General features: G+C 38.9%; 5 protein-coding genes across 11 annotated transcripts; 1 reads left to right on the top strand and 4 right to left on the bottom strand.

The window, feature by feature from the left end:
* Window positions 1–17,499: 17,499 nt before the first annotated feature.
* Window positions 17,500–20,308, top strand: LOC133744171 (protein SUPPRESSOR OF GENE SILENCING 3-like). Its single transcript, XM_062172317.1, has 2 exons — window positions 17,500–17,621; window positions 18,421–20,308. The coding sequence occupies exon 2, from the start codon at window positions 18,470–18,472 to the stop codon at window positions 19,955–19,957; it is 1,488 nt and encodes a 495-aa protein (XP_062028301.1). The 5' UTR covers window positions 17,500–17,621; window positions 18,421–18,469; the 3' UTR covers window positions 19,958–20,308.
* Window positions 20,309–25,215: 4,907 nt separating this feature from the next.
* LOC133706583 (cellulose synthase-like protein D3) lies at window positions 25,216–30,478 on the bottom strand. 4 transcript variants are annotated; one of them, XM_062132116.1, is made up of 4 exons: window positions 30,203–30,478; window positions 29,005–29,812; window positions 27,593–28,400; window positions 25,216–27,200 (listed from the first exon to the last, which is right to left on the bottom strand). In XM_062132116.1, exons 2-4 carry the CDS (start codon window positions 29,802–29,804, stop codon window positions 25,440–25,442), a joined length of 3,369 nt encoding a protein of 1,122 aa, XP_061988100.1. In that variant the 5' UTR covers window positions 29,805–29,812; window positions 30,203–30,478; the 3' UTR covers window positions 25,216–25,439. The 4 variants fall into 4 exon arrangements, with proteins under 4 accessions (XP_061988100.1, XP_061988097.1, XP_061988098.1 ...); XM_062132113.1 differs by having other exon boundaries at window positions 30,105–30,478; XM_062132114.1 differs by having other exon boundaries at window positions 30,095–30,478.
* A 10,059-nt stretch (window positions 30,479–40,537) lies between these two features.
* LOC133744694 (uncharacterized) lies at window positions 40,538–42,926 on the bottom strand. The gene is made up of 2 exons (XM_062172760.1): window positions 41,523–42,926; window positions 40,538–41,347 (listed from the first exon to the last, which is right to left on the bottom strand). Exons 1-2 carry the CDS (start codon window positions 42,924–42,926, stop codon window positions 40,538–40,540), a joined length of 2,214 nt encoding a protein of 737 aa, XP_062028744.1.
* Window positions 42,927–43,531: 605 nt separating this feature from the next.
* Window positions 43,532–46,682, bottom strand: LOC133746306 (phragmoplastin DRP1A-like). 4 transcript variants are annotated; one of them, XR_009864059.1, is made up of 5 exons: window positions 46,173–46,682; window positions 44,840–44,940; window positions 44,403–44,453; window positions 43,975–44,054; window positions 43,532–43,819 (listed from the first exon to the last, which is right to left on the bottom strand). XR_009864059.1 is itself a non-coding variant. In XM_062174487.1 (5 exons), the coding sequence occupies exons 2-5, from the start codon at window positions 44,883–44,885 to the stop codon at window positions 43,797–43,799; spliced, it is 228 nt and encodes a 75-aa protein (XP_062030471.1). In that variant the 5' UTR covers window positions 44,886–44,940; window positions 46,173–46,682; the 3' UTR covers window positions 43,532–43,796. The 4 variants fall into 4 exon arrangements, 2 of the variants coding, with proteins under 2 accessions (XP_062030471.1, XP_062030470.1); XR_009864058.1 differs by having other exon boundaries at window positions 43,532–43,826; XM_062174487.1 differs by having other exon boundaries at window positions 43,947–44,054.
* A 5,038-nt stretch (window positions 46,683–51,720) lies between these two features.
* LOC133745917 (uncharacterized) lies at window positions 51,721–57,881 on the bottom strand. Its single transcript, XM_062174076.1, has 5 exons — window positions 57,087–57,881; window positions 56,006–56,042; window positions 54,838–55,074; window positions 54,587–54,634; window positions 51,721–53,068 (listed from the first exon to the last, which is right to left on the bottom strand). The coding sequence occupies exons 1-5, from the start codon at window positions 57,419–57,421 to the stop codon at window positions 51,926–51,928; spliced, it is 1,800 nt and encodes a 599-aa protein (XP_062030060.1). The 5' UTR covers window positions 57,422–57,881; the 3' UTR covers window positions 51,721–51,925.
* Window positions 57,882–71,811: the final 13,930 nt, after the last annotated feature.

Below are 71,811 nucleotides of genomic sequence, written 5' to 3' on the forward strand. Positions count from 1 at the left end.
TCAAAACCACTAACATAAGCTTCTGCAATCCACATATGTTCAACCAGAAGTGATACAATATATGTTAATGTGTATCAACAAGTAAACATATATTAGGTCCTACTTTATGTTTCTAAAACCAGAAACTCAAGCAAATTCACTGAACACTGATGGCTTAAAAATATTGCTTGAACCTTAACATCATGCTTCACATGATTTAAGCCATCTGATAGCAAGTATGATATTCAAAACAAGATGATAATTTCCAAAATAAAACAATAAAGCTGCAGCAAAATCATAACTGGAAATACCTCAAAAGTTTATTGATAATAATAAAATCTGTCATTACAAACAAGTTGTGATAAATAAAGTCAAAAGACCACAACTAAAAAATACAAGAACTCAAAAACCTTAGAAATTTAAATTGCTCCAACTGGATTAACTCTCTACTGAACCTAAGCATCTAGATTAGCTAAAACTCCAATGTTGGCTGTATGCTTCTGGAATGCTGCTACTGACAATGCCTTGGTGAAGGGGTCTGCTAGCTGTGAATTCGTGTCAATGCTCAAAACAGCTATCTCACCATGCTTAACCCTTTCTCTAACACTGTAATACTTTAAATCAATATGCTTAGAATTATTTGATCTTTTACTGTTCTTGCTAAAGAAAACTGCAGCTTCATTATCGCAATAAATCACAAGTGTGTCTGCCACAATGTGACTTAACACTTTGGTCTGCATCAAGAAATTCCTGATCCAAAGTCCTTCACACACAGTTTCATATACTGCAATAAATTCAGCTTGCATGGTGGAGGTTGAAACTAGAGTTTGCTTCATGGTTTTCCAAGCAACTGCACCTCCTGCTAGCATGTACACGTATCCACAAGTTGACATCTTGGAGTCTGGATAATTCCCTGCGAAATCAGAATCTGAAAATCCAACGAGGTTCAGATCCTCCACTTGCCTATAAACTAGCATGTGACTTTTAGTTTTCTGCAGGTATCTCAACACTTTCTTCCCAGCTACCCAATGTTCATGGCTTGGATTAGACTGAAATCTTGATAAAATCCCTACTGCAAAAGACAAGTCTGGCCTAGTGCAGACTTGTGCATACATGAGACTTCCTACAAGTCTAGCATAAGGCTTTGACTCCATATTTTCTTTCACAACATCACTTTTGGAACTTTGCTTCTTGGTTAGTTTATCTCCTTTGGACATGGGGACTTCTCCAGCTGCACACTTCTCCATACCAAATCTCTTCAAAACTTTGGTAATATAATTCTGTTGAGACAAACCAAGTAGTCTCTGTGCTCTATCTCTTTTAATCTCAATGCCTAGTACATAGGATGCTTCTCCTAAGTCTTTCATGTCAAAATTCTTTGACAGAAAGCTCTTGGTGTCTTTAAGCAGTTTAATGTTACTGCTAGCCAAAAGTATATCATCAACATAAAGTACTAGGAAAATAAAATTGTTCCCAACTGTCTTCAAGTAAACACACTCATCAACAAGATTCTCTGTAAATCCAAAAGTAGAAATCACAGAATCAAATTTCTTGTACCACTGTCTAGAAGCTTGTTTAAGGCCATAAATTGATTTTCTTAACCTGCATGCTAAGTTTTCACTTCCAGCTTGCACAAAACCTTCTGGCTGCTTCATATAAATCACTTCATCTAGTTCACCATTCAAAAAGGCTGTCTTAACATCCATTTGGTGTAGCTCCATATCAAAGTGAGCAACTAAAGCCATGATTATTCTAAATGAGTCTTTTGTAGAAACTGGAGAAAAAGTCTCAGTAAAGTCAATGCCCTCCTTCTGTGTAAAACCCTTGGCAACTAATCTTGCTTTATGTCTCTCTACATTGCCATTTGCATCTCTTTTGGTTTTGAAAACCCATTTACAACCTATAGGTTTCTGATTTGGGTCAGGTTCAACTAATTCCCAAACTGCATTTTGACTCATGGAATTAATTTCTGCTTCCATTGCTAGCTGCCATTGATGAGATTCACTACTTTCAATGGCCTGGTTAAATGTAGTTGGATCATTGTCCTCTGCACAATCTATTTCAATTTCTGCTTCTTGCAGATAAACAATGTAGTCACTATCTTCCCCCCCATAAGTTGGTTTTCTTGCTCGCTGTGATCTTCTAGGCTGAGGGTTGTCAGTTACGTGGTCAGTTACCTGACCAGTGACAGTTACTTGGTCAGTTACGTGGTCAGTGACATGACCAGTGACAGGTACTTGACCAGTTACTTGGTCAGTGACATGACTAGTTACAGGTACTCGACCAGTGACTTGGTCAGATACTTGACCAGTTACATGGTCAGTGACTTGTCCAGTGACAGTTACTCGGTCAGTGACATGGTCAGTTGCTTGACTAGTTATAGGTACGTGATCAGTTACTTGGTCAGTTACTCGACCAGTGACTTGATCAGTTACTTCTTGTTCTAAAGGCAATGCTACGCTTATATTCTCATCCGACACAATTTCCTCAAAATCTGAGGATAAATCCTCAAGGTTTGTATTGTGAACTTTTTCACTTAGAAACTTTACTTGATGTGTTTCAAAAATTCTAGGTGAATGATAAGCAGAATATAATTTATAGCCTTTAGATTTATCTGGATAACCTATAAAATAGCAACTAACTGTCTTAGGATCAAGTTTATTCAAGCTTGGATTATAAATCCTAGCTTCTGCATGGCATCCCCAAACATGGCAGTGATGAAGACTAGGTTTCCTGCCACACCAAAGCTCAAAAGCAGTATTTTCTATGGCTTTGCTAGGTGTTCTGTTGCAAATATAATTTGCAGTTTTTAAAGCCTCACCCCACAGAAATTTAGGCAAACCTGTTGTACACATCATGCATCTAACCATGTTCAAAAGAGTCCTATTCTTTCTCTCTGCAACACCATTCTGTTGTGGGTTATAGGGTGTTGTATATTGAGCTTTAATTCCATTGTCTTGTAAAAACAAGGCAAATGGACCCTTTTGTTGGCCGGATTCAGTGTACTTGCCATAGAACTCACCTCCTCTATCTGATCTTACTGTTTTGATTTTCTTTTCTAGTTGATTTTCTACTTCAGACTTAAAGATTTGAAAGGCTTTCAATGCTTGTGCCTTTTCTGAAAGTAGATAAATATAACTGTATCTAGAAAAGTCATCAATGAATGTGATAAAATACACATTCCCACAGATAGTTTGATGCCTAAATGGTCCACATATATCAGTGTGTATGAGTTCTAATAAATTTTGGCTTCTATATGCAGTCTTCTTTCTAGTATTAGTTATTTTTCCCTTAAAGCATTCAACACAGTCTGTTAGATCAGAAAAATCAAGTTCATTTAGGATTTTGTTTTTCACCAAAATTTTCAGTCTCTCTTTTGAAACATGGCCGAGTCTTCTATGCCATAAAAATGCAGACTTTTCATTTAGTTTGGTTCTTTTAACACCTGTTAAAGTGCTAGTACTGTTAGTGTTATTTTCAACAAGTAAAATTTCTTGTTGAGCCATTGAACAATTTAACTGTAAATAATCATTCATAATAACACCAGAACCAATTTGAACAGAATTTTTAGAAATAAGAATTCCATTACTATCCATAACAAGTCTACAACCAGATTTTACTAAAAGAGAAACTGAAACCAAATTCCTTCTCATGGAAGGTACATAAAAAACATTGTCCAGAACTAATAATTTTCCTAATCCTAAATCGAGCTTTAAGGTTCCAATAGCCTTGACTGCTACTCTCATGCCATTTCCTACACACAGGTTCACTTCATCACTTTTTGGGATTCTCCTCCTTATGAATCCCTGCAAAGAATTAGTAATATGAATAGGTGAGCCTGAATCTATCCACCAAGACTGTGGTTCAACATTTATAAGATTAATTTCTAAGGAAAAAACTGTATTAGAAAAAATCTTACCCTTTTTGGCTAACCAGTTCTTATAGCCAGTGCAGTCTTTTTTCATGTGTCCTACTCTTTTGCAAAAGTAGCACTTGAACCTGAATGGCCTGTTTTCCTTGGCCACTACAGCTGTTGAACTCTTAGTTATGGCTTTGGTAGGCTTGAGCTTATTCTGGGGCTTTTTCCTTTTAGGCTTCTCAATGAGGTTAATGGTTGTAGCAGGTTCCTTTTCTTCCTTGATCCTAGATTCCTCATCCACACAGATGGATATAAGTTCATCTAGAGTCCAGTTTCCCTTTTGAGAGTTGTAACTGGTCCTAAGATGACTAAAACTGTTAGGCAAGGAATGTAGTGCATAATGCACTACTTGCTCATCCCTAACCCCCATTAAGAGTTCCCTGAGTCTGCCATTTATATTGATCATCTTCATAATATGTTCTCTAACTCCCCCTGAACCCATGTACTTCAAATCATGAAACTCCTTGGTTAGCCTAGCTGCTTCTGCTTTTTCACTTTCTTTAAACTTAGCACCTATGAGTTCCAGAAAATCTGATGCTAGCTCAGGCTCTTCTATACTTCCCCTGACAGTCTTAGACATAGATGTTCTGATGAGGTTCTTAGCCATTCTATTGGATCTATGCCACTTCTTGTAAAGGTCAGTATCTTTCTTGGTGCTCTTTTCATTTAACTCTTCAGGCTTATCCTCAGTAAAGCAGTAGTCTATGTTCTCATGCATTCCCATATAATTTTCCACAGAGTCTAGCCAAGCTCTATAGTTGGTTCCAGTTAACATCAAGACACTGTTCAAGTTCATGTAAGAGTTACCTAAGGAGCAAAACAAAAATTCGAGTGAGTTCTCAGTTTGTAAAGAAAATATGTTTAAGTTTTCTGTGTTTTATTTAGCTTTAAGTAACCAAAACAAGAACATACAGAAAACCTAAACACCATACTTGCATTCATGTCAGTCCATAACAAAAACAATATTAAGCATCACTTTTGAGCAGAAACTTAATATCCTGGAGTTCTTTATCAATATGCCATGTTCAATGAAAACAAGTTATCCAAAGAAATTTATCCACATCTTTAGACAGAAGAAAAATTTCTAAGTATCCGTATTTATTTTCATCAAGCATGCATACTGCTGTTTTGTATTCTAAAACCATACTTAACCACTTCTTTGGAAGATAAAACTGAAGCATAGTTTTAAAACACAAAACACAATTTCAGTTTTGTTACTCGATCAGGTACAGTTACTTGGTCAGTTGCTTGGTCAGTTACTTGACCAGTTACACGTACCTGATCAATGTTTTCTGCCAACATCAATGAAGGATGCTTTGTGCATCATAATCACTTATGCCAACAGAAAACCACAAAACATATGAGCTCTTTTACTTTACATTCTATCCAGATTCATCCTTGTAAGAAAATTAAGCTCTTGTATCTGTCAACTTTAACGTGTAAACAAAATCTGGGAGATTTCTGTTCTTCATACAATTTTACACAATCACAGATACAATACCATATCATCAATCAATTCAACATGCATATTCAAGCATAACCAAAATTGATTCGATTCCAAGAAACCACAGAATAATCAAGAAATTGTAAATTTCATCCGGTCACCATCTACTCTAGCCTAACGCACGCCGGGAATGCAACTAGGGTTCTTGAGCACAATCAAAACTTAATTATCATGCTATGAATCGAAAACAATTTTCACAGAAAAACCTGTTTTTGCTTTTTCCCCAATTTGCTGCTAAAAAATCATAGCGGAAGCGTGAATTTTATAATTAACCAGATGCAGCAGTCGACTTAAGTAACTTACCTTGATCAGGTACCTGACCAGTTACTTGGTCAGTTACCTGGTCAGTTACTTACTTGGTCAGATACCTGACCAGTTACATGACCAGTGACTTGGTCAGTAACCTGATCAATTACTTGACCCGTAAAGCAAAAAACTCTTAAAAAATTTTATGTTTGTTTTTCAAAACCCTAAAACGATTTTTCATATTTGTGAGCCTATGCTCTGATACCAATTGTAAAACCATAGTTACATGCTCACAACATATGCACAACAATCATAATAGGATTAAGGCTTACCTTCAGCAATCACTGTCATGGATTCCATCTTATGCAGCTGCTAAACACGATCACTGAATATGGTCTTCTGTTACTTACCAACTTGCTTCTCAATGGACAGAACAATATGCAATAGTCGTGGTAGTAATCAGGGACCAATTCATCTGTATATATATGAGACTTAAACCTCAAGAAGCTTCCCATTAAAGCATTCCTTGTCGGTTTAGGTTTCACTATTAGATTCCTAATGTATCACAACTTATAGCCTTTCTTGTCGACTAAGCAATGAATTACTATCCTTAATGAATTGATACACTACTTCATTAAGTCACTAGTATTGATTCACTGTTTGTATCCATGTTAAACTAGGATTGATATTAAGCTAATCATCAATTACTTTATGATGATATGTGTTATGTCCATATTTGATCTTACAAACATGGCGTGAAAGGGGGTCTGGTGGGTTTGCCATTGGACAACGCATTCCCAAATGATTGAAGGAGGTAAAAATCCAATAGCATCCTACCATATTTAAAGGTGACATCCAAGGTTTCAGCAAGAGTAACATGAAATGGGCAATTAAATCACACCAGATGTTTGATGGGGACCATCTTTCAATGACAGTACCAAGGCCAAATGTGTCATCACATTAGCAATGGATGCAATGAAGAAAGCTTCTAAGAAAATGAAACTCTAACCCTAGGTATGCAAGAGCTTTGAAACTCATGGAAATGCTTCAAGGAAAAAGCAACAAGTATATTCGCAAGTGACCCGTATTGTGCACATGCGGGTTTAGACCCTTATTCTTCTCTGCTTTTGCTTTTAGTACATTATACTACTATAGTAAATAAGAAGTTATTCGTAGTACATTAATCTCAGTTTGGTCAGATGAGTAGCTCAAATTTATGTTTGTGATGAGTCATCAATGGTGGTATTGATTTTGACAGTGGTGGATTTGTTGGGTGGGGCGGTTTGCAATTGCTTGGGTTGGTGTAAGAAGGTGAAAGTGATTTGGGTTATGGGTTAGGTATTTCTCATTGCCTCTGATTCTAGCTTGTGAGGACGTCAAAGGTTGTGTTACTCTTTCAGTCTCTCTGGCTTTCACTGTGACAAATATTAGCATTCCAATGTACTAGTTTATGTGTACTCAAATGGTGGTGGTGGTGGTCAATTCGGTTAATGGTGTGTTTCTAATGCGATTAGTGGTTGTGGGAGGTGTATACTTTGCTAGCAGTATAAAATGGTGACAACTATTGTTGACCACATTTGTGATTCAGCGGTGGTTATTGGTTTCTTGATTGTGGGCGCGCTAGGGCTCTGTTAGTAGGTTCAAAGTACTGGGGTTAATTGGCGTGTTATAAAATGTGAATAGGTTGGATAGCCAGCACGGATCTAATCAACGAGTTGATTTGTCCGGATTGGTGGTTGCCCTAGATGGGGCCATGGTTTAGTTTAGGTACAGTGATAGTTTTGCCTCCTGATAGGCAAATAAACGTCCTTTTGACAAGAGAGGTCCATGGTAGAGCTGCTTCTTATTGTTGCTAATAGTGGCTAGGAGATTTCTTGTTGTATTTAGTTAGGCCATCATCTCCCGCTGTGGACTGTCGGGTGGATACAGCTCAAAAAATGAAGATTTTCATCTCTAATTGGGGCTAAGCTAAACCAAAAAAGCCATTTAAGAGGCAATAGGGCCGAGAGCTGAGCTAAAAGATGGCCCTTTATATAGTCCCTTTAGGCTATTTTTTCGTGGGCTCCACATTGCTGACTCAAATAAATCATATAAGATAAAATATAGAGATCAGCGGTTAAGATTGATTAAAATGTATCTGATGGATTTTTTTTTTTCATTTTCAAAATGCAACAGCACTTTTTAAAAAAAAATAATAAAACAAAATATTCCTATAAATACTCATATCACCTGATTATCATATCTCACATTCTCTCTTCTTCTTTTTTCTACCTACTCACTCCTATATTTGCTACTTCCTTCTCATTATTGTGCAATTTCTCTCATCTCTTCTGTAAGAACTTGGCCCAAAACTAAACCAAAGCATTTCTACTGGCTGAATTTAAAATTTAAATACGAATTAAAATTGGAAGAAAATTTGTTGTAAATAACAAGGTAAAGAAAATGTTCACAGCAAAACTAATTTAGCAATTAGATCTCAAAAGGATTCCAAGTGCTACTTCCAAATAAAAGTACTTTTTTTTACAAGAGTCGACCAAAATAAGAAAATCATACTCTCTACTAGGGCTGTCAATTTTGACACGACCCGATAACACGACTCGAAACCCGCACGAAATAAAGCGGGTTGAACCCGCACGATTAAAAAGTGGGTCAGCCGTGGGTCAACCCGCCATGACTCATTTAATAAATGGGTCGACCACGGGTCAACCCGCCAACACGAAGTGAACCAGTATAACCCGATTATCCTATACTTCGTCTTGAAATTTTGGACGTTGGGAGTATTTGATTATAAGATTAGACAATTTGAAATATTTTGCTTTATAATTATTGAATTTAATTATTTATGAATTATATATAATTATTTATATTTTTCCACTTGTGGAGTTTTTAGTTAATTTAATCAATTTATGCATTTTTTTAGTTAAATGGGTCGCATTGTTAATCCTTAATGGGCCATTTTGTCTAACATGACATGACCTATTTATTAAATGGGTTAAGTGGGTTGGAAACAGGTAACCCGTTTAATAAATAGGTTGGGTTTGGGTTTATATCTTGTGACACGACAAATACCTTGACCCGACACAAACCCAACCTGACACGACCCATTAACAGCCCTACTCTCTACTGCCCACAATCCAAACTCTTCTGAAATTGAAAACTAAAAGAACCTGCAAACACAAAGAAACAAGGAATGAGCAAAAAGCACGCTCAGTGAATGACTCGAGTAGTAAGCCAATAACATTATTCTCGAACATCATAGCCACAAGATTCATAAAATCATAGCAATAAACACTTTCCAAGTACGTACTTTTATCAAAAAAAAAAACATCCCAGAACATAACACCAAGATATAATCGGTTTGGTAACCAAACCGCACCACTTGGGAATACTATCAACACAATGATCAAACAATTTTGCCTATAGGCAACAACATGCTACTACCAGCTCATAATCAGTTCGACGTGCCACTGCATACTTATGAATTTAAATATCATATGGAAATGTCACCGCAGATCCGTTAACTAAAATAGTATTAGACTATTAGGAATGCCAATGCAAACTTGTTTGCTAAAGTGGGTTACCACAACCCAAATGACTGTGCCACACATGGTCACGTCATAATAGTAATGTGCACATTGCCAGTACCACTCTCCTGGCCTACTGACTAAAGGATTCTAAATAGTATATAGGTTTTCGTGCCAAAATCAGGTGCAGGATATCACATTTTCTTTGTTCAAAAATGGCCTCCATCACAAAGCAATAGTAGTATAATTATAAATGCTATATATTTGAAAAATAAAATGCTGTTGTAGAGAAACTGAAATTGAGAGAAATTTGCTGTATATTCTCATTGATAATAGGGGCCTCTTTATATAGAGGATTACAATGCATAGAATCTCAATCATACAAGGAAAGTAATCGTACATTAAATAGGAATCTAGATCCTTCTAATTTAACCCTATTACCACTAGGTCAAGTAACCTAGAGTTTGGGCCAAACACAGAAAAGAGATTTCCTTAAACACTCCCCCTTGTGTTGCCCAAACGCAGTGCTTCTGTCATTGCCTCGTTAAAAACCTTGCCGAGTAACAAAAACCCAGTGGGACAAAAATAACCTCAGTCGAAGGGGAAAAAGAGCACAACACACCCTTCACGTTTCGAGACCATACATGTAGACATCTCCCCCTGATGTCTGCATCTCCCCCTGATGACTACGATCATGGGAGTTCGGATAACTTCCGTAAACGATTCTACCAACATGTTTCTCGAAAGTGGAATTTAGGCAATGACTTAGTGAGCAAGTCTACCACACTGTCCTCAGATCGAACCTAGTTCATTTTGATCTTGAGGAGAGTCTATTGTTGCTGATTAAGCTTGGTGTTGTCGCTTTGATGTAGCCTTGCTTCATTTGTTCAAAACAAGCTGCATTATTCTAAATGCTCGTAGGCTCATCTATGGTAGACTTCAAACCACAATTATTCGAACATGCGTAATTATGGATCCAATCCATATACATTCACGAATCCCTTCGTGAAGAGCAATAGTCTCTGCATGATCCGAAGATATAGCGACTAGGGTCTATTTTGTAGACCTCCAAGATATCGCAGTCTTTACCCATGGTGAACACTTAACCAGTTTGGGAATGACCTTTGTGTGGGTCAGAGAGATACCCAGCATCAGCAAAACCTTCCAAAACGCTAACTTCGTTTTGGGATGGAGAGAGGGGACGCAGGCCGGTGTTGGCGGCGTTCCTGGTGTGTGATGGGTCCGAATCCATCATCTCTCTGTAGGGATAAAGCATGCCTATATCAATCGTACATCTCAAGTCCGAAAGATACCTTTTACACCAACCCAATGGCATCGCCCGCGTTGGCGCACAGCTATACCTTAGCTAACAAGTTCACAACATATGAGATGCCCGGTCTTGTGCATTGGGATAAGTACAATAATGCGCCAATTGTACTAAGTAAGGCATTTCTGCCTCTAGCACATCTTCGTCATCATCCTTTCGACGAAGAGGATCCTTTTCAAGATCAAGACTACGGACGATCATGAGGGTGCTTGAAGGTTTGACCTTGTCAAAATGCCTAAGCATCTATCAACATGATGCTCAAGTTCCAAACCGAGTCATAATCGTGTTCTCCCAAAATCCTTCATCTCAAACTCAGATTTCTAGTGTTCAGCGGTTTCCCTTAACTCTTTAAGGGCTTCTAATGAAGATCATTTCCAACATGAACCGCGATAGAATCCGAAACTTGTTATGGAAACGCGTGGGCATATCCCTTCCCAATCAAGTAGTCATCTTAGTGAGCGTTTCAACCTCTTTGTAAAACGCGCTCCGTGGTCTAGAGCCACTTGACTTGGGTAAATGAAGTTCACCATGAACCTTCATGTACATTCCGTATCTAGATCCCCATAGAGATACGTAGTGACCACATTTGTAAGCTGCATGATCAGTTATTTGGAAACTACCAAACTGACAAGGTAGTGGAGTGTAGTGACATCCATTACGAGAGAGTATGTCTCATCGTAGTCGATTCCAGGGCATTTTGTGAGAAGCCTTGCGCCATAAGGCGAGATTGTCATCTCTTTTTCTCATCACACTTTCTAACGAAGACCCATTAGTCAATAGGTTTTATGTCAGGAGGTGTTGGCATTACTGGCTCAGAAAACCTTCCTCTTCGTTAGAGAATCCATCTTAACCTGGATCGCATCTTTCCATTTAGGCCAAATCTCTCTATGTTGGCATTCATTCATCAACGGAGCGTGGTTCGATGTCATCAGACTCAACAAACTCATGCGCAACGAAATGCGCGACTACATCATCAATTATGATGGAGTTTCTATCCCACATCTCATGTACACTAGTGTAAGTTTCATAGAGCTCTATATTCTCATGAATAGGTTCTAACGTTGAGGCGTCCTCCAACTATAACCATAACCCGGAAGATACTCATGAGACGGATTTTGAGTGTCGATGATCAAAGGATTGCAATGTGCCAAAGTATCCTTCGAAACCCACGGGCCTCCCATGCATCCTAGCTGGGGCCATGGCCTGTAATGCCAGAGTGCCACTCTCTATGGCGTTGGCACCATGCCTACCTCTGTGTAGGGTGGCGCTACGTCCTCTTGTAGGGACGTCCATCCTTGCAGGCATGTTTGCAGCATATTTGTGTGATCTCGTCACTTTAACAGGGATCGAGATGAGACATAGTGGGGACAGACTACGACAATTCCTGTCGTTTCTGTTGAACATTCGTGTTCTTATCTCCCTCTAACGACTGGAAGACTGTCTCATCAAAGTGACATCCGCAAATCTAGCGGTAAGGAGATCGCCTAGCAAGGGCATTAAGTGGCGGACGATTGTTGGAGTCTCAAATCCAACTGAGTTGCCCATTCGTCTGTAAGGACCCATCATAGAGCGCTTTGGCAGCGCAATTGGCATATAAAGGCACACTCAAATATGCGTAAGTACGATACTTGTACCCAGTCACTAGCTGTAACGCAGAGGTAGATTGAGTGGCGGTGGGTCGTAGACGAATTAGCATAGCTGCATGTGATATTACATCACCCCAAGCGGATATGAGAAGATTGGTGCGCATTACCAATGTTCGGACTACGATCGTAGTCGTTTCCGCGAGACCGTTTGGGTGTGTTCATGGGAATATGATGTCCAACATCAGTCCCAATACAATAACCATCGAAAGTCTTCGATGTAAACTCTCTAGCATCGTCAAGTCCAATTGACCGAATTAGGATGATCCGGGGAGTGAGCCCGTTGTCATATGATATTTGCTAGGAGTGTAGCATAAGCAGCATTTACAAGTGGACAATGGCACAACACGCGACCAGCGTGTTTGCGGGTCAACCAACATCGTGAGATATTTAAATGTCCGCAAGTTGGTTAAATCAGTCCAGAGAATCCCTACGGATTCTATGTAAGAACATAATGAGTATTTTCATATCCTTTACATAGGACGGTCTCAGTCCTAATTTCCTTAAGGAACGGGCTTTGTAAAACGAGCGAGAGGCTTAAGAAGCAACCAATGAGAATTTTGGTTAGGCTTGAGCGTCTGAAACGCTATTTGAAGCAAAGTGTGTGACTACATCTCCCAACATGGCGTTGGAGTCATGGGAATTAGTATGTATGGCGTCATGGCCATTAGGAGGAACAACCATGGCGTCATGCTCATGGTTGACGTCATTGATGGCGTCATCACATGGGACTGGGCAGTCCTATGATGCCCTAAGACGGCTGCAGCGCCAGATGCTGCAATTGTTGCGGTCTTGCTAAGTCCAGGAATCAATTTTCGATTCTTGCTTCTTCTCACTCTCAAGAATGGATGTCCGTGTGAAGTCTTTAGTATACGGAGCATCATATCACGACCAGGATGACCTATCCTGTCGTGACAAAGCCAATATGTGTCTAAATCCAAGAGATCTTCTCTCATAACTTCATTGGATTTAATTAATAGCTCAAATAGTGACATAGAGTCCACAAGAGAGACACATAAACTTCTCTAAGATGTGCCTTTGTTCGCAATCATTAGAGGTATTACAAAGGAACTCATTACCGTTCTCTACATGCATTTTCACATGGAATCCGTTGGCTATCCATAGGTGCGAGTTGCCCTAGGAGCGTAGAGAGTTTCTGTGACATTAATCAATGTGCCATTTGGCAAGTGGAACTTGGGCTATTCCATGTCCTTGAATTAATACTGATGGCCCAGCCATCGTAGTCACGAAGTCATATGCTCAGAATCAAAATGGAGTCATAATGAAAAGAACTCGAAATTTTATTCATAAGCCAACAGAGTACATCATTGTCTCTTAACCATTAGGAGAATCTAATCCAAATGCTAGCTAATGCAAAACAATGGTAGTCGTCTAACATCTTTCGGTAATTCCAAAATAAATGTGACCAGGTGAGTAGAGAGATGTCGGTGGAGCAAGGCTCGCTTAAGTACCACTAATCTCAGAACCTTCCTAGACATCACACTTACTTTGGGTGAGCCTACTTTGAAGAAAGACTAAACCATTGGCATTTACTACAAAGTATATGGCAATTACCTATTACATCTCTTGGAAAAATAAAGACTTAAACAGAATTGGCGATCTATTGATCCCAGCCAGATTTGTAGTCTTCAACCCTTCACTCTAGATCATCTTCTTGTTCCACATAGTGAGCTTCTCTTGCTTCACAATATGCTTTGTAGGCGGTGCCAAGTTCTTCACGAGCTCTACAAATGTGTGCCCAATGATCAGACACTCCACATCGAGAACATACATCTCTTTGCTCGAACTCCATTGATTGAGGTGCTTTGAAAGCGTCATTTAGATGGCTCTTAGTGTTGGTGGCGCCACCAACATGGCCAGAGGCGTTATCTCCCTCTCTCTTTCCACGTTGACCTCTTCGGTTCCGTGTTCGACTATATTGGCGGTTACCTTCCCAAGTAGAGTGATTATATGGACCAGAACGTCCAGAAGTATCCCTAAGGTCAGGGTTTCGCTCTTAGCGCCTTCTCGTAGGGGCGCGACTATAATTGAATTCCGGAATATGCTCTATTTCCACGGATCTAGAATTATAGTTCTTCACAAGGATGTTGTCATGCTTTTCACCGACATTTATAGCTCTAATGAGCTCATGAAACCTTATGATCCGTCCTACAGCAACATCGATTCGATAGTTCCTAGCAACCATCAATGAAGAGACGGGGAAGGGAAGGTAGAGAGAGTCTTCTCAATCAACATCGCATCTGTGATCTCTTTACCACAAAATTTCATTAAGGATTTAATGCGAAGTGCTTCAGAGTTGTAGTCAAGAACTGACTTGAAATCACAGAAGCGGAGGCTATGCCATCTCACTTCTAGGTCAGGAAGCAGGGAGTCACGGACGTTGTCAAATCTTTCTTCAAGTGAGACCCACAGCCTTCTGGGGTCTTCTTCATTCATACACTCGTACTGGAGCGAATCATCCATATGACGAGTCATTAGGATGATGGCTTTCACCTTATTTGCCTCTAAGGCTGCTCTATTTGCTTCCAAAGCTTGAGCTTGCTCAACAGGTAACACGTCCTGGCTAGGCTCGAGAATCATATCCAGGATTCCATCGGCCTTGAGATGCTGGCGGACATCACGAACCCACCTGTGATATCCAGAGCCAGTTGTTCCCAATGGAGCAAAGTCCAATTTGTTCAGGTTACTCATCCTGAAAGAGAACAAGAAATTAGGGTTAGTTTCGGAGCGAAATAGGTTACCACGAAAACATATAAAATTTCTGAGCGTAATCGCTTCCAAGAAATTAGGAATTTCCGAGCGTAGTCGCTTCCAAGAAATTAAATTTCAAGAGGTATTAGATTAGATCGAAACAATGACGTAAGTGGTCGATCATAAATTCTCTACAAATTCTAAGTTTGGAGATCTCAACAAGCTCTAAGCTTGGAGCGAGCACGAACCCCCACAGTTCGGCTTAATTTGGTCTCCCCTATGATGAAGAAAGGGGGGTAGAAGAAGGGAGGTTGCAAGTCCCCGAAAAACAAGAGAAATTGAATTAAAAAAAACTCTAAAAAAAAGGGGAACATTTAATAAAAAAATACCTCGAAATAGGTCGCCGGAAAATTTGGCCGGAAAAAGTCACCGGAAAGTGGCCGGAAAAAGGTTGACCTGCAATGCTAACGTGGCAGACTGATGCTAACGTGGCAGGCTGATGCTGTTGCTGACGTGGCAGTGTGGGTCCTGTTGCTGACGTGGCGATGAGGTCCGGCTGATGACGTGCCAGTGGGTCCAGATGCTGACTTGGCAGGCTGATGTAAGTGGGCTGGGCTTTGACTTCTTCCTTTTGGGCTGGGCTGCTTCTTTCTTCTTCTTTTCTTTTTCTTTTCTTTTCTGCCGGACGATCAGGCGGCCGGTTCGGATGTTTCCCGGCTGGTTCCGGTGATGGTTTTTCCGGTTCCCGAAATCTAGGGACAAGGTTCAGCTATTGACAAAATTAGACAGTGGAAGGTGGACGGGAAGATGGCAAATCAGGCAAGAGATCTTCGGATTCTTCTTGGGAGGCCGGTTTGGTCACTTCCGGTGGCCGGTTCAGGTCGATTCCGGCCGGTTCTGGGCTCCTGGAATCGAGTTCTTTAAGGTGTGAGGTGGAGGCAGAAAAGGCTTCAAGGTTTTGTATTTGGATTCAAGGTTGTTAGCTTCTTGAATCAGGGTTTGGCTATTTGTTTCAGGGTTAGGGCTTCGTGCTGATAACTTGTTGTAGAGAAACTGAAATTGAGAGGAATTTGCTGTATATTCTCATTGATAATAGGGGTCTCTTTATATAGAGGATTACAATGCATAGAATCTCAATCATACAAGGAAAGTAATCGTACATTGAATAGGAATCTAGATCCTTCTAATTTAACTCTATTACCACTAGGTCAAGTAACCTAGAATTTGGGCCAAACACAGATAAGAGATTTCCTTAAACAAATGCAAAATAATATAATAACATAACATTTAAACTTATAGCCTTAAAAGTTGGAGATTGTCTAAATTATAACACTTATTATTTGAATGAATACTAATTATTGAGGGCTTAAATTTAACCCCGAGGAGGCCATAGCTGGAGATGGCCTTAGGTTGGCCCTTTTAGACAAGTATGAGTACGGTACTCCTTTATATGGGACCTGGATTGGCAGTGTTGCCTGTCAAATTGAGTTTGCAAATCTCTCTATTTCCCTCTCTTCTTAATTCTCTCCCTCTCCTTTTCTTTTTCATTCTGTTCTTCTCTTCGCCCCCCTTGCTTTCTTCTTCTCCTTTTTCTTTCTTTTCTTCTCCTCTCCTTTTTCTTTCTCGTCCCATCTTCTCTTCCTTTCTCCAACCCGCCATCCACAACCAAAACAAATCCCTTATTATCTTAACACCAAATAATTAAAGATACAAGTAATAATGCAAATAAACAAATATTTATAAGTAACTATATATATATATATATATATATCAGAAATTTAAACTAAAGAAGAATACCACAAAAAGTAAGAGATAAAACAGTTTATTTTTGTTGGACTCTCTTCTTTAGTCGTGAAAAAACTGTTGCTCGATCCGGCTTCGAATTCATTGGCATTGATCCTTATGAGTTATGACATATAAAAGATTAGCAGGAAGTTATAAGTGATGAGCTCATTTACTTTTTAATGATTGCAGCATCTATGTTTTACATTTACTGCTTGTTCTACATATGACTTGTAGTCAAATGTGATTTTATTTTAGATAGTCTATTCTGGTTAGTTTGTCTTTTGACATGACTCAGAGGAGTGAGGGAATAAACTTGTCGTTCTCTTAAAAACAAAGAACATACGTTTCAAAAAAAAAAACAAAGAACATAGTATCTTTTTCTCTTTTAATCATTTTATTGAAAAATGAACCTTAATAAGTGGAAGACTGCACTGTGCACACAATGAACCCTAAACCCTAGGCTTCCTTAAACCACGCCAGAGCTAATGAGTTAAAAAAAAGTACGTACCATACCCTTTTAAATCTTTTGTAATTTTATACCTTGTGATATAAAACAAAACTAGAAACAAAATACAACCTTTTTGATAATTTACTAAAATGGAAAATCTATACCTGAAACGTTTCATCTTACCTTGGAAATAAATACTGAAACAATCATTCCCTCTTTATGTTTTTTTTTTACTAATTTGAGAGATAATTAGAAACTATATATGGTATGAAATATCCGACCAAAAATTATATATGGTAGGTAATTTATTAAAAACATATTTCTCAAGGGTATAATTGACAAATAAGAAAATACCACACACTGACTAGTCACTATATAATGTGACAAATGACACCACACCATTACAACGTGAAGGGACTGAGCTCACAGGCACAGAATCTGCCTCTGCCTCTGTAGCTGTCACCTTGAGGAAGACGAGGAAGGTGATTCATCAAAACCATTACGAAATCGATCAAGAACACTCTTGACGTTGAGGTAGATAACAACAGCATTAGACCCATCATCATTTTCTGATTCTTTTTCATCTCACCGCCGTTTTGGTTCACCACCATACATGCTTGTTTGTTTTGGGTTGTTTTCTTTTCTGGTTCTGATGATTGTGTTCATGGCATTTAGAAATGGTGGTGTTATTTGGGGTTTTGGATATTGTGGTGGGTATGTGCCGGCTTTTGGTTTGTGTAAAGTTTTGTGCTTTGTTTCTGTTTGTTGAAGGGATTTTTGGGTTTATGATAACCCTGGATGTTGATGGAATGAAAGCTTGAGTTTTTGAAATTTAGAAAGGTGGGTGCTTTTGTATTTCATTTATTTTGGTTAATGGCTTTTCTGGGTCTTGCAGAGATTTTGTGTCGTTTATGATATGTGAAATGGGTGTTGCAGAGGTTTATCAAGAGTGGTGATTGTTCTATGGGTTTTGTTGAATGGGTTTATGAGTATATGTCCCGGATAATGGATGAGAATGAAAGCTTGATAGTTTGGATTTAGAAAAGTGGGTAATTTTATTTTTTCATATGTTTTGTTCAATGGTTTTTATGGGTCTTGCATAAATCTTGTCTTTGTTATATGTGAAATGGGTATTACAGAGGTTGATGGAGAATGCTGACTTATCTATTGGTTTTTATTCATACTGGGGTTTATTAATTTTTTGTTTTGTGAATCGAGTGTTCAGAAGTTTGTGGATAATGTTGATTTTCTATGGGATTTCATTCATACTATCTATATAGCTTGTCAAGTGTTTCGGTTTTGGAATTTGAGTTTTAATGGGCACTTGTGATAGGTACCTCTTTCCAACTGTGAAAGAAAACTTGCTGAATTGAGATTCGAAGATGAGTTCGGGAAGAGCAAACGGAAATGGGAGGGGCAAGCAAGTCTTTGAAGCAAACAGTCAGCAGCTGAGCCAAGGTGTAGCGGATCTTTGCCTGGGTTCGGAAGAAGGTAATGGAGGGTGGGAAGAAGTTGGAAAGAAAACAAAGAACAGAACTGGAAGCAGTGCTGCAAAGGGTGCTCAAAAGTCTAACCCAAAGGCATGGGTGCACCAAGATGTCCAAAAGCTCAATGTGTGGAGTGGTACAGGAGGATCACAAGCTGTTAATCCGTGGAAACCAGCTGGAAGAGGAAACTCAAGGCCGCTGTCTAACAGTACCCCTCAGCAAGTGATTACCCCTCCACTGCACAATGGGTGGAATTGGAAGTCAAAGGCCGGGAACAATGACAGATATGTGCCTCCTGCTGCAGCTCATCCTGCTGATGACGATGATGAGTCTGATGCATTGAGTGACCTTGATGATGATGACGACGACATTTTCAGTGATGATTCAGACTCTAGTCAAATGAGTCATGCCACTCAAAAGAATAGCAAGTGGTTCAAGGATTTCTTCGACAAGTTGGAGAAGTTAAGCGTGGAGGAGATAAATGATCCTAACTGGCAGTGGCACTGTCCTGCTTGCAAAGGGGGTCCTGGTGCCATTGACTGGTATCAAGGCATGCAGCCATTGATCAGACATGCGGAAACAAAAGGATCGAAGAGGGTGAAGCTTCACCGGCAGCTTGCACAACTTCTGGAAGCAGAGTTGAAGGTGCGGGGTACAAGCGTTATACCTGCAGGTGTGGTCTTTGGTAAATGGGTAGGATTGAAAGAAGAGGAAAGTAATCACAAAATTATCTGGCCTCCAATGGTATTCATCATGAATACCAGACTTGAAAAAGATGAGAATGACAAATGGCTGGGTATGGGCAATGAGGAGCTTTTACTCTGCTTCAGCTCTTATCCTGCTCAGAAGGGTAAACACTCCTATGGCCCCCAAGGACACTGTGGGATTAGCACTTTGATCTTTGAGCCATCGGCAATGGGTTACTTTGAGGCTGCACGGCTGCATAGGCATTTTGCTGAGGAAGGTTTGGGCAGAGATGCTTGGGATCGTAGCCCTGTGTTGTTTCGTCCAGGTGGTAAACGACAGCTTTATGGTTTCATGCCAATGAAACAAGAGTTGGATATATTCAACCAGCACTCGGAAGAGAAGCTGAAGCTGAAATTTGAGATGAGGTCCTACCAGGAGATGGTCCTCCACCCCCTGAGGAAGATGAATGAGGACAGCCAACTGGTTTCCTATATGAAGACCAGGGTTGCGAAAGAAGAGAGACACAGCCAAGCTCTAGAAGAAACTCTTCGTATAGTAAATGACAAGATGCAGAAGATACAGGAGGAAAACCACCTTTTGAAAGAGAGGACCAAAATGCACTATGAACAAAACAAAGAAGAGATGGATCTCCAGGAGGAATTTTACAAAGATATGCTATCTCATACCCAAAATTGATATGTCAGCTCAAGTATATCAACTTTTGGGACTATATTTTGCTTTACAACTCCTCTTTGAATGGGGCAGTTCGGGACTCAGTTTCTTTATTCAGGCTTTATTTTAAGAACAATGTTTAATTCTGGATTTACGACTCCTCTTTGAATGGGGCAGTTCGGGACTCAGTTTCTTTATTCAGGCTTTATTTCAAGAACAAATGTTTAATTATGTAGTGTTTTGTTCTTGTTAGATACAATGAGAACCAGGCTTCTGCATACACAGCCTTTTTTGGATTACAGCTGTTCCTTCTAGGGAACAAGGTGGCCTGTTGTTATTTTGGAAATCCAGACATATTAATATCAGTACTATTTTGCCTCAAAGTTTGTTTTATCCGCTGTTTAGTTTCTAATTTTCGCTCTTCAAGTATTTGGTTTGTTGCTCTTCCTTTTATGATCCAGAGGGGAATTGCAGGAACATATAATGATATGCCCCCCTGGTGAATCCTTGGATCATTCTTGGTGAGTTCGATAATATCAGACCTTGGTAAATACTCCAATGTTAAGGTAAATTGTCCGATGTTATTTAGAGAAGAGACTGCTACTTTGAGTTATGGCTAATTGTGCTTGGCTCAATCAATTTGCAAATGCAGTCTCTGGGAAGTTTTCCTATTTCATTGATGAGAACATGGTCTGAAATCTCCTTAGAAGCATCAAACTTCATGGCATGTCACATGAGCATGCCTCACATCTCACACTTTTCATTACTGATTAGCCATCCAAAGACTCAAGGAGGAGAGCAAATGGCGTTTCGTAATTTACAGTTATGTCATCATTTCCATATGAATTTGTCTGTCTTTTCTTGGGAATTATGAGTTACCTGATATCTAATGACACAATGCTTTTTTTTTGGAAGACTAATGACAGTTTAATTTGCTGGTCATCTATTTATATATACTGAGATGATCACAAGTTCGTGAGCAACCAAAACAAGTGAAGGCAGAAAACCCATCATTTTGGTCATGTCGTGGAACCACGTACCATACCTTGATGGTGCTCACATGCGAAATTATTTTCGAGAAAACAAATGTTTTTCAATAGTCTCCACCATCTGAATCATTTCTTAATTCTTATTATGTACAATCAGGATGCTGTTTAAAATAAAATTATTATTTTCACACCGACTCCCTCACTCCTGCAAAACTCAAATCCAAATTAAAGGAAAAGCTCCTTCCCAATTCACTTTCCACGCCCCAACTTGGATTCAGTTCAACGTACAGCTGCCATGCAAGAATCTCAGTGTCTCATCACTCACCCTAGTCCTCTGATTTCCAGTTATAAAGTTTCTTCTTCAGGGTTTTACACTCTGATCGAGGACCAGAGTTTCAGAAAGCAAATTGATTCAAGGGAGTAGATTGACATATTCGAATTCAAAAAATTGGAGCTTCGTAGTGAGGTCTAGTTCAACATTGAGCGTAGATAAAGTAGTGGAGAGTGATGGAAGAGCAGGTGGGAAGGATTACTATGATGGCATTGTTATAGGGTCAGGAATTGGAGGGTTGGTTGCAGCCACTGTTATGGCAGATGTGATCATGCATTAGCAGATTAGAGAAGATACTATTTCCAGGGCTTAAGTCATCCATTGTTTTTAAGGAGGTGGGAACACCTAAGACACACAGGCGGTACCTGGCTCGTGAACAGGGCACTTATGGACCAATACCATGCGGAACTCCCAAGGGCTTATTGGGACTGCCATTGAATACAACAGCCATAGAAGGCCTTTACTGTGTTGGTGATAGCTGCTTTCCAGGACAAGGAGTTAGTGCTGTATCCTTCTCAGGACTAATGTGTGCTCATCGAGTAGCTGCTGATATAGGCCTTGAGAAGAAGTCCCCAATATTGGATGCTGTCCTTCTTCGACTATATCAATGGCTAAGGACATTAGTGTGAGACTTTGTCAGGGAGGAAAATTGATATGCATGCACCTTTACTAATTGACTGGGACGAAGATGCTTAATGAGCAGCAGGTTTGGGGCATTTTCATAGGATCGTGTAAAATGCAGTATCAATTTCTCTGGAAAGCCAGACTGATATCTTGCTTGTAACTTGTAAGTAGTACTGTTATAGTAATACTGATGTGTGCAAATTGACATATGCTATCCAGCTCTGCCCAAATTTAGTAGTTCACTTGTCTTTTCTTTGTCTTTGCTAAACCCAGTAATGGTGGGTTTTATGTGCTGGATCTGCACCTTGAGAAGAAGCAGCTTGTATGTGTGGTAGGCTGGTAGTAGAAACACATCGTTATTTATTGGATCCAAGTTGTAAACACTGGAATTTTCTGCAGCATAGTTTTTTTTTTTTTTTGAAAGGGGTTTGGAACCCAGCCTAGCTGGGAGGCTCAGCCCCACGCCCGGTACCATTTATTATATTAATAGTAAAATTTTGCATCGGGGGGACATAGCACCTATACCCCGAGCTACAGATAAAGAATGACAATAATCCTCATAGAGAACATCCTGTATAATAGCAGGTGTCTCCCCTAACCAAACATCATCCACGGAACAACTACTAGCAAGATGTGCAAGCCTATTTGCAACACCATTTGCTTCACGGTAAATATGTCGGATTCGAATGGATTGGAAAGCGTCAAAATACTCTTTACAATCATCCAGAACCCGACTTACCTCCGAGAAATTCTTTTCCTCACTCTTGAGAGCAGCAATCAGGATGGCAGAGTCGCTTTCAATGTCAATGTCAGCCCAACCTTGGTGAATACCAAGAAGTAGACCAGCTCTACACGCCTCCGCTTCCATATTTAGAACCGAGTGTGCATGTACAAAAGGTCTAGCCAAAGCAGCAATACCCATGCCAGAATCATCCCTTACCACTACTCCAATACCTCCACAACCATCCTCCAAGCAATAAGCCCCATCAACATTAATTTTAAGCCTTCCACTCGGTGGACATTGCCACTTAACCTTTGGCCTGCTCTTGTTCTTCACTGCTTTAGGATGGTATTTTTGAAAATCCTCCATCAACCTCATCGTCCACTGTATCAGATTCATGGGTTGAAAATTGGCCCCCTTCCACAGAATATTATTCCGCTCCGTCCAGACTGCCCATAGACCCATGAAAAAATAATCCCTCTGATCCACCATTAGAACATCTAGCACCTCCATTACCCAATCCACCATATTACCCGCTGGGTGTGTTAGAGTATTTAATTTCAAAGGGCCAAAAAGCCAAAAACAATGAAGTGCATGACATGATTTAAATACATGCGTACCTGTTTCTAATCCATCCCTGCAGAAAAGACAAAGTGGGTCCTCCACCCTCATTTTCCTTCTCAAAAGAGCAGACTTGGTAGGCAAAATATCATGCAATAACGCCAAACAAAGGACTTCACCTTTGGAGGCACACGGGCCCCCCACACCACCTTCCAATATTTGTTGTTCACTTTGCCGCACCCATTCCAAGAGGTGGAGGCCTTGTCCTTTTTGTCCATTAAACTATTAAGCACATGGTACCCACTACGAACACTGTAAATGCCTTTTTTATCAAAATGCCAGATAAGACGATCCTGCGCCCCACGCAAACTTAAAGGAATGCATGCAATTTTCTCAACCTCACCCTCCGTAAACAACCCCCTCAGAAGCTCCAAATCCCATTCATTAGTGTCAACATCAATCAGATCCATCACCCTCAACTCCTCTGAACCCTCCATCATAGGAGAATAAGGTCTAAAATGACATGGCTGCGGGACCCATGGGTCTTTCCACACTAAGATATTTTGGCCGTTCCCCACCTGATACCGCAACCCCAATTTCAGAACCTCCCTACCAGCAACAATACTCCTCCACGTGTAAGATTCTCCTCCTTTTAGTGTTGCATCCATGAAGGAACAGTGAGGAAAGTACTTGGCTTTTAGAAGCCGTGCAATAATCGACTGTGGTTGCTGGATAATACGCCATCCCTGCTTCGCCAAAAGTGCCTGGTTAAAGACCACCATGTTTCTGAATCCTAAACCTCCTTCCTTCTTCGGTCGACAAAGCTTCTCCCAAGCCATCCAGTGAATCTTCCTAGATTCATCCTCATCCCCCCACCAAAACCTAGCCATCAAACGATGCATTTCCGAACAAAGATGTTTTGGAAGCTCGAAACAGCTCATCACGTAAGATGGAATGGCCTGAGCAACTGCTTTAATCAAAATCTCTTTACCTGCTGTACTGAGAGTCTTCTCCCTCCAACCCTGGGTGCGATTCCTAATTTTTTCGTTCAAAAAGCCAAAAGCCGCCTCCTTAGAATAACTTAGCTCTGTAGGCAGCCCCAAATACTTATCATGTTTCTCTACTCTGGTAACTCCTAAAATCGCTGCAATCCCCTCCTGCATAACCATGTGCACATTCTTGCTAAAAGAAATACTACTCTTCATAAAATTAACTTGCTGACCGGAAGCCCTCTCGTATTCCACCAAAATACCTTTCAAAGCTTCACATTGCTCCCTCCCTGCTTTGAAGAAAATAAAAGAATCATCCGCAAAAAATAAATGGCTTATGCTAGGAGCCTCCTTACAAATCCTAACCCCCGGAAGAACCTGCCTCGCTTCCGCCTGCAAAAGACATCGAGAAAGAACCTCGGCACACAGTAAGAAAAGATATGGAGATAAAGAATCCCCCTGCCGTAATCCCCTCGACGGGATGACCAAGCCTCTAACATCCCCATTGATGATGAAAGAATAGGAAACCGTGGAAACACAGCTCATGATCCACTTCACCCAAACTGACCCGAAACCCATCCTCACCATCACAGCCTCCAAGAAGGTCCACTCAACTCTGTCATACGCCTTACTCATGTCAAGCTTCAATGCACATAGCCCAACTTTTCCACTCCTCCTCCTCTTCAAACAATGCGAAATCTCAAAAGCCATTAAAGAATTATCGGAAATTAGTCGACCAGGCACGAACGCACTTTGGTACGGTGAGATCAAAGCATCCAGAAACGGTTTTAATCTGTTTGCGAGAACCTTTGATCCGATCTTGTAGACCACGTTACAAAGGCTAATGGGCCGAAGCTGAGACATAGCCTGAGGAACGTCAACTTTAGGAATTAGGGCCACCAAAGTCTTGTTCACCGTCTTCATATACCGGCCCGAAACGAAAAACTCCCTGATTGCAGCATAGTTAAAAAGAAGGGGAAAAGAAAAAAAAAAAAAAAAAGGATGCTGTATGCAGCATATCATGTCGAAAAGAAACTAATTCAGAAATTCAGAGGGCAATCAGGGCATAAAGATGGAATTACTCGGCTCTAATTGTATCCAATGTATTAAAACCTGAATAAAGTAATCATATGAACCAATGTATACAATCCACTTTTCCTATGAACATCAGATTCCAAGGAGTGAAAAAAATGGCTAGAAAATGTACATGTCACAGGAGACCCTATACGATTGCCTACAGCTGCCTGGCTTTAAGTCGAACTCACATGGACAAAAGATGAGACTTCATGTATCAAGGAAACTGGAATGAACCTCCAATTCCACTACTGCCTGATGGGGGATCAATAGCCACCCAAAGGAGAGATATGGTGATTGCTAGAAGCCCAGACCAGACAAACACAATTGTGGGGGTCCTCCCTCGTCTTCCCATAAGTCCTTTGGCGAAGGGGTATAGATGAGCCAACACCCAGAAGCTGAAAAAAGAACCTCCAAGCAAGCTGCTCCACTTTGGGTTATCACTGTATATTGTTCGACAAAAAGCAACACCTATTCCAATCAAGTTAACCATTATGATAGTAATAGGTGGTACCATCAGAGATGTCCACTTGAAGATATAAAGATCAACAAAATCATCATCCGCATCATCGCCTCCCGATTTCGATGTCAAAGTGAATGAGATCTCAATTCCTGCTATAACCTTTAGAAGACCTTGGAGCACAGCAGCAAGGTGGGCACTTGTGCCTCCAATCAACCAAAACTGCTCATTCCTCCACCACTCCTCAAGTTCAATTCCGGACCACTTGATCTCAAGCACGGCAAGAAGAATGAGGGTAATTGTAATGCCCAAGAGATATACCAGGAAGGTTACATTTAGTTGCTGAACAATGAACTGATCAGTAAAGAGTGAGAGTGCAGGAAGGAAGCAGTAAACAATGAGGAAAATGGATGTGAAAGGGTACATTCCGACATTCAAGTAGGCAATCCTTTGGAGAAATTTCATCCTGGAGCTGGCTAGAAGAGCATTGTTACGAGAAAAGAATATTTCAACAGAGCCAGTAGCCCACCGCAAAACCTGGTGAAGCCGGTCAGTGAGATTGATTGGGGCACTTCCTCGAAAGGCATCCTTCTTAGTGACACAGTAGATAGATTTCCATCCACGGTTGTGCATCCTGTAACCTGTGACCACATCTTCAGTCACTGAACCATAAATCCACCCAACTCGTTGGCCCCATTCAGTCTTGTCCTCATACCAGCATGAGATGCAACTAATTGCCTCTGCAACTGTTGATGCATCAAGAAGTTCCCGGGGAAGAGTAAGGGCACCAATGGGGCGTCCATTTTTCATGGATGGATGATCAGCAAGGGGCCGACCTTGGAACTCTGCAACTCGGATGGAGTCAACAAAGAGGCTTGAGTTCCCAAATGTTTTAGGAATAAGAGCAAGACCCATTTCTTCATTGTCATTGTCTAGTTCAATTGATCCGTCTTGGGAGTCAACTTCAGGAGCAGAAGCAACTGAAGAAGTTTTCTTGCGCTTGGCAAAGAAACCACTACAGCAACCATCACGTTCTTTAATTGGAGGTGGATCAAAGCCATATAAGGCAGTCCGACGAAAGAGACATCCTGTTCCCACATATACTGGACCCTGAATTCCATCAAGAGCACGCATGTTGACGTCAAAGAAAACAGTGTTGTGGTTGGCATAGCGATCAGAAGGGTCTATTCCTTCAAACCTCTGAGGAAATTGGACATAACAAAGGCGTTCACCACCGCGGTCCATCATGAAGCACATGCCTTCTCTCATTGCTTGGGAGTAGTAGATGTAGTGGTCACAGTCAAGATTGAGAATGAAGGCGCCGTTGGACATGACGGCTGAGGCTCGAACCAAGGCATTCATAGCTCCGGCTTTCTTGTTATGATCATAACCAGGCCTCTTTTCACGAGAAACATAAACAAGCATGGGAAGACGGATATCAACCTCACTTAGATTCATGGAATTTGAATCTACTTCTGTTCCTTTAAGTGGCTCATCGCTAGGGGGTTTTAACATCACCTATAGATAATTCAAACCAATTAGTAGCAGCACATAGAAGTTCACAGCAACAACAACAACAACCAAAAGAAAAACAAAGGAACCAGTTCTTCATCTTTGGTAATCAAGCCACTTTGTGTTGAAACAATAACTAAGGAACTAAATGGAACGAACATACAGAAGATTAAATCCGATCTACTTCAAAAAAAAAAAAAAATCTGATCTAGTTTGGGAAATGTGATGAGAAAGTGCATGGTCATCATGCATGTACTCATTTGTTAGAAAGGAAAGCGGAAGGGCTTCCATTGCAATTCAATGCAGATGCATATAACAGAGAAATTGGACTATGTCAGAGCTAAGTTATCATTTGGCTAGCATACATATTAAATTATATGAAATAATATGATGCATACCTGTATGATACTGGCATGATCACCCTTGGAATGCTCAGGGGCAGAAACTACCCAAGTACCAGGCCATTGTGTTCCATCAGTCATCCAAGTTGCTTTTGGGAACTTTAAATTTTCCAGCGGTTCATCATCTCTAGTCTCTCTCCGAAGTTTCATAGCTTTGATCTCCTCTCTAGCATTAAAGGCATCGGAACGTCTCCGGATTGAATCAGGAAGGCCATTAATCCTAACCTTAAATTCATCATACTCTCGCTTTACCTGCCTGCGATCCCTTACAAAATCGGACTTTACTTTATTCTTGTAAGGATCTCTCTTCATGCTGAAGTAAGATTCTGGGTTCCTTGGCTCAATATCATGCTTCCGACAAAATGGTACCCACAAGTTGGCAAAACTAGCAGCTTCTGCCATGGCCTCAAAGGTCAAAAGTGCACCTCCATCATCAGAAACATAACAGGCAAGCTTCTCAACAGGGTAGTCAGTTGCAAGTATTGAGAGAATCGTGTTTGCAGTTACAAGAGGAGGTTCTTTCTCTGGATCTGCTGTAGATACAAAAATGTCTATTCCAGGAAGATCAGATTTTCCAGTAGGATTGCTTGGATTTGGAGTTTCAAACTTCTCCTTTAAAACATCAACATAAGCAATGCGATTTATGGGGCACAGCTTTGGAAGCTGATCAAGTATCCAAGAGAAGGCAAACCAGAATTCACAAATCACAGACATAAGCCACAACCACACTGCATCATCATTAGGGTTTGTGACTCTCCAATACAAAAATAATCCAAGGATCACCAGTCGAGCTAGTACTAGAAGCCTGAAATAATATAACACAAAAAATTGTACGTTTAAATTTACTTACAGCAACTATTATGAAATGGCTTTAACTAAACCTTATAAATTTACTTACAGCAACTATTATGAAATGGCTTTAACTAAACCTTATATGCAATGAGTTGTGTAACATCAAATATGAGAAAAACACACAGAATACAACAAAAGAGCAATAGATCACGGAATCTGGTGACAGTAGTAAATATGTAATATGTTTGGTTAATATGAGCTCCAACATTAGTGGACAAGGGACAAGTCTTAGTTATGAACTCCAGAATTTGAGAAACACTAAACATACAGATCTTAGATTATTGACTATGCACATATTCATAAATTTAAAAGTAGAGAGCTAGGCAAAGAAAAAACTTTGTATTGTATGGTACTTTTACTAAGAATACTTGCAGCACTTATATGACATCATATGTCATTTTTGTGCACAAACTTCTTGAATTTAATCATCCAAATGTGACTTAAAAATCAATCCCACATGGAACTTAAAATACAAAGCTACACATTCCTGCTAAAAAACCTGCCAAACTAAATCACCATCTTCCGACTATCAACAAAGATGAAGAAAGCAATCTTACCGATATGGACTGAGAATTGCAGCCGAGATTTTCACTTCACGCGTTAGTGGCTTCCATTGCTTATCTTTGAACATTTTAAGATCACCACTCATCCCATCAAGACTCCCACTCACATCTTCCTTTGGCCACATAGCATTCCCATATCCATAACTCCCCTTTGACTCAAACAACCACTGATTCTGATCCATTTCAATAGCCTGACTCTCCACCAACGCTTTTGACTTCATCGATTTTGATTTCATAAGCGACATCCTCCTGTCCGTCTTTGACATCCCATCCGTTGACAGCAAAGGCTGCCGACCAGTCACACCATACTCATTCATGTCCATCTCCTTATAAGGTTCTCTGCAGCCCGGACAATCACTCTCACCATTTCTCATAGCATCCCTATAACAATCCATACAAATCTTGTAACCGCATTCACAAGGGACTATATCCAATCCCCTCTCATCAGTCACCACCTGAGCATCACATCCAGGAACGGTACAATAAGACCCCTTGGCCCATGTCATCTGGGGATGGCTTGTTTCGGATTCAATCACTTTGTCCTTCAACTGGGCTCGTGTAACGCAGTTGTAGCCACCTGTGAACAAAGAACTGGATGCATACTGGTCCTCAACTCTCTGAGAAGTGGACCGCTGCAAGGAAACTCCGGCAGGCTGGTTGTCCGGTGTGGCGGGTATCTGGACAGTGTAGGTTGCAAACTCAACACTCCCAATATCATCACTGTCAACGTCATTGCTAGTTTTCTTAAGATGGTTAAACCTGGAGGATCCATTTGGGTAATTAGAGGCCATCATGTTCAACCCTGAAATTCATACCAACAAACAAAACATCAGCAAATTGAATCAAGATCTCAAATGACTAACCAAAACTCCAAAATCAATGCAAGACCCCCAAGTAAAAGTGAAGCATAAACAGAGATGAATCTCACTTTTCTCTAACACTCTGTTCTGAAAGAAACCGAGGAAACCAACCCTTCTCTCTCTCTAGAACAAAAATACAGTGTATCTCTCTCTAAAAGTAGAAGCAAATATCTGATGATAAATAAAGGAATCAGATAAGTTGGGTTTTGTCAAAATGAGCATACCAATTAACACCAATTCTTCACCAAATACTTAAAGACAATAAGCCCAAAACCTCTGACACATTCAAAACTAATCCTCTGTCACTGAGCAAAGCAAAGACCAAGTCCGACCTTCACTTTCTAAACTCTACAACACTTCCAAAGCAAAACCCACTTCTTCTTATACCCCAAAACACAGTGCCGGCAACCCATTAAGCCTCTTCATGATTATAAATCCGGTTTTGGCAACTTTGGGTTTGGTTTTTAGCCAACGAATAAGATATAAGGCAATGAGGGCCGGTCGGAGGTGGTGATCTGCAGACAAGAGAGTAAGGTGTGGTGAGAGAGACAATGGGGAGAGAAAGAAGAGAAGGAGTCGTCCTCTGCGTGTTGCTCTTTGTCTGTGTCCCTGTCCCTGTGAAGTGGGTTTTTATAGGGGACAAATCGGGAATTTTGAGGGGAATTCCTAACGCGCCTGCGGTCCGTGTGCATCCCATGCGGACAGGACTTTTTGGTTCTTATTACAGCCACATTGGTGATTTTGTAAGGAAAGAAACCATGACTTTTTTGATTATCTCCTAATTGGAGGTGATTGATTGAGATTATGTACCATTTCCTTTATTACCCAAACAAAAAAATGAAATAATTAGCCTTTCGATAGACATTTCTTAATGTGAAAAAGAAAAAAAAGCGAGAAAATCTGGAAGTTTTAATGTATTGCAAAAAATTGGGGGGGGGGGGGGGGGGGGGTAAATAAACCGAGTCGGGACGAATAAGACCCCTTGTGTATTCTAATAAGCTCAAACTATTTATTTCAAGCTCAAACTCAAACTCAAATCGACTCGGTTGATAATTTTTTTCAGCCAAAGTTATTAAGTTTTAAATTTTTTAAGTAGGTACATGAGTCTGGATGAGTGGAATATATAAGAAGAGTTCAAGCTCGGCTTGTTTCTCTTATGAACACAAGTTAAAAATGAGCTATATTGTGCTCTATTTACATCCCTAAGTTGACCAAATCGAGTAAAATGTCTTGGTCAAAAGCAAAAAATAAACAGAGAGAGAGAGAGAGAGAGATATTTATCTCATTAGACGACCTTGGAAAAAATTAATCTCATATTAATTATGAAACAACAAAATCATCTTCATTTTATTATTTTTAATCACATTCAAAATATGACCAAATTTGTCACATATACCTAATTACATCCATATTTTGCACTCGGTTTCTTGTTTAATGAGATATTTATTTGTTTTTGCACAAGTTAACGTATAGTTTGACATTTTGATCAGAGTCGATCAAGGATCCACCAATATTGAACAGTGTTGAGGGTGGTTGTCGAAGATGTTAACCCTTGTTTGAATATGAGCTGTTGATAGTTGTATTTCCACACTGCGTGCAGACTTAATCCACTTCCATTACCCAAAAACACAAACATATGCTTGGAATTGGAACCTCTATCCCTCCCTTTCCCTTTCCCTTCCTTCCCTTCCCTTCCATGATTAAAATACATACACACTCAATCGCTTTCTTCAAGGCATGCACATTGTCCTTCTCTCTTTTCTATTGTTTTTGGTAATGAAAATCCCCCAAATAAAGGTGACAAATTAGTTTTTAAAGTCGCGTGCATTGAAAATTTGACCCACCTCGTTTTTGTTGGTATGGATTAAGATCAAAAATGTGATGGTTGTGATGTACGAGTATGAAAGGCGACGACGGTGTTATTGGAGCTGGTTAGGTGAGTTTGTTTATTGCTAATCGTTGCACGTCATGTTTTATATGGTAAAGCTTAATTTGGGGTTGAGACAGTCTAACTCTAAGAAGATTGAAATTGAATAAGCCGCTATAGGTGTTGTGTTGATCTTATCTTCCATGGTGGCTCCGTTGCCACTTTCATATTAGGAGGCGTTTGCCTCGGAGCATATATATTTGACTTTCGTGATTTTGGGGGGTGTTTTCTGATTTGCACACAACTCGTACTTGTAGTCAGCGATTCTGAATTTTACAGGGTTGCACAATGAGTGGTATCATCCAAATGTTGTGAGTACTTAGAGAAATCTCTGAACACAGGATTGCATGCATGTGTTAAATAATAATATCGGTTAAATATTACAATTGAAAGAATAACTGAAAATTGGTCAAATATCTACACAAATCATTTTAACATCAAAAAACACCAAAAACTACAAAAAGCTAAACCACAATAGGAAACCAAATAAGCAAATCTCTTACTATAATGGTTTTTGAACCATTCATCCTCCAATCATTCTTATTAATTCGAACACATTATCACTAGTCGTCTACTAATAAAGTTTGAAATTTTTGTTTCGATAGAAATTCTGATATATTCTGATTAATATTGATGTCCAAAAGTTATAAGATATTTCATATATAGCTCAATTATGGATGAGCTTAAATTATCGGATAAATAAATTTAACTCTCAATATAAATTTTAAAGGATCAAAACAGGGGTAAAAACGTCATACTGATTAATCATAACAGAGACACGTACTAAGCCAGAAACGGCGGAGGGATATTCCCCTGTCCCAAATATCTAATTAATACAGGATAGCAAAATTCCAATTTCAACCTCCACCTCACCTCCAACCAAATAAGTAACCGCGTAAGGCATGGACCGCGTGGGCCCACCAGTGTGCTTTTCGCATGTTCCGGTCGTCGCGTTTCCTCTTCCTAATAATTTGTTCCATTGTGGGCGCGAAAAGTGCTTTTTCCCGCCGTGATTCCAGCAAAGTGCTTATTTTCTGGGTCAGCAGCCTTCAGCCACCGAGAGTGCTTTCATTCCGTTCGGTATTTCTGTTGGAGGTGTGTCCTACCCTGCATAACATGTGAACCCACACTAAATAGAAGATAGAACCCACTTTATAACGTTAACCTTGTACCACTTTCCATTTTTATAATTGATGATGATTAGCTTACATCATAGCTTTTCTTTTGTTTTTGCTGAGAAAAATAGAAATTACAAAATAAATCCTCTACAACAAACTCCGCTTTCTCGATCAAATTATATCTTACAAAATTAAAATTTCAAAGGAGAAGATCGAGTGATCTCGAAACTGCGTACATGTTCCCTCGCATTCCATATAGGCCTCCAAGACGGCTTTCAATTTGCAAGTTGATACTTTCTTTTTTTCTTAATTTTTTTTTCTTTTTAAAAAGGATCAGTGTTGCTGCACAAATGCCTTAATTAATGAAACAGCAGAATACATAGGGAGAACATGATGCCTAAACTCCAGATTACAATATTCATCAAGAAAACCTCCAAAGATAATAACAAGAGTCTCAACTAAAACAATATATTATAGCAAGCATCAACTAGCGAAGAGTGCTCTACTGGGTACTCTATTCGCTTTACAATTGTGGTGACATACCGGAAAGATAACTCTATTACGAAGAAACATCATTACTAATAGCACAGTTTCCCACTATGTTGCCACCGGAGCATAAATCCAGTAACACTTAGTTTCACCCCACCACTAGGAAGCTGCAACCATTGACACAAAACAAGGAACTCGCCGCCTACCTAGAGAAGACACGTTACTGCCACTAGGAGGTTGCGACTATTTGCCAATGCAAGGGACTCGCCGCTTTCCTAGAGCAAATAAAGCACTCAATGTGCATAGACCAAGACCAAGCCCACCTCGTCCTATCAAGTAATGGTAGCAACTTATTAACCCAACTACTAATAAGTAAACATGAAAAAAATTAAATACTTTAAAACAAAAAAATAAAGCATCATGGACCTATAGATAAACCCCAGGCCCATAACAAGCCCCCAACAGAGCTAGGGCAAAGAGGGCCCAAACTGTCACTTCAGCCCAATACAGCTGCTCCACAAATAAAATCGCCACCACCATCCCACCTCCAAGACTGTTGCGCCGCCTCCACTGCTTTTGGATTCTGACCGCCGTAGACCAAATCTTGTCGACAGATATCCAACATATAGCGACCCCCACAACCACAAAATCAGAATTTTAAGTTTACTAAGTGTCGTAGGTTTTATTTCTAAATAGCGAGCTTCTTATTTTTCAGGTCAATTTTTTGTTTATACGCTTCAATTTGCTATAATAGTGATTGTTTTTCTTTACAACCAATGCATTCTTGAATCGCGCAAACAGTGTTAATTTTTTGTGAAAATCACGATGCTGAATATTCTAAAAATACTGAAAACGATCCAACTCTTATTTTTTCACAAAATCAAAAGACTCTGCTTAATCAAATGATGATCGAGTAGATAGATAGTCACATCACGTATGACTAACTATACTATTCAAGATCTAATCAATATTTTGGATCATCAACACGACCACTCCCTGATTAATTGAAGGATCTATGTATGGTCTATGTATGTAACATGATATTGTTTATACCAACATGCATATATTTAGACATTAATTCTTACGCCGGTGATAATCATCGATCATTTGCAATACTAATAAAACGTATCAGGTGTTCACACATGTCAATTAGTTATTATACATATTCTGCATGACTGAGTTCAAATCAATAGAAATTATATATAGCTTTAGGTAAAGAAACTAAGTCTAAAGTCTAAAGAAGGTTCCATATGCTTCTTGTAGCAATATTAGTTTATATAATTAGCGTCAAAAGAGTTGGTAACATTTGCTAGCTGGGAAATGAAAGAGACTATATGTATATATAATCTCATGCATGCAGATCGAGTATATATATATTAACAGCTGTGATGTATGGTCCTACATACAAATGGCAAACTAGCTCCGTTGTTAGACCTAGTAAACTGTTATCAAGAGTGCTGGGCTTGGAATATGTCAAAAACTCGGAAAAACAACACCTGCATACCTTGCAGACAACACCTGATACTCTGGAATGGCAACAATCAGAGTTACAAGATTTATTTTGGTGAGCACCGTCAGATTTAGGCAAAAAATATCGTCTACACCATCTGACTTGACATTAATGGGTTTTAGAATGATTTGATTTTCTTGTAATTTAAACATATAATATACAAATGGCAAACTAGCTGGGTGGTTAGACCTGGTAAACTGTTAATGCACGACGTCATGAAGAATTGAAGATTGAAGAGAGTGGTGGGTTGGAATATGTCAAAACTCATGAAGACAACAAAATTCTTACTGGCTTCCATCCTCTTCTCAACGAACGTACTCTTAATCGAAGCAAACATAGATAAGAACAGGTTGGTTTTTGGACGTACGGTTTCGTTTCACCGATTTCTAGTCTCTAGGCTTTTAATTTTAACACATTACAACGTATTGTTTATAATTTGTATTAACTTTGTAGTTGTCATACTAGTCATTGGTATAGTGAGCAAGGCATTTTTCTTTAACATATATTCCAATAAATCTCAAGTTCGAAGTTTCCTTTCACTTTAGTCCTCGTGGCAAATATACCGGTAGACTAATTGAGTTACCAATCCCATATGCCAAGTGATATGAGTGTCAATTGCCAATTTTGTGTTAAAAGATGACTGCAGCAATTGGTATTGGCATGACTAATCTGTAGAGCTCACCCGATAGAACCAATTTGCTTGTCAATTCTTAACAAGCCAATTAACCTAACCAGTTTCCCCACTAGCACGTGGGGCCACAACATCAACCCAATCTTTTTTCGAAACAAATTTAGCTGTCGGATTCATATTCGATCCAATTCCAATGGTTGAAATTAAAGACAATTGTTCATGGATTTTTTATTTTTTATTTTCATACTACTTGTTTTCACTCATTCTATTCTGGAAAGATTTTTACAAAAAATAAAAAATATAAAAAAATCTCTTTTTTTGGAAAAAAAAATATTATATAAAAAGGATTTTGTCCATGTATCCTAATTCTAGATATTTTTTTCTCACTTACCTCATTAAGTTTTTTTTAATTCCCCCTTACCCATGAAGACTCTAATAAAATCTTCCCTAATACCCAATTATTATTATTATTTTTTTACATAGAAAGAAAAGGCATAGGAGACTTCGCCGGAGTCTCGTCACCTGCTGCTGGATTCCGGTCACCAGTTGCAGAAATTCCGGTCATCGACCTCCGGAATCCGGCCAACGATCGCCGAAATTCTGTCATCAACCGCCACCCATCGGAGTTCTTTGAAAACCTCGCCCGAGGTCTCCAAAAAGGTTGTCGGATATCTCATAAGTTACCGGAAAGATTTATTGCCCCCAAATAGATACATATTGCCCCCCAATAGAAGGGCAATAGAGGTTTATGAAACCTCGCTGGAAGTCACCAAAGAGGTTGTCGGAGATCTCATATGGGGCCAAAGAGATTTATTGCCCCGTGAGTAAACCTGTATTGCCCCCCAATAGAACTTTCGATCGCCGGAATGAGAACTAATCTCCGTAAAATTAGACAAATAAAACTTTAATTAAGGAAAAAAACGAGGAGATTACATCAATTCAAAACATTTATTGCCCCCCCCCCAATAGACGTCTATTGCCCCCATTTTACCCAAAAAAAAAAAAAAGAACAGATTGTATAATGAAAACAAGAACAAATTAGATGATGGAAGTCTTTTTATAGTTGTGCGTGTATAAAACAAGACCGAATTGTATAAAACTTTTCTTTTCTTCTTTCATTCTCGAAGCCCACAAAAAAAAAGATTTGGGCACCCAGAGATGCTCTGGGTATCTGAGCTGGACGCCTCACCGGTGCTTCGGAGCTCCAAGCCTACCAGGTCCGATTTCGAAGGCATGTTGAAGGTGGTAGAGAGGTTCAACGTGACGTACCGGAGCTGCACGACTCCGAGCTCGCTCAGGCTTCTCGGCTGCAACGATTTACCGGGCAAGCTCCTCCACAGCTTCACGGAACTAGAATCAGATTTTGGAAGGGAGAGGCGTTGTGCTGGAGAGAGAACGGAGAGAGACGACGACATTCAGATCGACCGGCTCGGCTACCAAAATCGAAGAAACGATGACGTGAATCCAATGAGAAACGACGACCGGCTCGGCTATCGGAATCCAGCGCTTTCTTGGACCGAAAACGCCACCGCCGTGGGAATCCACCGGTGCGAGAGAGAGAGAGAGTGACACACAGTGTGTGTGCCGGCGACGGGGTCGTGCTGGAGAGAGAGAGCCTCCAGCCGAAGGTATGGGATAGAGTGAGAGAGAGTGTGTGTGCGAGTGGGCTGTAATTCATTAATTGAGTTGAGGGTAAAATGGTCATTTTATGTTACATTGTGTAGGTGAGAACAAAAATCTATTACTAGAGTAAGTGGGATAATTTTTACTCATTTTGGTGCTTTGGGTCAAGGACCCTATATAAAATACACACTCACTTTTCATCACTTCCCACACCAATTATAAATTCTATAAATACACAACCTATTTCATATATTTATTAATACTATCATATTCTAACTCCTTCTAATAAATATCATGTCGATATATTAATAAACTCAAGTTAGAATGGGTCATTACATATCCTCCTACCGACCTAGGACAAATAAAAAGTTTGTGGTAACACCACAGTGATACATAGATTAAGTCAACTCATTTGACGTTCTATGCTCACTTATTAAAGAAAGCCTATAAACTATATAACAAAAAGATACAGTAAATTGTTGGATCATAATTCATATACATATTTGTGCCCTAAAACATGAAAATTACTTGTTCTAAAGTCCAATTTGATGTTGACTTATCCAATTTCATTATTTTCCTAATCTTGTACTTTACTTAATCTTTGTGTTTATTTATATATATTTATTTTCCTTATCATGTTAGGAAATAATGGAGAAGAGAAAGTGAGCTAGACATTTTCCTACTCCGACTAAGAGAAAGTGAGCTAGACAAGAAAGGATGGGTAGCCGCCTAACCAAACGAACTCCGAATGAGTTAAAACTTTCCAGTTTAATCCTAGACATCCCAAGGATCATTTTTTATGAAGAATACCAGAGCTAGTTTTGAGTGGAAAGCCTTCAAATAGTCAGTCCAATTTTCTGAAAGACGAAAACTGGAAAACCTGACCTGTACGTATTGCAGAAGCATTTATGGCCAAACCACAATGAATTTAACTCTAATATTTTACCAGGATGATCTACACTCATGTAGGAACATTTGATATGAAGAAGTCAGAGGCCCATTCTTAATTCTTAGTGGAGAATTAATTGAAGGAATTAAGGGGTAGAAAGTGACCTAAAACCAGCTCAACATTCATCATGTTCATGTTTCCCAGTCACATAAAGAAAGCTAGATGCTTTTCTCTCTTTCCTTGGATATATTTTTCTACTCCAATCTCTTTAATAGATCATCATTACTCCCATACTCCACCTTCATGCTTTGTTTTTATTCATCATTACTTCCCTCTTTTTCTTCTCTATATAAACCATCACCAATTCCACCCCATTACATCTTCTTTTTCTCTTCATCTCCTTCATAAAACCTCCATATCCACCTCCCAAAATCCAAACCCACAATACCCAATCTACTCCATCTCCTCCATCATCACCACCACAACTACCATCTTCCACCACCATAAACTCCATCACCACCACCACTACTTCATCACTACCACTCAAAGTTAGTCAAAGGAGTATCATATCTTCATCACCATTCCATTCATCATCACCATCAAGAAGTTCATCATCCATCCATTCCACCGTCAAGGAGGATTCAAGGAGCATTGAAGGAGAAAAATGAAGGAGAAGCTACCCATTGATTTGTCAAGCTTCAACTAGTTCTTTCTTCCCTTAATTCTTTAATTTACCTTGATTTACTTTATAGATTTGATGCCAATTTGTATGACTATGAGTGAGTAGTTACTTTGTTGGGGCTAGGGTTGAAAGCCCTAGCCAAACTTGTATGAATTGATGTTTTAATTTATATTTGATGTTATTTGTGATTTTCATCTTCATATGCTAATTCAAGAAGTGAATGCATTCATTCAAACTTAACTACTTTGAATGTGTTGTGTTTGTCATCTCATGAAAAAATGTTTAGGGAGTAGTTAACCTTGAGCATTGATAGCATGATAGCATCCTCTATGTGCATATGAAGGTTGTGAGTTAAAATCACCTAGATCTAGGATTGGTTTGCTTGCATGATTATCTAAACTCAAAACTTTATGCATCTAAGAACAATGAATTGAGACTTAACCGGTAATAGGAATTGTTATTAGGTAGTTAATTCTAGACTTATCCGGTTGAAATTAATAACATTAAAGGAGTTTAAGCTTTTGTAGTCCTATCCGGATGCAAAGAGGGTAATTGGGAAATTAGAATAGCATCACTTGTATTTGAACTTCAATACTTGCAAGGGAGGTTAGTGGTAGACAATCCAACCCCTAACTTCATCCATTATATTACTAGTTTAGTTTAGAGTAGTTTAGTTTACATTTGAGCATTTATTTTAATTTGGTTCACCACTCTATCCAACAAACAATTTTACTATCACCACAATGCACATACTCACCATAAGCCTAGATTTTCTTGTGAATTTAGGTTTGTGATTGTACATTTGCATATTCTAGCTCTCCTTAGGTTAACACCCTAGCTAGTGAAAGGAATCCAATCCTCGTGGGTTCGACAACCTTTCTTAAATCTCTATACTATTACTTGTACCTATTATACTTGAGGGTGGCTATTTAGCTAACATAAATAGACAAAGTAAAATACTTAAATAAAAACCAATCCCAAAGGGCTAACACGCTCTCTAGGAAGCCCAAGATGAGGCCCAAAGGCCCTATCCTAGACCCAAAGAGAGCAAGCCAACCCAATAGGCAAGCTTGACTGCAGCCATGATCCACGACTATCGCATTGAGTCTCCCACTTGGACCAAATTGCGCCACCACAACCACCGTGTCTAGACTGCACCCTACTAGGAAGACGAGAAAGGAGTCACCTGACAGAGTCATCACCCAGAACAAAAGGCAATCATCATCAACCTACAAAACCCGATCAAATATAGTAGTAACCAAACCACCGCCGACAACAAGAGATAGAGGTCATTTCCAAGCCAAAGCCGAAAGATCAAAAACTCAAACCCTCGCAGGGCTTCATCCTCTTTCTATAGATATGTGGTGTCTGAGGAGCACCCCATAATTTCTTGACAGCTAAATTTGTATTTGAGGCTACCATGCACAAACCTAGTGTGGAGATCGACCATTGAAGGCTAGAGTTAGTGTCGATGGGATCCATCGATGTTGAGAGCCAAGCCAAAGAGGACTAGGGTTTATGGAGAGCGGCCCTGTGTCCATGGGAAGAGAATTTAATACATGTTGAACTTGTTGTATCATGAATGCATGTATATATCATATTTTAACTTTAAATAGTGTAATGGCAACATAATTGCCTTTGAGTTGGTTTGTGTTGTTTCTAATAGTGGTGCAGATTATTCTAACTTTTTTTTTTTTTTTTGGTTACAACAGAGAATACAAAGGGGAATGAAACCCAGAAAAACAGAAAGAAAAAACTGAAAGCAAAGAACATAAGTAAATAAAAGCTCCGAGAAGACTCAAGGAGGAGGTCCACTTGCATCGAAAAGTAAGATTCGCATTAGGGAGGGAGGGGGATTGGTTACCCAGTCCGCCGGGCACACCCTGCGCGATGCCATCCCTGCGACAAAATCTGCAGCAGCGTTGGCATGTCTACTGGTCCAAAGCCAGTTAACTCGATCGAAACGACTAGCCGATGCTCGAATATCTGCAACAACATGCGTGGCAGTCCAATCAATCGACGAAAAGGGGTTTAAAAAAGTTGAAATCAAGACCAAGGAGTCAGATTCCAGCTGAAAAGAAGAAAGGGATAAAGAGGATGCAAGAGAAAGACCGAGTCTGATCGCCATGGCTTCAGCTGCAATAGCTGAGGAGGCATGAGTTGACTTGGAAGATCCTCCAAGAATGTTTCCATTGGAATCCCGTAGCAAGGTTCCCAGCCCACAAGCCAAAGAGATGGGATCCCAAGCGGCATCGGTATTTATTTTCAGTGTGCCTGGGGCGGGAGCTTTCCAATTTGCAGGTTGTGCAAGATCAAGAGTTGGCCTCATGAAGTTGGGGGAGAGAACCCTTTGAGGGATCATGAGAAATTCTGTTGAAGCAGAAAAGGCTCTTGAGGCAACAGAGATAGAGGACGGAGCTTCACAATTGAAGATACAATGGCATCTGTGTTTCCAAATGAACCAAAGTAAGAACAGAGCATGGGTTTGGAAGGCCGTATCAGCAGGGGAAGAAATCCCATTCAGATTAAACACAGTAAAGATCCACCGATCAAGGGATGTGATGGATTGGGGATCTATCCTATACGAAAGAGGGTGACAAAACCATGTCTTCATTGCCCAAGGGCATAGGGAACAGGACATGTTCAATAGATTCAGGGTGCGACTCACAGAGAGTGCAGATTGGAGACAAAGCCAGGTGTCTGTGATGTCTATTGTTGTTAGTTGCCAAAGCATTTGAGAGAGCTCGCCACATGAAATGTTTGATGCGTGGAGTTATCTTTACCTTCCAGAGCCACTTCCAAATATTTTTGTGAATGGTATACGATTGGTGCGGGTGAGCTGCGAGATGGGGGACTGAGGCATTCAACCTGGTATCATATCCCGATCTCACAGAGTACATGCCTGAAGTGGTTGCCGACCAAATTAGTGAATCCAATCCATCAGGGCCACCAAAAGGGGTAGCTCTTATAGCATTGATAGCCTCGGAGGGGAGGTGAGGTGTGAATTCATGAGTATTGAAGTCAATGAAGTCAGTGACTGGAACATCCGGTGCATTATGGGGCATAAAGGCTTGGAGGTTGAGGGAAGGGAATCTGGGGATCCAGTTATCTCGCCAAAAGTTAATGGAGGAACCAGAGCCAACCTGCCAAATGCACCTAGAAGTGAGAATAGACCGACCTTCCAGCAGACTAGACCATGCCCAGGAGGGGGAAGATCCTCTAGTTGCTTCAAAGAAAGAGCAGTAGGGAAAATAAAGGTGCTTCAGGACACGGACCCAAAGCGCATTGGGATTAGACAGGATTCTCCAACCCTGTTTTGCTAGAAGGGCCAGATTGAAAGTCTCAATGCTTCTAAAACTTAAACCACCATCAGATTTTGGGAGACCAAGGGAGGACCAATTCTTCCAGTGTATGCCCGAAGAAGTATCATTACCCCACCAAAAGTTTGCAAAAGCGGAATTGATTTGGTTGCAAAGAGTAGTAGGGAATTTGAAAACTGACATTGGGTAGGCAGGGATTGCCATGGCCACTGATTTGATCATGATTTCTTTTCCAGCTTGGGAGAGAGTTGAAGCATTCCATCCAGAGATCTTCTTTTCAATGTTTTCCTTGACATAGGCAAGAGCTGACACCTTTGAGCGGCCCCAAATTGTAGGCAGCCCAAGGTATAAACCCAGATTAAGAACGGGTTTCATACCCAAAACCATACTGATGAGATTAACAATTTCAGGGGGAGTGTTGGGGCTGAAAAATAAAGAGGACTTCTGTGTATTGATGGATTGACCTGAGGCTGAACAGTAGTGATGTAAAGTATCAGATAGAACCTCACAATTATACAAAGTGGCCTTGAGGAAAAAGATCGAATCATCCGCAAAGAAGAGGTGACTGACCATCGGTCCATCGGAATTCAATTTTACCGTATCCAGGAGATTAGCCTCACAAATCTTCCTTATCATAGTGGACAACACATCATTAATAAATAAGAACAGGAACGGGGACAGAGGGTCTCCCTGTCTTAGTCCACGAGATGGTTTGAATTTTCGACCCGGAGCACCATTAACAAGGATAGCCAATGAAACAGACATAACACAGGACATAACTAACCTGACCCAGTTTCGATGGAAGCCCATTTTGAGGAGAACCGCTTCCAGAAATTGCCAGTCCACACGGTCATAAGCCTTGTTCATGTCAAGTTTGATTGCAAATTCCCCCCCCCTGATCCTGACTTCAGCAACTTGAGGTGATGAAAAAGTTCATGAGCCACCATGATGTTATCTTGGATTTGGCGGCCAGAAATGAATGCGGACTGATTTTCCGAAATGAGTAGTGGCATAAAAGGTTTCAATCTGTTGGACATGATCTTTGTCAAGATTTTGTAGGCAAAGTTACACAGGGCAATGGGACGGAATTGGGAAGCTGACTGGGGTACTTCCAGCTTAGGAATCAACGCAATAAACACTACACCAAAACTGGTCTTTTACGGCCCACCATGTGCGCCGTAAAAGCCTATTTACGGCGCACAAAAACACGCTGTAAAAGCTCGCGCCGTGAAAGACCATGGGTCTTTTACGGCATGCAAAAATGCGTCATAAAAGAATAAGTAACACGCCATAAAAGTAGTTCCACAACCATCATTTAGGTCATTTACTACCCACATTGCACGCCGTAAAAGTCCTCATATTAAAGGCGTACACAGCACGCCGTAAAAGAGTGGCTAAACTCCTAGTTAAGGCACACACTGCCGCCGTAAATGAGGTATGTTCAAACAAAAAAAAAAATTTCCTTTTTCCTCAAATATCATACTCATATTACCCTCATTGTAATTAATTTCATTTATAAAGTAACAACTGGAAATGTATTAGTAAAACTCATTACATCAATCAATTAAAGTCATATCCCTAAACCCTAAACATATTTGAAGTTACCTAACTACAACAGAGGAATTTAAGCAAGTTCATTGTTATACTATAACTGCCTTTGGTTTCCTTTCAATATGCTTCTGTTTCCATGTCCTTCCCTTCTCTGCTGAGCTTTTATTCTCGTCACTCAACTAATAGCTAGCATTGAGCTTTCATCCAACCTATCAACTAGAAACAAACAGCTTCTATCAACATACTTTAAAAGTTTAAATCATCACTTCAATCATATATAAATGAACTGAAGCTTTTAGTTGCAAGGTGTACAAACTTTTGAATTTGATCACTTACATATCACACTAAGATTGCACATACTGACCTCTTCTTTTGTCCAAGGTATCAATTGTTTGAATGTACCAGTGATCGATTCATCTAGTATAGCAAAAGACCTCATTGATCCTATTAAAAATATCATACAGAGGATGTCATTCACCAAGTAAAAACATAAGGTAATTAACTAATAGGACTTTCCAAACAAACATTGCTTACTTTATTTTCTTAATGAACACTAAAGACTATCAGTGGACTCTTTACCTCAAGATTGTTAAGAGTCACACTACACATACGATTAATAGAATTCAGTAAAAATTAATATGTACAAGGATCCCTAGGAATGTGTTAATACTAGATATGCATTATGTTCTACCATTCCTTTTTCCATCATATCCCTTGGGCTTCTTTACACTTTTCCACAGGCAGATACAACGACAAAGAAATACATGTAAAAAAATGAGCCTTGATACTTACCAACAGCAACTTTTGTAAGCCCAGGAAGGTCAAGATGTGTCAAGTTGATAACTGCCAGGAATCAAACATAAATTTGTTATGTCAGTAGAAGAGAAGAAGAAAATGTGGTAATCACAACACTACTACTCTCACAATCCGTGGCTAGGTCACTCATTCAACAATGTGGCACACTTTAGTTCTAGTTATACTAGTTTTGGAAATCCTGAAAAAGCCTTCCATCTTATCTGTTTATCATTTTAAGAAATGTGATAATATGCAAAACTTGAGTAGATTTTCCTAAGATTGTAAATGACATTTGAAACAAGATTGTCAAATCCAAGACAAATTACTATGTTAACAGTCTATGAATACCTCCACACATTCTTTCTCATTCCAATTCCCAAAGTGCCGGATGCAAAATAAGTACAAGCAAACAAATCAAGTACCCATTATCTTACCATTAGGAGAATATATGCTAAGATGAATTGGAACACTGGAGATCATTTGCTGCGGCCAGTTTCACGATCTGTCTAGTCTGAAATTTCCTTTCTTACAGCAGCTGTACATACATAATCAATATTGGCATGTTAGTCGTGTGAAGAAAATAAACAAGTAAACAAAAAAGATTAATCAAGCTACTGATTTTCATTTTATTATTCCTTGAGATATACTTTGAAAGTGTAATATGGAAACCTTACTGATATGGATACCAATAAAATTTAAATAGAATTGAAACATAGCAAATTAAATCCAAACGAGCAAAATCAGAAAAAGAATAAGCTCAGCTTGGCTTGTTTCCATGACTGAGCTTGAGCTTAGCTTGGACGCTTCGTACAACTCAGTGACAAATAATCAAACAAATAAAGATGTGCGATTAAATAGAGTAATGGACCACCCAGAGGCTTAATATGAACTTGGGAGGTGACATTAAGCTATTAAGTAATATGGACTCTATAGTCTATACCTTACTAAGTCAATATCACAGATTCAAAGTAGACGAGCATGCAACTCTTATATCTAACATCAATCACTAAACTTTTACTTTGGAAGGCTTCTGATGGACCCAAATTTAAAAACAAGCCTTCTCATTCTAAAAATTTGATTCATTTCAAATTCTTTCAGAAATTATGCCTCTTATATCTAACATTGATCACTACACTTTTGCTTTGGAAAGGCTTCTTGTCTTTCGCTCAAAATGGATCTATTTTTTAAAACAAGCCATCTGATTATACAAAAAATTGCAATCCTAAAACCCAGAAACTAACAAGCCAAGTTTAATTATATAAAAAACCATATATCATTCTGAAGAAGAACCTATTCAGTCTTCCAACAGGAAATCGTTCCCTGCTTTCTGTTACTACAGGTAAATAATTGACCTATCAAACAACTGATGAGCAGCAAGGCTTGCTTCCAAATCTTACTAAAGTATGTCTTGCAGCATAGAAATAACCCATCAGAACCCAAGCTGTAAAAGTAAATTGGACACCAATATTTATCCTTTCCCCACCGCTAACATACCAAAGGTAGAGGAAGCAGCTCATAGTACACTCTGTAAAACTGACTATGCTAGGATTGCTGATAGCTTGAAAGCTATTTCAATGCTTCTGCTTAACACAATAATCATACTCTCTATCTTCATCGCTAAGCAAATTATGCAACAGACTTCAATCAAGCAAAGCATTCACATAGCATCTACTAAGAAATAGGTTATACAGCTGACCAAAGCAGAGTCCGAATACCTGGATCAATCAGAGAGAAAAGAGAAGGTGGAGGAATGAATCGGGAGCTGACCTGGCCACCAACGGCAGCGATGGAGGGAAGCGAGTCCCAAAGAGTCGGTAATGCGCTAGCTTCGCCGTGGTCACCGAGAGCTGTGCAAGCTCTTTGGATTTTGTTGACCAGTGAGCGGTGACGGAGGGAGCTACGAACGGGGTGGGAGTCAAATCGCGTGGATCTGAGAAAACATTCACGATTCGGAAAAGGTAGATCTGCTATGGGGATTGTGACGGTGATGAGTCGGCTAGACAGAAATAGAGAAAGGAGGTGTGGGGATGTTCGAGAGTATTTGAAAACTTAGACCTGAGCTGCTCAATAACCAGTAGAAAATTATGAAAATCAAAAACCCAAAAAGAGAATTGGAATAGCAATTGGAAGAGGGAAATTTCGCGAGAGAGCCGTGTTGGGCGTCTGAGAGGAGAGAGGTTTCGTTTTCGATGAGCACCTTTATTTCCTTTCACAGAACAAAAGAAAAAAAGGTGGGAAGTTTAAGTTTGGCGAAAAAAATTGAGCGGGCAACACAGTTTGATACCACCTCCATTTGCGGCGCACAACTAATGCACGCACTAAATACCTCATCCTCATTTACGGCATGCAACCAAAGAATGCCGTAAATACCTCTACATAATACTACATTTATGGCGTGCTACCAATGCAAGCCGTAAATAACTCATGACAGGATCTTATTTACGGCGCACTTTTAAAGCACGCCGTAAATAACTCTATGTAACACTACATTTACGGCATGCATTAATTGCACGCCGTAAATTACTAATTTTTACGGCACACATGTATGCACGCCGTAAATTTTAGGCGGTAAAAGCCCAGATTTCTTGTAGTGAAAAGTAGAGTTAAATTGCTCCAAGATTGAGGAAGAGGCACATGATTGAGCAGTAGCTTCATGGACCACATTTTTGACAATGTCCCAATAAGTTTGGTAGAAGGTTCCGGAGAAACCGTCGGGGCCCGGGGCCTTTAAAGCACCCAAATCAAAAACAGCTTCTTTGACCTCCTGAATGGAAATATCAGCCAAAAGTGCCGCATTCATTTCCACAGTGACGACTGGATCAACAAAATCAAGGACAGTTTGCATGTGATCAGTGGGAGAAGCCGCATATATCTCCCGGAAGAAGAGATTTAAATGATTAACAATGTCACTCTGATTTGTTAACCCCAAATACCGGATTCATTCTTGAGTCTTAGAATCTTATTTCTTCGACGATGCATAATAGTTGCCTGGTGGAAGTAACGAGTGTTGAGATCACCATGTGCAAGCCAAGAAACTCTTGAACGCTGTTTCCAGTATAATTCCTCCAGAGACCAGTGAGAGTTAATATCCGCTGCAGCAGAAGTAATCTGCTGATGAGCATCAGGAAGATCTGATTCTAGTAGGGACTGAATTCTCTTTTGGCAGCCGACAACTTGTTGAGCAAAATTTGGGAAAGTGTTCTTTGCCCAGGGCGAGAGAGCAGACTTGCATCTATCAAGATTTGTTGCCCAAATCTGAGCAGCGGGCTTTGCAATCGATGAGGTAGCTTGCCAACAAGAGCGAACTAAGTCAAAACTTGCTGGATGAGTGGTCCACAGGTGCTCGAAGCGGAAGATTGGGGGAGGCTTCAACTCATATGGATTTGTATCGAGCATGATTGGTCGGTGATCCGATCCAAGAAGAGGTAAATGAAATACCTGAGATCGGGGTTGGCTTGTGATCCATTCATTATTTGCCAGAGCTCTGTCTAACCGTTCTTTGATTACAATCTTGCCATGATGAAAGTAGAACCAGGTATAATCCGGACCATGAAAAAGAAGATCCGATAGTTGTGAGTGGTTGAGGAAATCTTTGAACAAGTTGATCCTCCAACGGGGTTGCGGAAGACCTCCCCATTTTTCATGCAACCACAAAATTTCATTGAAATCCCCCAAGCACAACCAAGGTAGGGCATGAGCAGAGAAAGTTGAGTAGAGAGAACGCCAAAAGGCTACTTTTTTATTAACATGGGGGTTCCCATACATCCAAGAAACATTACAATGGAAAGCATCAGAAGTAAAACAGACAGTAGTATTTATATAGTTAACTGAGGCTGTTATAGTAGAGACATGAACTGAGTTGTTCCAAAAGAGAGCAAGACCACCACCACCATTTCGAGATGGATTAACCACAAACAAGTGATCAAACAGTAGTTGTTTTTTCCAAAAATTGAGCACCCGCTCTTGCTGTCCAGTCTCCATAATAAAAAGCATCGAGGGGTTGTGACATTTGACCAAACGTCGCAGTGTTTTCCCCGTCAGGTCCACCCCAAGGCCCGGACAGTTCCATGGAAGCAGCCTCATGGAGACCCCGTTGCTGCATCAGGCCAGCCACCGGTGCCTTGATCAGTGTGAGGATCCTGATCCGATCCCCTGCCATTACCTCCCAAAATAGAAGACTTGGGTGTTCTTGTGGAGGACCTGGACCTCAAACAAAGTTTGGTTTTGGCCTCCAATGCTTCTCTAGCTCATGTTAGACGATCTGCCAATCATGTGGCTCATCAACTTGCACAATTAGCTAGAAATATAGATATCTTTAACTAACTAATTGTGAGGGGCCCATGAGTTATTAACATGTTGTTAATGATCTTTTTTTTTTTTTTTTTTTAATTTAGGACATGGAGAGCATGCGCTTGTTGTCTAGCGACAACAGCGCAGCCCCAGGGCTAGTGTATCTAACTTATGCTCTAACTTTCTTCCCAACAGTCATTTAATTGCAAATGTTGGGATCGCAATTAAATGATGACGACAAATTTATTTTGTTATCCCAAAACGAGAGACATGCTCACCCAAGGGACAATGTCAAAGGACAGGTGAATATGTCGACTGAAAACAGTTACACAATTTCATATTATTATAATTTCAATTCTTAAATTTAATATATATGGATGACATGCACTAATTACTCACATTCTCTTAACTAAGAACCAATTGACTAAGAATGCCTGAAACTAATTTGGAAAGGAAAAAGAAAAAAAAAATTTCTTTTTTTCCAAACTTCTATAAATACTCACTCCATCACCTCCATTTCTCACATCAAAATTTTCTCAAATTTTACTTCTCCATCTTTTTTACTTTTCAGATTATTCTTCCATCAAATTTTTGAGGAACAAGCAAATAGGATGTGATTGACGTCTGAAAACAGTTGCACAATTTCAAGTTAATATAATTTCAGCTTTAATGTTTAAGGGAGTCATTTAAATGAGAACCACTAAAATGAGGACTAGTTGAGAACTTTCTAATCAACGATTTTGGAGACCAACTTTTCAATTACATTACTGTAAATCAACCACTAGATGTTTATGTATGCATGAGTAGAACACTTTTGAAAATTTCCTTCCAAATTGCTAATCGTTAAGGTACCGAACTAGATCAAATTAATGGACGAACCAAATCTGTCAAACATGAACCGTTCATGTTTATAACTGATAAATCACTATTATGAATGCCTTAACGATTTTCAATTTGGTTGAAAAATTGCATGAATGATCTACACATAAATATCTAAACATCGACCTGTTGATTTGCAGAAATGTGATCGAAAAGTGAGTCTCACACAAAAGTCCTCAACTAGTCCTCATTTTAGTGATCCTCATTAGAATGACTCCCTTATGTTTAATATATATGGCTAACAAACATTTATTCCTCTCAGTCTCTTAACTAATGGGCAAGTAAGAAAGTATGCCCAAAGCTAATCTGAAAAGTTAAAAAATATATATATATATATATATATTTTTTTTTTTTTTTCAAAACTTCTATGAATGGTCATTCCCTCACCTCCATTTCTCACACTAATTTCTCAAATTTTACTTTTCCATCTTATTCTTCCATCAACTTTTATTCTTCAATTCTCATTCGACACTGTGAGGTCCGGGGTTTAATCAAAAAATCGATGAAGAAATTCAATCGTGTTAGCCATGGGCACGTATTACCGTATACACAATCAATGACATATGTCAATCACACACAATGTTATGTGAATAAGTTCTTGCTAATTATATAAAGATGAGTTTTTTTTTTTTTGATCAAGAAGAACTTCATTAATAATGAACTGCTTACAACGAGTTTTAGGCAACATCTCTTACAAAAAAATGGCCACTAGACTTCACACTGAAACTCTAAAATGACTGACTCAAGGAGCTAAAAAAGGCCCCGACTCCAAACATGCACTACAACTATATGACAAAGACAACAAAAGCAGGAGCAACTCACTTGTGTCAACACTAACTCGCCATCCAAAGTCCACCTGACCAGCTTTTGATCGACTAAGCCTTATAAAGATGAGTTGATAAAAAAAATTATATATTGAATAAATTATTTTCTAATATCAAATAGTGTACCACTAATCTCATTTATAAATTAATTAATTAAATTTTAAGTTTTGTTTTAGAGAAACAGGAATTGAGAGAAAATCGCTGTGTATTCTCATTGATAATAGGGGTCTCTTTATATAGAGGATTACAATGCATAGAATCCGAATCATACAAGGAAAGGTAATCATACATTGAATATGAATATCTAAATTATTCTAATTAAACCCTATTACCACTAGGTCAAGTAACCTAAAGTTTGGGTCAGACACACAAATAAGGATTTACTTGAACAAGTTTAATCTTATTTTTAATCAATGACATTTAAATCCTGACCGGCATGCCAATTGCCATTTATTACTTCTTTTTGTAACTGAAGTCAACAACTTTTGATAAATAATGGATTGACAATTGCCAATTTGATAAGTAGATTAATAATTGCTCTCCGTGTATTTACTCTGATAAAAAAAAATTATTTTATTATACATTGACATTTCCCTCTTAAAATCTATATCGACAGACCAGAAATCCCATGCTCCCTGACTATGGCTTGCGGCCTCCATCTTCTACACTAGTAAGTTTTCGGGCATCTATGACCAAACATAATAATTTACTTGGTTTTTTTCTCTTTTTGTTGGGGGAGTATTTTTCTTTCTTAAGAAAACAAGGACGTGAGGGAAACCAATTTCAGAACTAGAACGTGGTTTCCATACCGAATTCAAATCACACGCCAAGTTGCAGGTTTGAATTTGGTAAACTATTGTTTGGCACCAAGTTTAAGACTCCACAATATCAGCAGCCAGATTGCACTGGTGGAGGATACGATTTCCAAGTCTTGAATTAACTTGGAGGCCACATCAGAGTTTCTGAATTGAGAAAGTGTTGGAACTAAATCAGTAGGGAAGTTTCAAATGGTTTAGCTTAATAGACGTGCTTCCCTGAGAAACACTTTCACAGAAGCACTTGGAATTTGGACTCCTGAATGTAGCGACTAAGGATCCTAGGGAAACTGTGATAACATGTCTAGTGTTCATGCAGTTTCATTTTACACAATCCTTGTTACAATCATGTAAGTTCACACTATAAGATAGAAGCCATCAAGGAAATTGAATCCCTTTTCCTCTAGGTTTTCTCATTTTGATAGCTCAAAAAGGCAGCTTGAATATCCTGCACCTCTTAGGCATGCTACAGAGTCGAAAATCTGTTGCTATGTATAAGCTTTAAGCTACCTAAAAATAATATGCATCTCATTCAAAATGTATGTTTTTGAGGAAAGTTCATATATTGTTTGAGTTTCAAAGCAGACCAGTATCAAGAAAATAATTAATTATAAAATTAAAATCTACCCGGCAACTACTTCCTCCTGTTTCCAACACTACTGCACAAGAGATGGGTGTTAGCAGCTCACCTATACAACAACCATTTATACCATCAGCCATCCTCCCTGTCTAACCCACTTTGTGTTCCTCCTACACAGCACCGCCACTGAAAACATGTAATGCAGCAGTTTGGTCCTGCACATTTCGGGCATTTGGGCCGCCAGCAACATTTTATGCAGCTCGGCTTCCAGCAAGAGAAGCATGTCGGCTTCCAGCAAGAGAAGCATGTCGGCTTGCAGCAAGAGAAGCATTTCGGCTTGCAGCAAGAGAAGCATTTCGGCTTGCAGCTAGAGAAGCATTTCGGCTTCCAGCAAGAGAAGCATTTCGGCTTGCAGCAAGAGAAGCATTTCGGCTTGCAGCAAGAGAAGCAGTTCGGCATGCAGCAAGAGGAGCAGTTCGGCATGCAGCAAGAGGAGCAGTTCGGCTTGCAGCAAGAGGAGCAGTTCGGCTTGCAGCAAGAGGAGCAGTTCGGCTTGCAGCAAGAGGAGCAGTTCGGCTTGCAGCAAGAGGAGCATTTCGGCTTGCAGCAAGAGAAGCAGTTCGGCATGCAGCAAGAGGAGCAGTTCGGCTTGCAGCAAGAGGAGCATTTCGGCTTGCAGCAAGAGAAGCAGTTAGGCATGCAGCAAGAGGAGCAGTTCGGCTTGCAGCAAGAGAAGCATTTCGGCTTGCAGCAAGAGGAGCAGTTCGGCATGCAGCAAGAGGAGCAGTTCGGCTTGCAGCAAGAGGAGCATTTCGGCTTGCAGCAAGAGAAGCAGTTCGGCTTGCAGCAAGAGAAGCATTTCGGCTTCCAGCAAGAGAAGCAGTTCGGCTTGCAGCAAGAGGAGCAGTTCGGCTTGCAGCAAGAGGAGCAGTTCGGCTTGCAGCAAGAGGAGCATTTCGGCTTCCAGCATGAGCATTTTACACATTTTGGTATCGAACATTCAAAGCATTTAGGTTGGCAGACTTTAATTCTACAGTAATGGCTTGCACATGATCTCTTGTGCACATGCATGTTCTGTCGGATCTTTTTGAGACGGATTTCTGTGGTTATGTTCTCCATTTCTTGGATAAACCTGCAAAGATGGCGGATGTAATCAGGGTAAAGCTCCAAGTTGCAGTGCCCACCTCCTTTAATCCACAAAGGCTCATACGGATCCCTTGCCATTTTCCAAAGTCCATTGCCATGTAACCAATTCACAATATCATCTTCTGTACCCTGAAAGATAGTTTTTCGATACATTTCAGCTTACAATTATGATAAGGCATATCAAATGAAATTAAAATGATTACAGAAACTACTTAAATAATCATGGAAATATATGTTTAGAAAATAGGAAAATCATTCGAACTGACCTTAGGTTGTCAACCTACAGAGCCAGCCAAATTTTTAAGGTCATCATGAGTATAGTAATCAATTAACAATCATCAAAATAGCAAAAGACCAGTCTAGACAAAAAGCTAAGCATTTTCATATCGACACATATATCGGCATGCTTTCGGTGACCATTGGTGTCTCATGATGCTTTTAATAGAAGGGAATAGGCATAATCAAGTGATTACAATCTAATAATACTGTTCAACTAAGGCTTTGAGATTCTGCTTTAACCTCAGGTTAGTATCCATAAGGATGTTGTCTTTCATCAACATGTTGGACAGTAAGATGTGATGATAGATACAATAGTTCTGTTTTAAATGTTTAAAATAAGAAATAACATAGCTTATGTCTAACGGGGAAATAAGCATCTCAATTATAGGATTGGCTCCACTCTTGCAAGCCTTGCTAGCACGTACCTTTATTCTCATACTTTCATCTCCTCAGTCAAAAGTAAACTTATGTTACAACTGATTCCTTTCTTTCCATCAGGAACTCAAATTTCTTTTAACACATACACCAATCTAAATTTCTAACATAATCACCTAGAATACTTAACCATCAATCTATCAATTTTATCACCATTGAGTTGAGATGCTAAGATCAGAAATATGACGTATGACATTTGAAAATTCAAGAATCTCAAGGACTGGTGACCCAAGAGTCGGGTTTTATCTTTGATAAAAAATAAAATAAAATAAATGCCACGTTACATCTACTAGTATTAGATAATATGTCTCAGGAAATTGAATCCTTGGTGTTTGTCGTACATAGTTTATTTGAGTCAAATGATTGATGATTCAGTGATTCCTGTTTCCAACACAGATCAGAAAAAATGTAGTAATAACCTAAAATGTGAATAAGCATATAATGGAAAAGCATAAAACCTAAATATAGCCAATTTGAGGTGTATTCAATGTCCTATAAATAAATGAGTTATAAGGGTTCAATACACGAGACATACAAAAGCCAGAGTTTATCAACTTATACCCTTATGGGCCGGATCCATTTGTGGGAAATTAAAGTTTAATTAGGCCAAAAAAGTTATTCATATACTTCTAGAAAAGTGAGAAATGCCTATACTCAGCTGAATTCAAAATGGGGTTACTAAATAAAATGTTGACTGTCTGTTGAACTAAATGATGCATGCTGCAGAAGATGCATAGAAACAATTAATCAAACCAAGAAATTCAACTGGATTGAACAAGTAAATCTTAAGCAATCCTAAAGAAATATCAAGCTAACAACAGTTTCACAGAAGCGGAAAAAAAATTCATTCTCATGGTCGTGTATCCAACATTACATTTTCAACCAGACCAAGAAAACATGAGATTTATAGTGATCAATTCAAGAAGCACTTACATGTATCACTAGCACAGGGCACTTCACTTTCCGAATTTTATTGATGTTCTGCATACATAAGAATAGCACCATACTCGCATAAGCAAAGCATAATACTCTAGTCTTGCCAGTTTACTACATTAATCATTCTCAGAGTCTACTAATTGTACATCAATATAACAAAAATACTGTCATTCTATATGGTAGGCCGTCCAAGAATCAAGTTGATGCTAGACATCTATTACCGGACTAGCCAAGATATAAGACCATACCTTATAAATGTCAAAGCAGAATGTGAATTTTACATGGCAGACAACACGAAGGCCGGAGAGAATTGCACTGTGCAGAACTACACCCCTTAGTCTTGGTAGTTTAGATGCCAAGTGGAGTGTTGGTCCACTTCCAACTGACTGCCCATACAAGATCAAATCTTCCTGGCTAACTCCATATTCGGTCTCAAGGCACTCATATACTGCCTCTATGTCAGCATATGTGTTTTCCTCACTTGGCTGGATTCCAGTAATAAGAAGTCATAATTAAATACTTCCATTGACACTTTTAAAGGACATGAGCTGTTTAAGATTTAATGATGACAAGAAAAACCAGAAATAGTGAACTAATTAGTAAGCACGTGTAATGTTATCGCATAAAATGAACAGATACCTCCAATTTTCAAGAAAAGCAACTAAAAAGTTGTAAAATCCAAAACATCAAGGCAGTCTAATATTTTGAATAGCCAATCAATACACGTATTCTTTCTATAATGCTTTGTATACATTAACCATACCCAGCAACATTTAGCTAATTTGTGTTGATATTATCATATTTGTCGCGGTGTTTAAAGCTTAAATGCAAGGAAACTCCATTAAACACATGACCAAATTCAGTTACAGTTGTTCAATTGTGAGTTAATACATGACTCAAAAACCAGTACAAAACTTCTGCAATTATTGACATATCTGGAATAAGACACGTGACCAAATTCAGTTACAGTTGTTCAATTGTGAGTTAATACATGACTCAGAAACCAGTCCAAAACTTCTGCAATTATTGACATATCTAGAATAAGACATATGCCTTCAGCCTTGGGGGTGTCTCTGTATGCATAGTCTCTTCAACATGCAGATATCTACAATATTCTACCCCATTGCTCACTTATGCCGTAGGCTTTTTACATAATCCCGCCAAAAGACCTTCTACCTTCTAAATTTTAGAAACTACGTGAAAAACCACTCATGATGATATGAATTATCTATTTAATGGTTAATCACTTTGATGGTTTGGCGCAATTCCAATTCCTCCAATGAATTATTTAGCGTGGAATATCAGTATTAAAGGCATCTTTTTGGTCTGCATCATTATATATTGCTTGAAATATTTGAAACAGGGTAGAAGTACAATAAGTTTCACATGATATACAATAAGATTATTGTGGGCTACCTTGCCAGTAGAGGCTCCATAGCCAGAATAGTCATATCTGCATACAAAATTCAGCACTCTATGAACATCAAACCCAATCAAGGAAATGGCAGGGAATAGGAGAAGCACTATTAATTAAAAATTATTAGCAATGTGATCGATATTAATTGACATGTTGATCGCATTGCACCTAACATCAGTGAAATATGAATAGTACAACCCAGCATGAAAAGCTGGGAAGCACACAAAATTTGACCGACAAATTTCTTAACAAGGAAAATAAAGACAAGAAATTGGGCATTCACAAATCTGGAAACCCCATTTACACGCAAAGTGCTTATGACTTCAATCATGTACTCAATCATAGGTTTCACGTCATAATTGCGAAGAACAGAGTTAGAATTCCAAAGACACAGATCATAGAGGACCCTATTTCAGTTCTCAGTAAAAGGCAACTCTTGTGAACCAAAACACGAAAAAGAGAAGGGGGAAAGTGAAAGATAGATCTGAAGAGCCCTGAGGCACAAATTTCCAAGAGAAAAAGAAACAGTAAAGCTGCATCTCCAATTCTCCATATCCAAATAGAACAATAAAACCCATTTACTTTATACAAGGAGAAAAGGTAATAAAAGAGAAAAGAGAAAGGTCGAAAAAGCCTGATAAGAACTAACATCTAGGGAAACCATTAACTGTGCCTTATTCACTTTCACTTTGATTTGCTGTTACTGGACAAACAAGAAAAGACATTGAATTATACAGTGTGACAATAGTTGAAGGTAAGAGATTTAAACATTCACAGATCTAAGCCCATCAAACCAGACCCACCGGAAGTTTTCAACTTAGGAAAGGTAGTAAATCAAATTAAACTCAACTTAACAGCATCAACTGTTGAGTAAAAACAAAAATGAAATCCCACAAACAAATAATAAGCTCACAAACAAAAGGGAACTTTTTTAAAGCCAAGAGATTGTTAAAGATGCTAGATTTGCAAACTCCATGGACCATGAAGCTTAGAAACAGAACCCAGAACCCAAAATCCACACATTTTGGGACCCAATAAACCAAAATGAAAATGGCTGAAAACAAAGAGAAAACGACTAACCCAATGAGATTGACCCTGAGAGCGACCTTGAGCTGGACAAAGAGATCATAGAGTTGACCAAGGTCAGCAGCATTGCCATGAGAGTAAAGCAGAGTGAGACGAGCATATGGGTTTCTGAGATAAAAAGCGACAATCTTGCTGCCGCGTTTGTTGTCAATGAGCAAAACGTCGAGGGAGTTGTCGTCGGTGTGAGGGAGAGGAAACGACGTGGAGGTGGAGGCGGAGGCTACGACGCTGAGCTTGCCGTCGTTTTCCCGGTTGTGGATCTTGTAGGTGGGAGGAGATGGAGGGAAGAAGGCGAACTTGGCAGCCAAGGTAGAGCACATGCACCCCATTCACAAAACCCAGAATGAGATTCAAGCTTCAGAACAACAACCCAGCTCATTGAGTGAGGACAAGAGAAGAATGCATTTGAGGGATTGAAATGGGTTTTTGGCTTTTGGGGTTTAAGGTGATTGTTGGGAGTTTCCACTAAAAAGTTGGTTTGGGGTTTTGTGTCTTGTTTTGTTTAGCTGCAAGTGTGTAAGGTGAGGTCATGAGTGAGTTGGGTTTCTGAGACTAGTGCAGAGTTCCCAGAGAGAGAGAGAGAGAGAGAGAGAGAAGGGGGGATGAAACTGCAGAGGTTGTGTAACTAGTGTGGTGGAGTGTTGTTGAGGGAGAGTGGAAAAAAGGTCAGTGAAATTTAAGTGCATGACTTCATAGCTTGTCAGGTGGAGACTGTGCAGAGCAGCCAAGCAAGTCAAGATTTGCATCTCTTCTCTCTGGCTGGCTCACAACAGGGACATCTCATTCATTTGGCCATTTTTGGACTCTCTCTTTCCCTGTACTGCCTATGTAATAATTAGTATTTTTGATTAAAAAATTGTTATATATATCAAAGAACTTGGATCCTTTTTTCATTTTATTTTTAGGACCTTTGGTGGATTGGTGGATAAGTGGGAAAGAATCAGATATTAAAGGAGGAATATGTGGATATAATTAGTGCTTATCTTGGTGTCTAAGATGTCATTAAGTTCTCTTGTCATGATTAATTTGTATTCAGGTGCAGGCTAGAAACATAATCATGGTGGTGAATTAGTGTTGGATTGAGAATGATTATTGTTGGAGTGATAGGGGGAAATTCATTTTCTTATGAAAGGAGGGGGGGGGGCATTAGTGTCAAATAAGTATATTACTTGTTTGCTAGCGCTATTTGATCATTCCAATTTGAATATCAGATTTCTAAGAGAAAAAAGAAAAGAAAAAAGATGGATATTTTTATCTAATATAAAGAAACCGTTCATAAGAAGTATGGCGAGTGTTGAAGCTCAAAATACTTTTAAAGGTTAAGTCAATTAAGAGAATCAAAAATCATTTGTCCAGACTATTTGAGATGGAAGTCTAGGGCTATACTTGACCAATGAATCTGCAAGTGAATTATCTTGTTGTTAGTCGCCACAAATCATCGATAGTTTAACACGAATTATAAGAGATTTTACATATATGAGAGTTGACATCTACTAATAATTTTATCAATCACAATTTTCGAGCCTTTCACGCTCATAAGACAGGTATAACACTTTTATAAAACCTAAAGTAATCTTTTCTTAAAAGCATTAATTTTACAACTAATGAGTTCATTTATATCCAAACCAGATATGTAACGTTTATTTGTTCAACAAATATAGTGAGTTAACGTTATCAAAACAGAAGTTTTATCTAAATCTCCCAATTTAATATTTTCACGGGCAATAGTATTGTCGATTCCCTTGCAAAATTTTGGAGTGATCTAGGGAATTGGGTCTTCAACAATTTTTAGGGTTTATGTTTTGAGTCCAATGGGTGACTCTGGTCCAAAATGAGTCTTAGGGCTAGTTTGAGATTGCTGTGACTTTTAAAAAAAAACTGATGCTGTTGTGCTGTGAGAATAATCAGCTGTGAATTAAAACAGTTTCGTGTTTGGTAAATAATATTTTTAAAAGTGTTGTCAGTACATAAAACAACTGCATAGTGTGTTTTGATCCACAACAGCTTCTAAAAGCAACCTCTGGGCTGCTTCTAAAATCTGTTGCCAGTGACCTATAACTTTCAATCAAAGTTGCTTTTTATTTATTACCAAACACAATAAAATCTAAAATTTTGAACAAAAGCTGATTTTTTTAAAAAGCAAAGCAATCCCAAACGAGGCCTGTCTAGAGGTTGCTTTTAGAAGCTGATGTGGATCAAAACACATTCTGCAGTTGTTTTATGTACTGACAGCACTTTTAAAAATATTATTTACCAAACACGAAACTGTTTTAATTCACAGCTGATTATTCTCACAACACAGCAGCAGCAATTTTTTTTTAAAAGTCACAGCAATCCCAAACTAGTCCTTAATCCCCTCGGTCAAATTCAATGTTTTTCATCAAAATATGAAAGATAATATGGTCATTTTATATTTATTTCGATTTTTATCTTGATAGAAAATTGACCACAGGTACAATTGCACAACATTCTTTCTCCAAAAGGGAGAGAATCTAGTGTATGATTTTTTTTGCATGGGCATTTCATATGCAAATGTAATTTCGTTTATTATATGCTGTATAATGGATCACAATTGGTGATTATTTGTGTTTTGCTACTATTTTGAAGTATTAGGGTCAACCGATCAGAATAGCAAGTGTCCTAGGTATTTTGGTTCATATTCCCTAATCAAGTCCGTAAGAGGGGTTTTTTTATTTGAAAACATACGTGTCCTCCAAGTCCCCCAAGCCTATTCCTAGGTATCATCTAAATCTTAAAGATATATTTAGCGTTTCCTACCAAAATACTAAACCTTGCAAGGATATTTTCTTTCATTCTCATGGGAATAAGTAGATCTCCCTCTAAAGAATTGTTTTTTATTTATTTTTATTATTCAGATGAATAAATATAAAATGACCATATTACCCTCATATTTAGATGGAAAATGTTGAATTTGATGGAGAGGTGCAAATTGACAATTTTTGCCAAGTTCAAGGAGTTAATTTTCACAATTGCAAGTTAAGGGTGTAAATTAACAATTATTACCAAATTTAGAGTGTACTTTAGCAATTATGCCTAATTATTGCGCATACAGACTTTTATCTTTATAAGGACCTTAAATGGCTATATATATACTTATATTGGCAGTCCTTCTCAAGTAAGGATATCCTTACCTTAGTCTTAGGAACGGATTTTCAATTTTTGACCACTTTTCGATCACATATTCACATCTTAACCATTCAGTTTTTAAGTCCTAATGTATAGATCACTTATGCAAATTTTCAGCCAAATTGATGATCGTTAAGGTATCAAACTCGATTAAACCAGTGAACGAACCAAATCTGTCGAACCGGAACCGTTCGTGTTCATTATTGTAAATTGCAGATTTGAATGCCCTAACGATCATCAATTTGGCTGAAATTTTGCAAAGATGATCTATACATTAGAACCTAAAAACTGAACAGTTAATATGTGAATATGTGATCGAAAAGTGGTCAAAAACTTGAAATATGTTCCTAAGCTGAGGAAAAGACATCCTTAGCCAAGAAGGACTGCTTATATTGGATATCTTACTCACTTGATACCATGTACTTTTTTTTTCCCTTTATATATTGCAAATTATCTTTGCCTAATCACAACGGGTGAAGAAATTGAGTGGCAACAATACATGCATCAAATGAGTTCAAAACTGATATAGATCATGCTGTTTTCACAAACATCATGCATCCTCAATTCCTCATAATTATAAGTACTCCTAAATGTGTTAAATTCTCCATTAATTGTTCTTTGCTGGCTTTAGTTAGTTCTGAACTAGTCTGCAATCACATGCTCTGCATGTGTAAGAAAAATTTTAACTGTAAAAAAAAAAAAAAAAAAAAAAAAAAGTTATCCGCAAGAAATAGATTCAGTGGGTAGTTATTTCAGAGAGAAAATAGTGGGAGATAAAAGTGGGGGTTGTGGGATCATTTCTTTTCAATTTTATTAATAAAATCTATTTTATAATTGTCCTATTTACCCTTGTGATTTAATTTATTGTCAAAGTTTTTTAATCTTTCAGGATTAAATCGGTCAAAATTTTCAATTTTAGCTAACAAAACCTCTTCTCTTAATAATAGTATAGATATTGCTGCACGAGTTGGGAGCTTGTATAGTTGTTTTGTTTCTAGGTATGGTTTTTGTTTTGTTCCTTTTGTTTCTGTATATCCTTTTTATTCTCTCAATAAAATTTTGAGCAATGACATGTTTACTTCTGTAAGGAATAAAAAAAAAAAAGGTACTCATCATGATGGAATAGTAATCATGTACATAAAAATTGCAACAAAAACAAAAACTATTAAAATTACTTGGAAGTTTAAAACCGTTTCTTTTGACTATCTAATAGAACCATGATGAAAAGAAAATGTGCATATGTGTAAAATCCTCATCATTGTGGGTTGTTCATGAATATCACTTGATAGCTTGCACTTTTCCTTGATACATATGAAGGAAAGATGGAATTAATCTTGTACGTAAAGAAAAAGTTGCGAACTTTTACATTAGTCTGGTCTCATTTGATTCGCAAAATGAAGATCTATCTGTCTTTATTAGACCACGAGAAATTGATATCCTCATGAGCGAGACACTTTACTGTTTAGTAGCAGCAAAAGAGTAACAAAAAAAATTTATAATCAATACAAAAAATAAGGAATTCATCCGCCCATGGCCCCATCCCTTTCTAGAATAATGATTTATTTCTTTTTTTAAAATTTGAAATTTGCGAATCAAACGAGACCTGTTAAGCACTTAAGCTTAAGTGATCGAAGGACAACACCAAGTATATAGACTCAAATTATTTTGGCAGAAACTAATTAAATAAAACATTGGCATGCAGAATCCCCACGACACACTCTCCAGTATGATAGGGTTTTACTTATGATCGGTATCTGGACTATGAATGAAGCTAGCAAACAATTTGGATTAAATATACTTAGGCAATATCACTCTCTGCATGAGAAGGTGAGATGATTCTAATCCCTCGTGCAAGAAGCATTAAGAAAATAATAAGCTCGAAAATACAAATCAAAAGCAACGCCATCCCTGCATGGGGGCTAGAGTTTCAGGTCTGCATTTCATGGTTAAATATTAGTTTCTGCAATGTCTCTCAACTGCTTGGCTTGGTATGTGCAAAAACAAACATAAAAGTAGATACAAAAAGTACTCCAAGCTAGGTATGTGAAAAAACAAACATAAACATAGATACAAAAAGTACTCCAAGAACAGCATTTGAGTAGTTAAAAATGGGTAAGAAAGATTTGCATTGGGGAAAGTGCTTGTGATCTTCCCCCTCAGCATAGATAAGAAGCAGACACTAGCAAAACCTCAAAAAGAAAGAACAATGGCCTTGAGCACTATTGCAATAATAATTGAATTGATTGCTAATTTTTAAATACATTCTAACCATTTAATATAAAAAAAATCTAACCACTAAAAAGAAAAGAGAAATCCTGTCAAGTATATAATTGATTAGTAGAATTTTTTTTTTTTTTTTTTTGAATCAAGCCCACAAGGCGAAATAGTATATTCATCACAAGCCAGAATAGGTCATTACATACCCTTCCGCTGTCATTTAAGGACATAGACAGACAAGAAGGTAGTGGTAGTACCCACAATGGTACGTAGAAATAGACTCACTCATTATACATTTCAGATCGTAGAGATAGCGGATATCCTCCTTCGGTACTACTCCAGAGACGCTAAAGAGACATAGAGGGCACATCGGTGCTTAGTTTCCTAATACAAAGAATTATTGTAATTTAGATAAAACTAAAAAAAACATAGGATTGGGCCTAGGCCCCAAACCCTAGCCCAAATAAACATTGAACTAGGGCAGAAATCTAGCCCAACAATTTGCAGCCCAACATGGTAGTCTTCAAGGAAATTCGCCCCGGCCTATCAACCGGTTCGGGCCAGTCAACCTGCTCCTCCCATCCCTGCCGCACTGCATCGTCCGGCAAGATCCGTCCGACCCCCATCTCCTGATCCACCATCGCAGCCACGACCTTCTGATCCACGTCGCTACCACGACCTGCAGCACCACGTCGCCCAAGCTCCGCCGCCACGACCTGCATCACTACGGACCAAACAAATCCCCGATCCAGGCTTCCCAAAACCCCACCGCCATCGATCGAGATCCCTGACGTCTACGATCCAGGAAACCCATCAGTAGGGATTGTAATACCGGCCCATACAGTCCGACCACCACCATCAAACCATCCCAGCCGAACCAAACTGAAAAACCCAGAGCTTATTCCTCCTCCGACGAAGTCACCATGGGCAGTAGTTCTCCCGTCCGGCAGCAACCCCATGACGGCGGGAGGCCAGAGGCTTTCCCAACAGCCGGGCGCCGCCGGACGAGATCGAGAAATTGAACGGCGTAGGCCTTAGGGTTTTCGAGGGGAGAGAGTTAGATTTCCTCTTAAGGGTAGCATATTGGTTTGATTAGTAGAAAATTAGTTACAAGTATATCATTAAAAAGTGAATAACGAAAAAAAAAAAAAAACCTAATCTCTCTCTCTCTCTCTCTCTATTTCAAAAAGAAAACATAATCTCTCTCTCTTAGCCCTAGCGCCGCGAGAGAGCGACTACATCACCACAATGTTCCTGTCCGGCGGCGGTAACGCTGGCATCGCTGCATTGCCATTGTGTTGGCTGCCGAACAGGTCCTTCATTTGTCCAAACTTCTGGGATTGATGGCTTGGAGGTAATTGGGGTGGGTCACTCTTAATCTGGTTCGAAGTTCTCGGCGGCAAGGTTGGGCTTGGATATCGATGCAAGGGCGATGACTGGCAATGGTGCTGGATCGGAGACCGATCTAGTTCTGCTTCAGGTGATGGCGGCGGTAGGGCGGTATCAAGGAAGATGTCTTCCAACTCCGAGCGCTCTAGTTTTTTTCCAACTCCGGTTGGATTTGGATTGCACTAGGCTACGGTGATGTCTTCGATGCAATTGAGTCGTGACTGTGCGATCGTAGTCTTTATGGCGTGGTGGCGGCAGCGGACTGCAGGTCCCGGTGGCGGTGGGGTGCGCACTTGTGCTGGAAGATGGTGAATTGGGATCGGGTTTGGGCCTATCCTTTTGGCTCTGGGCTATCTTCCCCTTGACCCTTGTGGGCTAGCTACTAATTAGATAGGTTTTCTTTCTTTTAATTTCCTATTTTGTTTAGGGAACCCTATGTCTATTTTCAATAATTCTCTAGTGTTTAGAGACCAATGCACTTTTATGTGCTTTTAGCATATCTTCTGGAGTAGTACCGAACGAAGAGACTCGCTTTTTGATGTTTTTGATGTCTCATGAGTGGACCTAGTTCTACGTACCACTGTGGTACTAACACATCTTCTTATATGTCTGTAGATGACAGCAGAAATGTATGTAATATCTATTTTGGCTTGAGATGAATGATATTACCACCCTTATAGGTGTGATTCAAAAAAAAAAAAATGATCTCTATTGTTAGATGCAGTCTCTTCTTAGTTAAATAGCTCATGTTCTACAGTCACTTTTTGGTTAACTGCAGTAGTAGTTATGGTGCCGTTGTTTCAGTTCGTGGCGATAATCATAATTTAGGTTTATGGATTGTGTTAGATTGGTTTGGGTTTATGGCGTTGCTTCAGGGTGGTTTTTGTCCATTTTTTAGTTTTTCACTTGAGGTGTTTATTGTTATTGTCTTATACTCTTATTGAAGTTAGCATCTTGATTTTTGAAACAAAGAACGTCATCCCAATTTTATAATTTAGCAAGCAGTACAAAAACGACACACCCCTATGGGGTCGTCAGAAATAGCTATTTTACAGAGTACCAAAATCTATACTACCAAAGTAGAATAAGCCCCAACACCCCAATACACCGACCTTTTTGAAAGTCCACGCACTTTTATTCTAACAAAAAACCTAGTACTCCGAAGTAGAAGTAAAATGGGTCAACAAAGTTACTAGATTTGTTTGCGATCTGAGCAAATTAAAAAGTACTAGGAGAAAAGGATGGAACTCCACCCTCACCTCCCTCATCTAAATAAAAGGGAAAACCATTAATCGCCTTTGAGGTCCAAAACCCAAGCCAATCATCTTTGAGGCCCATTAACCAGATAGAAGCCTAGATGGCGGAAACAAAAAATGCTAAGGGCATCCAAGTAGAAAATGCTAAGGGCACCCCACAGCTTCACCCTCACTACACCAAAATTGTTCTTTTATGGCCCACCATGTGCGCCGTAAAAGCCTATTTACGGCTCACAAAAACAGGCTATAAAAGTTCGCGCCGTAAAAGACATGTGATCTTTTACGGCCTCCTGATCCAGAAAATCCTCACCGCTGACCCGCACTGTCGTCAAAGAAGTTCGACTAATACCTCGAACCTAGTTAAATTTTTGTTACTTAATTTGAGAGAATTTTTACTTCTCGTCACGAAGATTAATTTACGTTAATTTTATTTAGCCTTGAAAAAAAAGAAGGGCAAAACGTTGGAATGTCGGTTTTTGCACCGACATAGGAAATACTAAAAAGAAAGGAGAAGCATCAGGAAGGGGGAGGGAGAGATTCAGACAATCAAAAAAAAAAAGGAAGCCCGCGCTACTGATTGGTTTTCCTACCACCGCCACCGATTCTGGCCACCTCTGGCCAAGATTCTTATATTAATTTTCCTCTCTTCACGAGCAACATATCCATATAAGTTTCTCACTCTATCTCCCTCTATAGAAGGCAAATCGAAGAGAGAAAGCATTAGGGTTTTTTGATGAAAGTTTTGCATTTTCTGTCCGAACAGTGAATAATCCGGCGAAACCCCAAGGCATAAACTTGTTCTACACTTCTACTTACCCTGAGCTTTCTAATAATTATACTTTTGCAAGTTTTCATCAAAGTTTTTAAAGTGGCAACTGCTGCCCGCACGAAGCACCGCGGTCCTGCCCCCGCTTCTTTGTATTCATCAGCCTATCAGCCATATTGGACTATGGGAATAATCTTATTGTGTAGGAAGGTTTTAAAGTTTGAAAAGTTGAAATTTGTGAAAATTGTCTAGAGAACGGGGTGTGACAATACATTGAAATTTTTATAATCCCACCCTAAATTCAGAATAATTTTTATTAATTCGGGTTTGGGGTGTTACACATAACTAGCCAATTCACCACTGAACCAAACTCTGCCAATCCATGACCACGACTTGCAAATAGTTTGAAACCTGGACCAGAAGAAGATATATGCAGCGAAAGTTGTATCGTCACGGTCCCTAAACCTCTCCCAGATCAAATCCAACTTCAGGGTGCCACTGCCGCCATAGCCACCACTCCTACTGTTGGCAAAAAAAAAAAATTAGAGCATCACTACCCCCACCGTCATCCAACCTAACAAGGTGAAAATCAACCAAAGGATCCAGACGATCACCAGCGGTGTGCTCACCGCAACTGCCGCAACCAGAACAAGAAAGACATAGAAATCAAGCTTCTAGGGAGCACGATGGAGGAAATCCCTTTCATAATGAAATCATCTAAAAAACAAAAAGAAAACATAAATACAAATTTCTTTTTCTAAAGAAGTGGGTAACAATTAAAGGGTCTTCACTATTAATCCACACATGCATCACACGGGTATGAGACTAATCATTATTAGACAATGTAAATCGACAAAAATAGACCAGCAAACCTTTTTGCCCATCTTTGATTGCATGAGCCACTCAAACCCTTTTACTCATCTTTGAATGTACATTAATAGTTAAAACCACTTACTCTCTCACTAGGTTAATCACTCATAGTTCTTTTTTCTCAATAGTATTAGACACTTCATGATAATTACAAACACAAAAATATTGAAAACTCAATCACACTATTACCTACTTATCCACAGTGGGTAAACAAATATATTGTAAGTATTTGTATCAATTATCTAAAGAAAAAATATGAAGAAGTGCAACTTTCTTGATCCAACATAGTAGATCAAATACCATTTGCTACAAGAAAATATTTAAATGAAGTCATAGCTCAAGTATAAGTACAGAATTTTCAGTAGACCAAAAATAAAGGACAGAATTTTCAAGGCATTAAATATGTGAAGAAAGTTATTATGTAAGTAAATACACCTATTCAGTTGCATACATCATAAAAGTGATAGAAAGCATAAGCTTTGTAGCTGTTGAAATAAAAAGGGTTGACTAGTGCTTCAACATGACATTTACAAAAAAAATGCTAAGCTTTAAAATAACAATCTAATTCTTCATAAACGACTTAGTATAATGAACACTAAATAACTAATTCAATCAGATTTTGAATTAGTAGTGTTCATTATACTCCTCGTACTTGTAACAAGATAGCTCACAGATTAGCCAATTTAGCTTTTGAATCCGAGCAGACTATGTATTGGATTCAAGAAACTCCAGATTGGATCCGAGATATTGTACTAAAGGAGCTTCCTCCTCCTACTTAGTTCAATAAAGCTGTTATCTGTTTTTACCTCAAAAAAACTAAATAACTAATTCAAAGAATGTTTGGTAATGAATCATTTCTCATGCGGCCAGGGGCGGAACTACTATATGTTCTAGACCCACCCCCCCCCCCCCCCTAAAAAAAAAACCAATGGCAACAAACAAGTAACAAAAAAATAAAGAAAATAATCTAAAATCATTAAGTATTATGTACTAATTACCCAGTTTATAACAAATAAATAATATGGAAATGTTGATTAGGTTTAGAATATCTTGCAATTAATTATCATTTATGTCTAACTTATTCAATTATCTTAGAGCATCTTTGTCACGCCCTGAATTTTAAATAAAGGAATTCAAATTCGAAACGCGAAAACCAAACAACACAAGAAAAATAAACATAAATTTTTTCATTTAAACTAAGCAATAAAACAAATCGAACTCACAACTGTCAATACCAACTCGTTCTCTAGAGTCACATATCACATCACCAAGTGTTTACAAATTAAACCGAATGACAATTCAATAAGTAACACACTCACTACACAGCGGAAGATAAAGCCAAAAGTACCCTACTACGTCCAAGCTACGACAACAACAAAACCTCAGCTTCGACGATAATTACTCTGACCTACACAATAACCCTTACACCATGGAATAGTGCACCGGGTTGAAACAACAAACCCGGTAAACTTTTGCAAGCTCGTGTGAGTAAACCTAAATAACCACAATTGTACTCATAACATAAATTAAATACAACCAGTAATCCCTGCATAGAAATTAGTTCAGGAGATCACCAAAAAGCACACAAACAAATTCATAGTAATCCTTGCATATAGTTTAGTTCAGGAGATTACGTAAAATCAAACAATAGAATGAAAAAGGGGAATAAATAAGGAAGTCAAACAATTCACGCGAATAACGAGGAAAACCTTTCAACTCGAAGAAAATAACTCACACCAAATTAACGAGGAATCCACCGATTCAATTTAAGGAAGCAACACACACAAATCCCGAGAAAAAACTTTCAACTCAAGGAAAAGAAACACACACCATGATTCCTTAAAACTCAAGACTCTTTTCCCAAAAGAAACAATATAAGTCACACCGTGACAAAATCATATAAATCGTTAACCTAACAATTCAATATGAAACTCCGGTCCAACCTGGACAATAAAAGAAAGTACACCCTAAAACTCTCTTTTAAAAACATATACCCACAAGTGCCATAACACAAAGTTATAGCCCATGACAGTACAACGGCAAACAGACTAGAGCTCTAACTGATTGTATCCACTCGCCCGGCCAAAGGTGTGAAATCCCGATATTCCTGCTCTGAGGTTACAACCTGCAACCCCAGATCCTTAGGCCAACCTGACCCTTAGATCAAAATGTTACCCAAATCTCAAAAATGGAGAAATCACAACCTGTGACTCCCAAATCTTCATTCACTTTTCAAAACAATAAAAATACCATTTCCCATAACATATTGTTTCCTACAAAGTCATTCCCAAAACAATAATAAGAACTCACTCACAAATATTGCTTGCATCTAACTAATCAACCAATACATATATATATTTCACGTAAATATATATATATATATATATATATATATATATATATATATATATATATATATATATACAGGGCCCTTCTAGTGAGGGATCCCTTTTTTGATCTTTTATAGGGATAGGGCATTTGACCAACTGTTCGATCATATTTTTGCATCTCAACCGTTCAGTTTTTAGGTCCTAATGTGTAGATCATTTCTGAAAATTTTCAGCCAAATTGATTATAGTAAAGGCATTAAAAATGGCGATTTAAGATTATAAGTATGAACGGTTCAAGTTTGACAGATTTGGTTCGTCCATTGATTTAATCTAGTTTGATACCTTAACGATCACCGATTTGGCTGAAAATTTGCAGAAATGATCTACACATTATGAACTAAAAACTGAACGGTTGAGATGATGAAATGTTATTGAAAAGTTAGTCTAATGCCCTATTCCTATAAATGTCACACCCCGAATTCTGAATAAGTAATTCATATTCGAAGCATGAAACTCAAAATACCCTGTTTATAATCTCAGAATTTTTTTCTCAAAAACAACTACATCTTACACCTCTTAAAAATTACATAACCAAATCCTCAAGTTACTTATTACAGCACACTCTCACCAAATCAATGTGTAAAGCTCAAATGAGCATAACACTCCTCACAAAAACAAATGCTGTAAATCCAATACTAATACTCTAAACCGCAAGATCACTGCCCTGATTCTCCTGACCTGTAGGATTACCCGCTACACAATTTGAATAGTGTACCGGGAGTTGCAACAACACAAAACCCGGTAAGCTTTTGACAACCCGTATGAGTAAACAAGAAAGAACTGTTGATTTATTCAATTATATTTATTATAACTCAAGTAGACAATCAACACACTCACAAGGTAACTCCAAAAATCACAGAAACATATAAGTATATTCTCGATGCTTTCTTTTAAAACTCAACATTTGACTGATCACAACCAACAAATATTGCAACATTAATATGTGAAATAACATTAAAGCAAAGCATGCTTGATTCTCTTTTCACTAACACCTTCACATATTAACAATATATCACAAATAGATATTTGATCAAAATAATATAAGTACACTTTTCTTTTTAGTGAATTTTCAGATTAACTGGTAACAAATCATAAATACAAGTGCTAGGGTCCAACGTACTATACCCAAAGCACGAGTAAGCCAGGTTGACTGGTAACAAATCACAAATCCACGTACTAGGGTCCAACATACTATACCCAAAGTACGGGAAAGCCGCAGCATACTAGGGTCCAACGTACTATACCCAAGTATGTATACCCAAGGTCGGCTACTTCCTTCCTATGAGTATAATAGTGCACTATCTGTAGGGACTAGGGCCCAGGCTTAACGTCTCATAACACCAAAACATATTTACCAGTAATTCATTTAAGCACGGGGTTGTAGAAATCACCCGGCTTCACAACTGTACTTCTCAGACATAATCAAATTCACAAAATACAATCTTTATGATTTATAGATCGTATATATGTATATGTACACCCACATAAAGAGACATATTATTTCAAGATAAATCTTTAGTTCTTAAAATAATTTCCACATAATCACATTTGGGCATATAAAATAGCTTTCACACCACATGATCAACATTTCATTATTCAACAATTAAAATGCGAGATTAATAGCTTGAATAATATCCAATCCATTCTCAATCATTTCATCACACCAATCACACATCAACCAATATATATATTCTACGTAAATATATATATACGTAATCATCCGCTCAGGGATGACCACTAATATCAACTATAGTTCAAGCATAAAAACTATGAAATTCATTTGTATAAATGAAATCATTTTACTTACCTATGGACCGTAGTTGATCAAGTCCATATGATTTAAAACAAATATTTTCACACAATTGCGATAAAAATAAAGTAATTAAATTTATTCGGTTCGTAATATGAACCACGTGAGGTTTACTCACCTCCAATTCCCGCTGCGTCTTCTAAAAGCCAAATATCGATCCGAATCGTCCACCAACTCGATTCGTCAATCACCTAATCAGATACTATCTTCACTTAGTAAATCAATCATAAACCACACATATACGGAAATCCAACGGTCGGATTCTAATTTAATGATGATCCAACGGTCGGATCAAAATTATAAGATGATCCAACGGTCGGATCCTCACGGATCGCCTTTAGGATCATTCTCCAAAATTATCACGAAGATCCAACGGTCAGATCTTTTTGAATCACTCTAACAGACATCTCCACAAAATTATACGAAAATCTGACGGTCGGATTCTCACGAATCGCCTTCCGAATCACCATTTCTCAATTATACGAAGATCCCAAACGGTCGGATCTTCGCCCGTGACCACACAAAGTCATCGGGACAGTCATACGATCAACATATCTAAATTTGAAGTAAAACCGATGGTCAGATCTTCGCAGATCGTAAACTGAAGATAAAACGTAAAAACGTTAAATAGTAACGTAAAAACGTAAATCCACTATTTATCAACTTTTCTAACATAACCTTGTTATATATCAAAACGCTCGTATGGATGCGTAGATCATCGCCTAGATAATGAAAACTCAAAAAAAGGGTTCGACGCGCCGCCACACCCGGAGGTCAGACGGCGGTCAACGAGGCGGTCAACGCCGGTCAACAACCTCAGATGGCAAAGTGACCAACTACAAACTGGTTCAAAATGAAGGGTTGATCGACTTTC

This window comes from Rosa rugosa, chromosome 4 (assembly GCF_958449725.1).
Source record: "Rosa rugosa chromosome 4, drRosRugo1.1, whole genome shotgun sequence".
In the NCBI taxonomy this organism is placed as follows: Eukaryota; Viridiplantae; Streptophyta; class Magnoliopsida; order Rosales; family Rosaceae; genus Rosa; species Rosa rugosa.

Excerpts from the sequence above, each read along its gene's own strand:
- LOC133744171 (XM_062172317.1), top strand. The coding sequence starts at position 18,470 with ATGAGTTCGGGAAGAGCAAACGGAAATGGGAGGGGCAAGCAAGTCTTT.
- LOC133706583 (XM_062132116.1), bottom strand. The coding sequence starts at position 29,804 with ATGATGGCCTCTAATTACCCAAATGGATCCTCCAGGTTTAACCATCTT. Across the intron at positions 28,401-29,004 it reads GCAATTCTCAGTCCATATCG|GCTTCTAGTACTAGCTCGAC; the intron begins GTAAGATTGCTT and ends ATATTATTTCAG. Across the intron at positions 27,201-27,592 it reads ATCATGCCAGTATCATACAG|GTGATGTTAAAACCCCCTAG; the intron begins GTATGCATCATA and ends AATTATCTATAG.
- LOC133744694 (XM_062172760.1), bottom strand. The coding sequence starts at position 42,926 with ATGAACAAGGCTTATGACCGTGTGGACTGGCAATTTCTGGAAGCGGTT. Across the intron at positions 41,348-41,522 it reads TTTGGAAGTGGCTCTGGAAG|ACATGGTTTTGTCACCCTCT; the intron begins GTAAAGATAACT and ends TGGGCAATGAAG.
- LOC133746306 (XM_062174486.1), bottom strand. The coding sequence starts at position 44,885 with ATGATCTCCAGTGTTCCAATTCATCTTAGCATATATTCTCCTAATG. Across the intron at positions 44,454-44,839 it reads TAGCATATATTCTCCTAATG|TTATCAACTTGACACATCTT; the intron begins GTAAGATAATGG and ends GATTCCTGGCAG. Across the intron at positions 43,827-43,946 it reads GTGCAATCTTAGTGTGATAT|TTGATAGGTTGGATGAAAGC; the intron begins GTAAGTGATCAA and ends GTTTGTTTCTAG.
- LOC133745917 (XM_062174076.1), bottom strand. The coding sequence starts at position 57,421 with ATGGGGTGCATGTGCTCTACCTTGGCTGCCAAGTTCGCCTTCTTCCCT. Across the intron at positions 56,043-57,086 it reads CTCAGGGTCAATCTCATTGG|ATATGACTATTCTGGCTATG; the intron begins GTTAGTCGTTTT and ends TTTTGTATGCAG. Across the intron at positions 55,075-56,005 it reads ATGGAGCCTCTACTGGCAAG|CCAAGTGAGGAAAACACATA; the intron begins GTAGCCCACAAT and ends ACTGGAATCCAG.